The following is a 71,225-nucleotide window of genomic DNA, read 5'->3' as shown; positions in this document are numbered from 1 at the left end:
CAGCGACTCCGTCATGGAGCGGCTTTGGCCATCTTTGATTTCTGTTCTTGGTTACAAATTGCAGAAGGAAATGTAGCATTGGAATGAAGACAAGCTACTGTGCGTTGGAGGGGTTACAGGTATTTAGCACTGCTATTAACGTACAACGCGTATCATCCCATGAGCACCAGCATCCCAAAATCTATTTTACAAGTTTTAGGTACAGATCACTTTAGCGTAATCCCAAACAGCTCGAGTATCATGGATACTGATACATCGCGGTAGTGGCATAGATCTTGATCCTGATACTCGTATTTGGTGGTTCGTTATTCGGGTATCCACCAACAACACCGCGTAATCCCAACCCTTGGTCTCACGAGCCAACCACGGACAACAATCGCCCCAAAGCGGACGCGAACGCGCAACGATACTGTTTATTGATTATAAGTGGCGTCTTCGGATCATTTCGCTACTAGCACTACCAAATCCTGAAGGCCACGCTGCTTCAATATCTTTAAGCCTGCAAAAAGTTACGGCGGTAATATTTGTACCAGCATGCCCGGCTTTTAGTCAGCGATACCACCTAAAATACGCGAAACGTGTCTGATCACTTTATTAGCACAGACCAAGTGAACTGCCTAATGCACCTACTGAGTCTGTGCCTTTTGTACACTCTTGGATTAAAGAAAAACTCACAAAAAGACGGCAAATTAAGAGAGGGATTCTCCGTGATTCAGAACGCTACGGTTGGTGAATCTGAAGAAAATAAAAGAACTATACGGTCTTCCTGCTGTCAATATTGCCATTGATGCAAAAACTTGGGTCGTCTACGCAATGATGTTAATGCGCAAGAGCGTCTTCAGCTACTACGCTTTCACTCAATATTTTGAAACTGCGCCTGCAAGTGAGAAGGGTGTGTGGACGAATATCAGCTCAGATGACTGGACGTTGATCATTGAGATGGAAGCCGTAACCGATCAACTCGCCCAATTTAGCCTCAGTGACGTGGAAAAGGAGGGTGATGCTAGTTCGTACGCACTACTTTTCCGAACAATGCTGACACTAGTATTAGAACTAGAGGATTCGGATTGTCTGGTCGGAGCGACCTACTCCTACCGGTTACGAGTTTTTTAAATGGCGTGTGTCAACAAGGGTGGATGACTTTTCTAGTGGCGGGAATAGATGCCGGGAACGGTCTCGTACTTAACTAGCAATAGATTTTCACATAAGGACGCCATCGAGATTAAGACCCTGCTGCTGGACCCTCGCATCAAGTCGAAAGCAGCTACAATCGTCAGTGGCGCTGATGCTTTTGCACATGTTGAGCAAGAAATCCAACAAGAGCATGATGCCGTATTTAAGGCAATGAAGGCCCGTGAAACTTTCTCCGGCGAGTGTAAGAGTGCTTCTATAGATCCACTTCAGAGTCTACAAGTCGAGCAAAACAGATTCAGTAATGCCGTTACTCGACTACTAAAAGTCGAAGTACCAGCTGCAAGTGACGGTGTTCGAAATGCTCACAACGGAAATTAGCAACAATCTAGAAGCGCGTGGAATCAGTGAAAGATACTTCAGTGAAGTGACCATGCGCGTCGCAGGGCGGCATGTATAACGTATTGCAGCTGTACCGAGAGGCTGATATGCTAGCGTGATTCAGAGACCACGGAGGGCATGAACGCCCTATTGCAGTTCTGACCAGGATATACCTGATGAAGGCTAGCTGACAAGAGTATCAAAACCTTCGCTAAAGGAAACTTAGGCAGCTACCGGAAGACGTCTGTATTGCATACATGTATTTGCGTATCAGTATATAACTGGCATTGGCGGGAATCAGGACCTTCAAATACCTAACAAAAATTAAATTCTGGCTGGATCACGATCAGTGATACAGTCCAGATAGCTAATGATTCGAACCCCTGCGTGCGACACCTAGACACGACGATCTGGATCCGAACGATCTCATCATGTGCTCAAAGATATGCTCCTCCGTGTACGTGCTGAGCTCCAGACGAACAAAGGTGCTTGGGCCGTCGTCGCGCAGAGCCTCGCTTACAATGGTGAATGACGCTGAGGTGCAGTACGTGACTTGGAATAGACCGCGTAGGCGATCTGCCAAGGTGGACTAGCATGGGCGTGTGTGACGCGCGGGCTAGTGTAAAGGGCATGGATGCGTATTTCGCAGGACCCTCATTCAGTACTTGAATGAGACCTTGCGGGCGGTGTAGCTGTCCAGCAGCGGCAGGTAAAGTATGAGTGACGGTACTATGATGAGAATTCAGCGTACTTACGCTGCGAAAAGAGACCGAGCTGACGGTACACATCGACGAACTGAAGAAGTATGAGGTAAAGTACGAGTGACGGTACTATGATGAGAATTCAGCGTACTTACGCTGCGAAAAGAGACCGAGCTGACGGTACACATCGACGAACTAAAGAAGTATGAGTAGCAGATGCTATGGCACGTTGCCATGGTCGTGAAGACACTGTCTAAATTTCCAGCGAATAAATTCGAAGATTTCTATAAAAAGATGTATTGGTTATGCTAACATAGAGCGTATAATATATAACAAGAAAAGTTCAAATGGAAGGGCAGGATCGTATGAAGGCTCCAGGCTGGGCCACGGCCTTTTCATTCTTGACGAACGTAACCCGTTGCAGTATCGGTCCCCGTGCAGCAACCTCCATTTTCTACACAGGGCGTGGCAGTCTCCGATGCGCAATTACAGGTAGCACGCAACATGATTGATGAACCTGTCGAAGTCTCACTAGCACCACCTACGCAGCCTAGACTGTTCAACGTGCTCGTCCCTCGGGTCGGCGTCTTTGTATGCAACGCAGTCGCGGATTCCAACGCAAAAGGCAGAGTGAGATTCGGCCTTACTCTTCCTATCCTTCCTATCCTACTGTCTCCCACGTGGAGCTCTCACATCCTCACGTTTCCCACTCCATACGTACCACGTTTCAGCCCCAAACCTCTAGTAGCAGCTGCTCGTCGCACCCTCGTCGGGCGGACGAGAAGTCCAGAGTTATCCTGCGCATGCGCATCATCTTCCAACTCATCTCCTCGACGACACTGCATCCTGGCGGTGTATTCTCATTTTTCAATGCAATCTTACTTGAGCTCGCAGCTCATCAAGTTTCGGAGCCGGCAACGCCTTCGCTAGGATGTCCGCAGGCATTCTCTTGCTCTCTCGATACTCCGGTCTCAGTACGCCTTCCTTGGTGAAAGGTCCAACGAACTTGATCCGTACGTCCACATCTTTCGCTTTTTGATGAAGCGTTCTCACCTCCGACTTGCTTCAGCGCAGCCTGGTTATCTACTCGTAACGGCATTGGTTCCACGAACGCGATCTCCAGCTCCTTGAGCAGTTCGCTTACGCCTAGTAGCTCTTGACCTATGATCGACGCTGCGGTGTACTCCACTTTCATCGTTGACAAGGACACACCCGTCTGCTTCTTGCAAACTTAGCTCATGGGCATCCCGTCTATTGTGATGAGCCCACCCGTGACTGGCTTCCTGTCGCCCTTATCAGCCGCGAAGTTCGCGTCACTATAGCCCACGACTTCCAGTGGCTCCGTTCGCCCTCTGTCTCCTTTCATCCGCAGCATCAACTGCTTTGTCCCAGCGAGATACCGCAGTACTCGTTTCGCCAACTTCCAGTCCGTGATCCTGGGTTCGTGCGTCCGGCATGACGCCTTGTGAGCAGCAAAAGCTATATCTGGCCTTGTGCAACGAGCTACCCAGAGCAGGCTGCCCACCAACGACTGGAACTTCTTCACTGTCGCAACCGCGGTCTCACCGGAGATTGGCAATGTTTCTAGCTCGGTGTCGCATCCATCACTCCATCCTAGTCCGATTGGCATGCGCGATCCGTGCTCCATATCCATGCCGAACTCATTCAGCATCTCTGTGATCGTGATTTCTTGGTCAAGATCGTATCTCATCGTACACAACTCTCATCCCGAGAAACTTCCTGGCCTCTCACAAATTCTTGATGGATAAGTCGGCAAGTTCCGCAAGAAAAACGCGTCCACGGCCTCCTGTTCCGTTCCGGTCACCAGTAGGTCGTCAGCATATACGCCGACTGCCAACACTTCGCGCCCATGTCGCCTGTAGTAGCCACACATGTCAGTCAGGCTTTGTAGGAAACCGATCCCTTTTAACTTGCGGTGTAGGAGTTCGCTCCAGAGTCGCCCAGCTTGTTTCAAAACCGTAGAGTGCTTTCGTCAGTTCGAGTACCACCTCGTCCCCGTGGCTAACAGCCAATGACCTCTTCATCTCGTCCGAGATCTCCATTCCCTTGGGAATCTTCATGTAGATGTCCAAATCAGCCTCTTTGTCAGCTTCAAAGTAGGCGTTGGGGGCGTCGCCATATTTGGCAAGCACGCCCCACTTTCTGGCCAACACGGGAATCAACTTGATGCTACTCACGTTCATCACTGCAGCAAACGTTACACTATAATTGACGCCATCGGCTCGTTCCCACACGCCACTAAGCGAGCCCTTAGCCGCTCAATCGCACCCTCCGCGTCTAGTTTAGTCTTGAGCACCCATTTTTCGTGCAATGTGTGTGCCCCACGCGGGAGCTTCACCACTTCTCAAACACTATTCTTCTCGAGAGCTTGCAGTTCCTCCGCGATGGCCCTCAGCCACCTCGTCCGGTGACGACTTTTCATTGCCTCTTGGTAGCTCTTTAAGTAAACTGTTTACCACGTCGGGGGTAGTCTCCTCCTGACCTCCCAGGTCTGTGTCGGCTCCTCCTGACCGACCTACGGATCGCGTGACTGGGCGATCTCTAGTCCATTTTTTCTTCTTCCTTTTGGAGCGCTTCTTAGTGCTCCCAGTCGCATTTCCTGCCTTGGCAGGTGCCACACCGCCCTCGGGCGTCTTCTTAGCAGCTTCTGGCTTCTCCAGAGGCACGTCCTCATCGTCCTGTAGGTACAGCCGCTGCACTTCGTCGCTCTGCTCTTTGTCGAGCGTCTCTATGCTATTTACGTGTTGTGTCACGATCCCAACCTTGTCCTTCGGCAAGTAGACTCTGTAGCCCTTTGTTCCCTCTCCGGTTCCGACAATCATGCCTGACGGCGCCCTCTGTGCAAAGTTTTGCTTCTGCGGGTCCCTGTAAGCCATACGTGGCGACCCGAAAACAACAATCTCCCCTAGCGGTGGCGTCTGCTTCGTCAGTACTTTAATCAGTGACGAGCGCCCTGGGCTGGAACTGGTCGGGGACCCGTTCCAAAATGTATGCTGCGTATCTGACGGCGTCTCCCCCGAAACTGAGAGGAAGCCCGCAGGCCAACACTATGCACCTAGCCATATTCATAATGGTCCGGTGCATCCTCTAAGCCTTTCCGTTGCTCGCTTGGCTGCGCGCCTCGCTGCGCTGTCCCCCCACACCAGTTCTCTTGCGAAACAAGTCTACATTTTCGTACCACCTCCGGAACCCGTTCGTAAGACGTGAATCCGGCAATCGAACCGTTTCTCGAAGTAGACGAGAATCGCTTCGAACTCTCTTGCCGCTACATCCTTCCTCTTGGCGAGAAACACGCCACAATAGTTCGACTTGTGGCCGACAAGATATATCATATGATCTGTTACCCAGGCGATCTTTTGGGGTCATGGGCCCTTCAAGAATGAAGCAGATCACGTCTCCCACACGATCCGTAGGGGCATGCTCACCAGCGTTCTTGCTTGATTGTCTGTTCTTCGTCTGCTTGCCCTCGGCACAAATCAGACAGTTCACTCTCCGTCGATCGGTCAGTTCTATGCCGGAGCTTGGCTCGCGTGCCAGCCACTCCACGGCATCATAGTTCAGATGCCCGAGACGTCGATGAAATTCAACCAGCGTGCCCCTCTGCACATTGCTCGTCGCCGTCAGTTGCCGTTACCACCTCAGTGAGCGCGGCCATGATCACGTCTGACGTGAGCTCGCGCTTCTTCTTGACCGTTCCGCACACAATTAGCACGTTCCTTCGCAGCTCAACGTCAAAGGCCACACGCTGTCCATTCTTAGCGGCCACGACGCACCGTCCGTTGGTATGGGTCAGTATGAAACCTTTTTCGTCTAATTTTCCATATGATATCAAATTGTGTACGACGCTCTTGGCGTTGTACACGTCCGTAAGCTTGAGTGTCTTCTCGGCACCGCATGCCGAGACTCTGAGTGTTAGTGTGTCCTTCTTTCTTATGCGCAACGGCTCACCGTTGGGCTGCACACACACGTCATCGCACTCCTCCACTTCGTCCAGCCAGGACTCGTCACTGACTAGATGTGTACTAAACCCACTGTTCAGAATCCACATTTCTTCGGTCGCAACCGTGTCTTCCTTTACGGCAAGGGTCACATCCAGTTCCTTGTCGCGTCCTCGCCCACAGTACGGACTCGCTGCGCACAGATGTCCAATTCGGCCACACCCGAGGCATTTACGCGTCTCACTAGCATGCGCCTCGCCAGCTGCTCCCAACACCTCTTTTCTAAGGCTCCTGTGCCTTACCGGATCTAACTCCCAGGCCTGTGCGTAGTGCGCCCGTTCTTGGGCCTGCTGCAGGTAGTCCGTCCTAATTGCGTCGACTTTGGCCATAAGTACTGTCCGTAGCTCAGGCGATGCGTACTGCACTATATTATTAAGTGCAAGATAGTCAGCTCCGCCGCCGCACGCTTCGGAGATGGTACATGTAGTGTTCTGACCAGCTGCGTTTAGCGCCTTTTGGTGCAGTGAAGAGCTTCATCGCCTGCGTAGGCGTGATATTCGTCTTAAATGTTTCCAGCATACGTTCCATAACATATTGCAGTGTGGGTAGTTGCGCCCATCACATGTCCACTTGCTTATTGTAGTACCGCTCCGCGATTCCGGACAAGTCGTGCTCCAACAGGTCCACATTCGCGTCCTCGGACCACCAGAGCCCGCAGGCTGACTGCGCAAGCTGTACTTGGCGCTCGAAACGGCGGTTCCACTCCAGGAACCCCGAGTCTAGCCCAACGTACAATTCTTTACCATCAAATGGCCGTATCGACAACTTCTTCTGGCGAGCATCTGGATACCGCGCAGGCTTCCCTTGTTGCACTGGATAGCCGCCAGCACCACCTTGCACTCGTGCGACTTGTGGCTGCTGGGACCCTGGTCCAGGACGATCGCCTTGCGCTGCGGCAACCAGCCGCTGTAGATCAGAGAGGGGCACACTATAACCCACTTGGTGCTGTCCGAAATACTGCGGTGGCGGCGCCGGTCAGCGTGGTGTTATCGTGAGCGGAATCTCTGGAGATCCCGCCCGCGAGTCGATGTACATACGTGTCCCACGACCTAACCTCGATGCGAACAAACTCGAGTTCATCGGCGGCGTCATTAACGGGTCGGCGGTCCGCGCGCGCTTCTCTCCGTCACCCAGCTTCCTTTCAATATTCGTCTGGAACCCCTCGAGCTTCTTGAGTATCCCAGCGAGACCACGCATGATCTCCAACATCTATGATGTTTGGTCATTACGGACGGCTTGGCCTTGGTCGCTGGTATTGGTACAGTCACATTTTCGTGAGTGCGTGAGTTACGGTAGTGCTGTTCCCTATTGTGTCATCAGCCATACCGACCCTTGTGTGACCGGTAGCGGGTGCTGGCGTTGACGCTGGTGCGCTGTCGCGGGCGACCTCATATATGGCATCGTTCATCGGGCTCAAAACCTGTTCAAAGTGCTCGTTCCTTGGGTCGGCGTCTTTGAGTACAACGCAGTCGTGGATTCCAACGCAAAAGGCAGAGTGAGATTCGGCCTTACTCTTCCTATCCTTCCTATCCTACTGTATCCCACGTGGAGCTCTCACATCCTCACGTTCCCCACTCCATACGTACCACGTTTCAGCCCAAAACCTCCACCAGTAGCAGCTGCTCGTCGCACCCTCGTCGGACGGACGAGTCGTCCAGCGTGATCTCGCGCATGCGCATCATCTTCCAACATAGACTTATTGTGGCTCAAGGCGGCCAGTGGGTTTAAAGAAGCAGTGCCAATGCTAGTAGCGCCCAGTGAGGCCAAGGCGGACCGGGGGAAGCTGAGCTAGACAACAGCACTAGTTACATATTACACACTTTATATGCGAGCATTACGTTGGATATGTAAAAAGCTTATTCTAAATCTCGTTTGGTTTTAAAAAGAATAACTTTTTTTTAATTCTGGTTATATCGACTTTCGGATGCTAAATGTCGGGCTCATCTTTTCAAGAAGATGAATCCAGCATGAAGATATTATTTTTTGAAAGCGTGATAAAGCACATCTGCCCCATCCACCCGCGTTGCATAACTTTCGCATTGTACAGCAGCATACGCAAAAAAGCGTTTTTAAGCTTTTAATGTTTGATAAAATGGACAATGGGGGCCTTCAGAAAATGACGCAAAGCACAATTCAACAGGCATTTGCGTGCAGAAATGCGATAGCCAACAAGTGCATTTGTGACGATATTTGCGATTCAAATCTCTAAAAGAATATCACACAAATTTGCTACGCTCGAGCCTCGTCGATGGCAGTGAATACTATGTTTGCGACAAAATCAGCTACGCACCAAGCTGGTGCCACCAACGCCGCTGTAGAAAGGTTTTGTTGCTGCACCTTCTTAGAAGTAGCTTTAAGGAGCGTGTAGCAGAAGGTCTACGAAGAAGGGCTTTGTGGCAGCTTTGTAGCGGTGGTGTCGCTGCCACCTACTTCGTTCGAGGTTCTTCTAGCCGAGATTCCAAGAACTACACGGTTAAGTGGCGTCCCGGTCAGCGCGGCCGCCCTCCTAAACTACGCTTTCTACAAGCTTAAGCATGTACAGCGTCTCAGGCGTGGTCCACCCCCTTTCTCAAACTATTGCAATGTTTGTTGTTGTGGTGTAATTACAACTATGTCGGTGCGGCGCGCGCTCTGATGTCCATTTATATTTGGTTTGACGTCGTCATTTGATTTTGTGATGTCGCAATTTGCAGAGACTCCAAAACGGCCTCTTCAAAATGCGAGCGATTTAGTGCGACCTACCCCCATAGTTTGCTACAGAATTTGTGCGAGCGACATTTGGGATCTGCTATATTTTCTGAAGGCCTCCAATGTACATGTATAAGTATGCACTGCTGACTAATAAGCACCGTAGATCAGGGGCTAATGGTAACCAGCAATCATATGATATTTTTGAAAGTGATAGTACTATTTTAATATTAAATCTTAAAAAAAACTCATTTTTTTCAAAAGCTAACATAATATTGTAATATTGACTCGAGGATTTTAAAATATTAGATACTACAAGTTTTTATGATAGTCTCCCACTTAAGTACGTTTCTTGTCACCTTACCCTCTGCCGGGCTCACAAAAGAACTCTTTCGGTCAGGTTCTAGAACAGCAGTAGGATTGAGTATTTGCTCTAGTATTTCACTGTGACACAGACAAAGGCGATCGAGATGGAATACGGCAAACGGTTGCAGTTGTTTAATGTCGATAGAGCGAAATCAAGATATTTGTTCTTGTTCTCTACCGATCTCCTCGTCCAGTCTATAAAGCTGCAGCCTGTGACGCTAGATTAATGCCCAGTAGTGCCAATCCCTCCCTCACGATTGATTAGTAATACTTAAACTAGTCGAACGCCTAACGACATCTGGTTGGTAGATTCAAACCGATTACGCAAACCTTGAAAATATAATTTCGTATTAGCTAATATTAAGTTGATATTTAATAATATCAAATTGTCTCAGAAGAAAATATTAGGTGATATTTTTTGTCTACAGGTGATTTTTTCACAATAGGCCACAGGCTAAAAATATGATATTTTCGTCAGTTATGTGCATGTACCTTATATAGCAAGAGTCGGTCTATTTCAACGACACCTGGGTTCTGCCTATACACTATCAGGTAGTCCACACGTGCAAATACACCAGCTAGACACTTCATCTTCCTCACTTTCCAACTTGCCATCAATCGGCTTAGGGGGTGACGGGCCGAAGTACTGTGAACGTCACACGCATACCCCTGTAGTGCATTGTGGAGTTTAAGACGGCGCGTGGTGTGGTATTAGTGGGCAACTGGCATAAAGCGACTTCCGTGGTTTTTACCGCTTTGAAGTTGCTGCCTAATCCTTTCTAGCTGCACGGAGCCTGATTACATCCATTTTGACGACAAGTTGGAAAGTCAAACGTAGAGTTATAGCAAACAGTAATCTATTTAATGTCTTTAGTCTTAGGAAGCTAGGAGCAAGCAGAATAAGACCGAGAAAAGGTGCCTTACAAAGCATGATTTAGAGAGTCGTCCGATTCGTATTGGGTCTCGCGCTGAGATGTGGATAGGCGAGAGCGAACGCTATATGGCCCAGGGCGCAAGCGCTGCTGTTGCCGAGCCCGATATAGACGCTGGGCTCTAGCACGCAGGGTGCGAACACGCTCGCCCATTGACTGATACTTGAACTCGTGTTCGCTGTCGTGAGCTCGTAGAGGCATCAAACCTACATGGAAGTTGGTCAGCGCCACACATAGCCGAGCAACACCATCAAAACGGTTCTCGTTCCACTTAAAGGTCGCATAGGTAGCTTTCCATAGCATACACATCCGGCCAAAATTATATTCAGCCAAGACGCGATCTGAAGAAATTGCACGGTTGCGGGAAATATCGTCACGGTCAAGAGTGCCTCCGCACGGTTGTTTCTTTGGCTGGATCGTTCGAAGCACCCACCCGGCACCCTGGTAACCCTTGTCTACTAGCACGGCCCACATATGTGGAAACTGCGTTGGGTCAGCTCCCATTTCAGCAGTTGTCCCGTCCTCCTTGCGCAGCATCTGACGATGAATCGTGAGCCTGTCGAGCATCATCGTCAGATCCGACGTTGATCCAGGAGAATGATCTGAAACATCAACAGCGACACCTGGTGGTGTCACAGAGCACTCAATCTTGAACCCATACAGCTTGTGCTTATCGGAGAAGTAGACCTTCTGTTCCGCAAAGCGACCGCTAGGCCGATATGCTGGCTGGAACTTGACGTCAGTAGCGTAGAGAGCATGTGGATAGTTTGTAAAGGTGTTTCCAGCTTCCATCCGCTCGGACATCCCTACGCGCTTGACCATCTGGGAGTACAGCACGGGCTCAATTGTCTGAATGACACGGTGAACCATTTTCTCCAGCGTCAAAATCCCGATGTTGAAATCGATCGCGTGCTTCTGCCATGTGTCAAAATGCTTTAACACGGTCAGGGTAATGAACATTGCGTCTTTCCCCGACACAGACGGTTTACGCCCACGACCTTGCGTCCATGTAATCGTCACCGCAGATTCCACAAGAGCCCAAAGCGCATCCAGCTCGGGCGCAGAGAAGTTTATCATGCCCTTTAGCGCACTATCACCACCTGCCGCAATATACTCAGACAGAATAGGTGAACCAGAATCGGAGGCCTCTTCCTCTATATGGCGAGCGACATCGCCATAGTTCTCGTGGCTAACAACGAGGTTGGAGGGTCTCGTCCTCTCACTGTCGGCTGAGGCGGTCGAACACTTGGCTGGCTGTACTGGGTATCTTGGTAGTTGACAAGTGAATCTGAACTTCCTCTCTGTGCTTTGATTTTTGTTTCCAAATTAAATGGCCAGGATTTCGCAAAAAACAGATATATTATAGATAATACGATGTCGCACTAGCTTCAGATACATATTTTTCAAAATGATACCACGCTAATATGTATAATTGAATATTACAGCTGCAGCCTGGTTATATTAAAAGTGATAGAGCTATATGCGAAAATATCGCAGCTTAGAATTATTATGGCGTTTTGAATTTAAAACTGTATTGTTTGCGCCAGATAGCGTTGTATCGTGAGCAAATACTGGGTAGAAGCCTCCATAATTAACCCCTTAGTTCCCGGCCTCAAATATGAGGGTATATTTTGACCTCGTCCCATATACAGATATAAAGGAATTTGTATGGGGTTTCAATTAAGTCCGGATATCTTGGCGCGGGTTCGGGGTGGTAACAACGACTTGCCAGTGTGTATAGTACGGATTCTCCAACATAAATGAGGGTTTATGTAGTACATTGAGACGATCCTATGCAGCTATGCTGTATAAAAACACATTAGATATGTACTGTTTATTGATTAGCCTATCTTTGTGTTGTTGCATACGTCCAGCAGCGGTGAGTTCATTTATTATAGCCAATAACAAGAAAGATCAAGTGCCGTATCAATTGATCGCTCCTTGCATAGACATGTACGACCTCACGTAGACGGCGCAACCACTACGCCTCCTCCTCCACCGCTTCATCATCTTCTTCGCTCGACTCCCCAGCACCAGCACTTGCTCCACTCTCGCCTACCTGCTGTCTGCGTCTCCGCTTCTTGCCTGGCCGCGACGCTGGCGGTCGTTCACGTGTCCTGTGCTCTTGCAGTAGGTCGCGCGGAATGTCGTTGCCGTTGTTCCAATCAGCATGCCAAATGCTGAAGCACGTACTGACCCTGCCTTCACGCGGAACGTTGCATAGGTATTTACTAAATCAAAACGAGTTAGCCAAAGCTTACGGTAAGGGAACCAAGCGAGCTACGCACCGTTTGTTCCCGTTCAAGCACTCCGTGCAGAAGTATTTCGTAAACTTGCGAGGCTTGACCTTGTAGATGGCACAGACTTTGCATGATCGGTGGCGTCGCTTCACACCCTGCTCGCGATCGACAGTATCTGGGTTTTCTTCTAAACAATGTCCGTCGATAGCTGACGATGCGCTTCCTTGTAGCTGTGTTGAATCTGCTCTTGCCGGCGAGGGGGCAGTTCTATCTTGCGCAGATGTCGCTTGCTGTTCCAATACAGTGAAGCCCATCATAAGTTAGTTGTTATGTTGGAAGGCTGCTGAAGCAGACGAGGTTATGCTGACTGGTCAACATTTGACCTACCTCAATCTCGTCAAACGCTTCGATTGAATCTACTGCCAGTAGCTGCTCCATCAATTCCTCAAAAACCGAGAAGTGTTTTGGCGGGCGCCTGTTGTTTACCTTTCGATAGTGGCGATGAACGATAAACGCGTTCACGAGCGCCATATCCAGAAACCCCAGAAACAGAGTCTTGTAGTACTTGCGTGTTTTGTAGCAAAGTTGCACGCTGTAACGTTGCAACCGGAGTTGATCATGGACGTCGACTCCACCCATCCAGCGGTGGTAGTCGCGAGCAAGCTTTGGAGCCGGCACCGGCGTCATTTCACCGTGGATGCGTCTCACTAGAATACAAATACAATTAGTGCTAACAACCAAATAGGAACCCAATGCATGTAGTACGTACTCACGGTGCCGGTTTGGCGGCTGCTTCCACTTGAGAGCAGGTGCACCGGGTTACGGTCCATCCACATGGCAGCAGTTAGTTGCGGAAACATCTTGTTTTGAGCCAGCTTGATGGTACCTTGCGGAGGCACCAGTACCTCGCGCCTGTTCACCTTTTTTTTCTTTTTCGTAGTGATCACTCCAGCAGCGTAACCTGATCCATCCGTCTGTATCGTCCCCGTTAGATACATCCGATAATGAAGCAGCTCCAGCGCCAGCTTGACCGACGTGTAGAAACGGTCGGTGACGACTAACCTCCATGGAGACGTCGGTGACGGAGATAAGAGAGCTTTCAAGCTTCGAAGTACAGCCGCTTCTCCAGTGTTGTTATCCTTTGGAACAGGAGTACGTAGATGTGGCTTCGCTTCGCAATAAATCTCAATTCTACCAGGCAACACACATCAACAGAGACAAGTATGTTACTATTATGTTGTATCAACAGATGGCGCAGGATTCTTATGTTGGACAAGTCAACATAAGTACTTGGGCCAAAAAAAAGGCAAGCCGAAGCTTGCCTCACAGCTACCTCATGCAGTACGCGGACTTGGCATACGCAGCAGCAAACACCTTCGTCCCCCACTTGTGGGGCTTGTCCTTGTTGAAGATCCTCATGGGATTGTATCGCGAGCGCAAAGGCAGTGTTGCTTCATCGAAGCTGATGACTGGGGGAGCTCTGTATCCACGAGCGAATGTTCGCTGTAGCACGTCGATCACCGGTCATATCTTCCACGCTCGGTCCGTACGAGCTTGTGGCGACTTGTTGCTCGAAAAGTGTAGATATCCCATGACATGAAAAAAACGATTCTTTCCCATCACGAGACTGAAGCGGTTTGACGGTAGAACTCCAACTTTCTTCATTGACCAATGCGCTGCAATGCCTTTCCGGATGGGGACTAACATACGTGCAATCATCAATGCCATAACTTGAAGGACCTCGTAAGTTTGTATTTCTTCAACTGCTGACAACCGCCGTCTGATCTCAGCAACATTTTCTGCTTCGCCACCACTACGCTGTTGCTGTCTGCGAATTGAGCGGGCCCTCGTAGTAATTGACTGAGTATGATAGCGGTTGCTTTCGACAGCAATTTGGGACCAAATCCTTGGCGGCAGGAAAAAGAAGAGCAATGCCAGCGGATCGTCCTTAATGGCCGTTCTTAACAAGGATCATGGGTTTATGATTCAAAAGTGGTTTAGGTTAGTTTGTTGTGTGATCCCATATTGGTTCTTAACAAGCTCATGATCCCATTCAATTCTATATTAAGGCATCACTTTGTGAGGTGTTCGATTGCGCGGAGCGACACCATTTCTGGAGTATTCTAGAGCGTAATGGACTCAGCGACAGACACTAACACGGTTATGACTACAACCAAATGGACCGCAAAGCAAAAAACAGATAGTAAGCGCGCTGTGCTTCCTCCCACATCCGATGACTACAGCGAATGGACCGTTGACCAGCTAAAACTTGAATGCACAGCTCGTAAGCTGTCAGTAGCCAAGAACACCAAGAAAGAAGATCGTGTCTCAATCCTCAATGCTTACGACCAATCCAAAGGCGGTGTAGCACTGCTTTTGGAGAGGCAGAGACTTGGTAAAAAACAAAATCGTCTTCAGAGACAACCGATGCTCGCAGAACCAAACATTGTTTATTTCGCTTGGTTAATGTGCTTTTCTCAGATGATTTCTTTGGCAAATTTGTTACATCTGGGAATCAGCTAACGAGAAAGGAGTTGAACGAAGGAGGGCGAAACTTTTGGGAGTCTGTTGCGGCAGCATTTAACACTTTAAAAGAGATCTACGATCGGCTTGTATCTGACGATTCTCTTTTTGATGGCATTTCTCCAGACCAAATTACGGTACATTCCGCCGCCAAGTTGCAATCGATGTGGAAAGATGTCCACGCCGCATTCTCCCAGGCTGAAGGTAATTCTAAAATATCCGGCGAGCACGCAGAATTTTGAAATTTTTGTCGTGGAGATTAAGCCGTCATGTACCTCAGCCTATGGTTCGATTTACGCGGATCTGGACGCGAATTTTGTTCCGCTTGTGTGTATGAGGAAAACGAAGATGATTCAACCAAAGAGGGGGAATCTAAAACCACTTCAAATAAAAGCAATAGAAAGCGACAAAAGACGGATGATTCGATGTCAAAACTTACTGCTATTATAAAGACTCTGATTGATGTGGAGACGAATAATAAAACTGAGAAAGCCGCTCTGATTCGGTTGCAGCGTGAACGCATGGAATTGACTGCGAAAACAGACAAGTTAGCTGCAATCGAATTGATATTGAGCCGTCACCGCCACAACCTCCAAGAAATCGATGCACTTATTCATCAGCAAAACATCAAAGGAATGCCAACATCCTCTTTTCGAAACGACAAGGAACAGATTGAACTTCGTATTAAATCTCTCCAGGACAAGGCAAGCAAGCTTGAAGACCTGATTATAGACAGCTAGCTAATATCAAGAGTATTCGAACAAACTACAGATAGTAGGGAAGAACAAGTTATAAAATCAAAAGTATAAAAAAGCGTCTGAAAACAAAATGTATTATGGCCGAGCCATGTTGTAACTTTGAATGTGTTCTAAGACTACTTGTCGTAGGATATGACCATTTTTCACTTTGATACAAGAATTAGACGCATCGTCATTAACTGTGTGCTGATAACTGCAATCTTCCATGGCGTTAAACTCCTGCAGTATAATTTTGCTACTTCCAGCGCTCACCGTAGCTCCCAACCGATCGTCAATACAATAGTTATGCAACTTCATGCAGGTTTTGATCACAAGGCCTGTGTGGACATAGTCTACCACCAATGCTCTCTGAAATATTCGCCACTTGTTGACAAGCAGACCGAATGCCATTTCGATTCTTATCCTTAGTTGAGACAAATAGAAATTGTAAGCTGAATGCTCAGGACTTTTAATTTCGGGCTTCGTGAAAGGAACCAACATTGACGGAGCGAGAATATACGCATTGTCTCCAATTATGTAATAGCCAAAAGGAAGTTTCTCGAAATCAGTACAAATTCTCCATTTTTTTAGTGCGACACTGTCAGAAACTTTACCAGGAGAATTAAAGGAATTGCCCGTGAATCTGCACGAGGCATCACACATCGCTTGAACGTTAATTCCGTATGTAAGATAGTGTCCAGAGAAAAAGGCGGAGACATCAGGGACTTCTTTTGCACTCGGCGCTCTGATTGTACATAACCAACCGTCGATACAGCCTACACAACCTGTGAGAATATTGTTTGAACTGATCTCTGCAAATGATGAAGCCACCGCCTCGATAGATCGCGCGTCATATATTGGAGCAACGATCTGAAATTTGGGGTGATCACAAATTGCTTTCATGACGTCAACAACTATTGTGTAGAATGCGGGTGTACTAACACCAGTTAAAACGCGTATAGAGTGGTAAGACCCACCGGCAAGCCACGAAATGGTCATTTGAAGCATGTTAACTACCTCGATCGCCTTTATACCAGTTCTGTTAGTTGATTTATAGGCAACCCGCTGCAAGTACGGGGTTACTAGATGTAGTAGGCCATCGAAAGCGCCAGCACTCATTCGGTAATAACGCTTGAACTGACCTTCGAGTAGTAAGTGTTCCTGGTGGGGAATCCACTCCAGTCGTTCCCTCGAAACAACCCTTTTTCGGCGAGATTTATGTGTTTGGGAAGTGATGATACTCGCCACGAGCAATACATTTATTTCAGCCTTCATCTTGATTGTAGCAAGCTGTGCTCCGTGATCCGAGAATGGGTTGTGACCCTTGGCCGGGATCACCGACTCACAGTCTAGTCACTATATGTATTTTTGGTATCCAATCGGAACGCAGAATTTCGGATCATGCCCCAATCATGATCCCGTTAAGAACGGCCCTAAGGCGTAGCACGCTGTCACTTGGTCCGTATGGCCCATCATACAACCCAGCATACGTTGGGTCAGGTCCAAATTTAGTCGCGTCTAGATACAACACACAAGGACAGAAACTATGTTAGCCTTTATGTTAACTCAGAAACAAAATAAAAGGATTATGTTGGATTCGGCCAACATAACGTACCATACATCGGTACGCATTGCAGTGATCAGTGGTGCGTTCTTCGCTGCGGACAACCACGCCGTGTTTGGAAGCTCCTCGATGTCGTGGTCCGAATCTTCATCTGTCAGCTCTCCAATGTCCCAGTCACCGTCCCAACTATCGTCATCAGCATCCTCTTCGTCTTCAGGTTCCTCACGAAGCTCTGGGTCCTCATCGGAGTTGAGCCCGGTGCATTCGTCAGCTCCTTCGTCCATAAAGTTAGGGTCTGTGTCAATAACACACGCAGGTACACTGTGCTCAACGTCTGCTTCGTAAACACTCTCGTCTTCGTCACCTTGCATTCTCTGTTCACCATACATCACGTATGTTGGATCTTATGTTAGACATGCTGTCAGCCACAATCCTTCTAGGTTGGATAAACGAACAAAACGCACCGTGTCATCGTCGCCATCGCTGTCTTCTTGTAGGAGAGCGCGGCGATGCTCTCTTGTCGGAGCTTGAGTACTACGCTTTCGTTTTTCAGCACTGGAATCAGTAGTAGCTAACGCGATACCAGACTGTTGGGCAGGCAGCGCAGTCTCAACGCTAAAAACCATGTCCGCGACGACTTCTGTCACCTCCGTCTCGTGGTCTGCTTCCACCTCCATCGCATCCGCTATCGCGGTTGTCTCTATCGTTTCCTTCGCTTCAGCAATCGTCTGGCTTCGCGAGCCCTCTTTTTCGTCCGCCGTGTCTGCAACCCGAGCACTTTCTGAAGGGATATACAGACCTTTATACTGCGCCACCTCCATATCTGCCGTTGTGCGCTTGGCAGCCTTCTTCTTTGTCGCCTTCTTCGCCTTCGTCTGCCCTGCTCTATCGCCGCCGCTCTTCTGCTCTGTCCGTCGAATGCGGCGCTCGTGACGCTCACTTAGCAGAGCCTCGCAACAGAGGCGCCTTTCTTGCTCGGTGAGGTGGTGACGCGGTGTCTTGGGTGTCGGCGCAACCATGTTGCTCTCGGCCGTCGTTTTGGAGAGTGAGTAGGTTGGTGGCTGGTGGCCACTCGCTCGATAGTGGGTGTGTACCTCCCTTTTCTAACTCATTCAACCAAACTAAACCTAAGCCTGTGCATGTGACCTTTTTACACTCATATCAATGACTTCATTTCACTATAGCGGGGAAAGGTAGGATATGGACCGTTACCCCATACAAAATTCAGGTATAAGTTTTGCTTATGTTGGACCTCCAACATAAAATAAAAGGTGCAACAGAAGTGAATTAGGGTATACACTTCTTATGTTGGAAGATCCTACATAAAGGAACTAAGGGGTTAAATTTTTGGGCCACAAATGTAGCCAACTGTTTTTCATAGGATCGTACTTATCCCAGAAGTAACGGCCTGAGCCATGAGATGCGAATATAAAAAACAGCAGGGTAAATGCAAAAAACAAGCATGTGCTTTTCTAAGAATCATGTTTTCCGGAATAAGGCATGGAATTCGCATAAATTAGATTTTATGCGAAATTAAGCACCATACGCTAAGACACACTTTTTGAGACTGTTATCTAATATAAACTTTACCGATTTTGGAGTTACCATTACCCCCTGCCGTAGATACCTACATAGCAACAATATAAATTGCTCATGGTACTTAGTCAACACGGTTGAGTCAACCGGGTTGACTCAACATTTATTTTGTACTATTTAGGTACTTTAAATTAAGTATTAGCATATTTCGATAAGATTCGAGCTTTTGCTTTGCATAAATTACCGTTTACATATGCGGTAAAGTAGGCATAACTCGCACATATATCCTGTAAAATTTGTAAAGTAAGCGTGAGTAACCTCGAATGTGTCGAAGATGCTCGAAATGGAGCGAACGTCAGCCACTACGAAAACGTGGGCGACAGAGCTACAGCTTGAGCAGTTTTAGCCTGGCTTAGCAAGAATTTATCCCCGTGGATGTCTATAAGAGGATAAATCTTGACAGCACGACAACTTCGCCTTTTGATGCGCCTGTCTGGTGCGGGTTGGCTGTGTAAGCGAGTTTAACTGCAATAGTTTACAAGAGGGAATACCATTTCATCGATGCTCAACCAGCTTAAAACGGTTCACGGAGAGCGGGCTTCAGCCTCACTGCTTTATGGAGTGAAGAGAATGAAAGATCCAGACAAGACTGCGGAGATGCTAAAGTCGCTGCAAATTCATCAGTGGCGCTCGAAGGGTGTTAAATCCGATAGCACGTTCTTTACTGCGGCATTCGAGATAGACATCGGAAAGGCCATCGAGAGGGACAAGATGATTCGAAGCAAATAACAAACTTTTCACAATGTGTTTTTGGAGGCTCTGGGTATAGCATTATAGCAGTGTGAGTTGGATATCATTTTTAAGAGGGTTTTGTAGGGGGAAAAGTTTTATCCTAATCGCTATTCTTGTTGCGCTCTTGGATGTTAACCCAATTGCTGCCAAAAAATTACTTGGATTTTGTAAAGTAAATGTCCCACAGAAAAATGTAAAACATGCAAATATGCTGGGTTTTACTCCGCACCGAGGCAGCAAATTATATCATATTGCTGGGTTTACCAATAATTATTGCAATTTATTGTAGTAAAAACAAGCAATATGCTTGGTTTTCCGCAGATTCGCTCAAAATAAAATCCTCACATTTTGGTTGAGTAAGAAGTGTAAAACCAAGCATATTGCATGGTTTTAGTGGCGACGGTAGCAATAGCAATAGGGTTAAGAATGAGTACTGGCCAGAGACGATTTAATCGTGAAATTAAAAAAAATTCACGTCATAGGAACTCGTGGAGTTGGTTGGTGCTATCAACGAACAGGAACAAGAAGAACTCATTCCCGAACGTATCACAAAGTGGAACAGGAGACATTCGGGGATCTGGATCCACTATTAAATCCATCGATTCAAAGTTCTAAAATTTAGAACTGCTTAACTAATATTCGAGCTCAGAAATCGTCAATGCCAGACGTAGAGCGTCCTCCTCCGTCATGATGTCACCTTGAGCGTTGTTGCTTCGTCTTCTACCACGTGGGGCTGCCGTAGTCTTTGCGCGCTGCTTCGTAGCTGCAGCCATGGCCTTGTCACTAATGAAACGACTTGCTGCTTCTTTACTCTCCGAAATCGCACCACGCTCAGATGCCTGTTTCTGTTCTTCATCCTTGGACACTTTCTCACTGTCATCTTGACCACTGGTGCTTTGTCGCCCACCACGTGGAGTTGCAACAGTTTTTTTGCGCTTCTTGACTGCAGCTTTAGCCTTGGTCCCAGTGTTGGAACGCTTTGCTGGCAATTCACGTTCTGGGGTGACAATAGCTGTAGCATTGGCAGAAAAGGGTGCAGGTTGCTCTTCTTCAAGCAGCTCCTTGGTTATTTGGATTGCTTCCGACACGACACTGCTTCTTCGTCCACCACGTGCAGTTGGCGTCTTCTTGCGCTTCTTGGATGCCGCTCCAGCCTTGATCGCAGCGTTACTGGAACTCGTGGCTGACTCGGAGGCTCCTGGGCCTGCAGTGCTGTGTACTACAGAGGTAGCTGGCTTTTCTTTAATAAGCTCGCTGGACTCTTTGACAGTCTCCTCAGACACTTCATTGCCATTGCCGCTTTGTTGCTCACCACCTGTAGATGCAGGCGTCTTCGTATCAGCTTCTTCAGCCTCAGCTCCAGCGCCAGGTCCTTTCGATAACTTAGGAACAGCGCTTGATTCTTTTCCTCCAACCATCTTGTTCGACGCTTGGACTGCTACTGCCTCGTCAGACTTAGCGTCGCCTTGGTCATTGCCGCTTCGTGGTTTACCACGTGATGGTATCGTCGTCTTGCGCTTCTTGGCTGGAGGTTCGGACTTGGTTCGGGTGATACGAGAGCGCTTGGCTGGCCTTTTATCGACTGGTGTTGCAGGATCTACAGCATTTGTTGGAGCCGGTAGTATATCTTCCATCAGCTCCTTCGGCATATGATCTGCTACAGCGTCAACAGCACCGGTATCGCCTTGGCTGTTACTGCTTTTCCGCCCACCACGTCGAGCTGTAGCAGTCTTCTTTTGCTTCTTGGCTGCTGCTCCCCCCTTGGTTCCAGAATTCTCAGTTGAATTCATATCGTCCAACGACCCAGGAACCACAGGCGCTGGAGGTTTTTCTTCAACCAGCTCTATGGACATCTGGATGGCTAGCTGGACAGCTTCCTCCTCAGACATGTTCCTCCTTCGTCGCCCACCACGTGGAGCTTTGGCTGTCGCCGTGCGCTTCTTAGCTCCAGCTCCAGCCTTGGTGTCCTCTAGATGCGTTGTAGACGTTTGACTCTCCGACGTTGCTGGCGCTGGAGGCTTCTCTTCCACCGCTTCCTTAGACATTTGAATCGCTAGCTTGATGGCATCTTCCTCCGACAAGTCCAGCTGATATTCCTTCATAAGCCGAGCTTCTTCCGGGCTCTCGGTCGCAGTCGCTTCCTCCTCTTCGACAGCGTTGTCTGATACACTGACACGATCGTCGTCTGAGCTGTCCCCCATCACTAGCGACAGGTCCGACTCGTCCTCGTCTTCCTCTTCAAACTCTGGCTCCTCATCCTCGGCGCTATTGTCCACTTCTTCATCCTCCTGGATAAAAGACTTCTTTTTCGCGTTAGCACGGGGGTTCGCCTTCTTTTTGCCATTTCCGAGAGTCTTCTTCTTGTACTTACTCAGCGCTGTGTGCATCCCTTTGGCTTTGGCGAAGCTCCCGAGTGTCCTGGCTTTCCGTCCTGCACTTGCTGCTGCGCCTTTCGTAGCCGGCGTAGGCTTCTTCTTCGGCACGTGGTGGCCACCTACAGTCGCGAATATCTTCTTCGGCCGGCCAGTTTTCTTGGACGGAGGCATGAAGAACGTTGGGATTAATGTATCGAGCATCTCCTGCATTTCCAGCAGGATCACAAGGCCTGCGTGGCCTCCAGCAGCCAGGAAGCACGGATAATCACCAGGAGTTATGGAAGACAGACGCAGCCGATGCAACGCAGCATCTCGCTCGCAGAACTCCCGCGTAGATTGACTCACAGTATCCGCAGACCCTAAGACCGAGTGCTTGTCGAACGATACCCGAAGAGACTTGAACGGCTTGTCGATACTCGCGTCCTTTTCTCCAGAGAGACGACAGATTTCGACGCAATTCTGGGGCGCGCGATACATTTTTTTAGCGGGTGCAGCTCGAATGCTTCCAGAGGTGCACGAGGAGATCAGGAGAGGAACAGCACCACGTCGAGCGAACTGCAGATCCCACACGGGGGAGTCGATTTGGGGGTGAAAGTGAAGCTTCTGGTAGCTCCCACTCTGCACAGCAGCATAGCGGCAAATTGCGTTAAAACAGACCTGTCCAAGTGGCCATTGCAGAGACTCTTCGTACCAGGATGTCATACATGTAGACGGAGCCTTGGTCGCCGGAGATCTGGATAGACGTCTGGTCCATCCACTGCAGCGCCAGTCCCCACGTGGAGCGTATTCGGTGTGACCGCAGACACACTCGAGGCTCCCGGACATCCCACACCTTGAATACCGAGTCCTATAACGTCAAAGCGGTTAGTACATCAGAATTGGATGATGTTATGCTGAGGAAGTACATGTATATACATTTCCAGTGGTCGCGAACAAGTGTTCATCAAACGGAGACCAGGCAACTGCACGGATGGCTACCCAGCCACAGCCCCAATCGAAGGCTTCTTGTTTTCCTATTGTATCAGCTGGCACACCACACGCAGTTAGCTCGGAGGCATCAATCATCATCACCTATAGTTCACACTCTCACCGTCCTGAAAGCGTCGTTGTGGCTCTATGGGCTCTGGTTCATTGCGTTCACCTGTTAAACTGTCACTTCCGCTTACCGCAGACATTATATTCCACAGTGACACAGAGCCTGCAGGCCATAGCGCCCTTCATCAGTGCTTAAACTTACAGCCCTCCAAGACACAAGCCACTACGTACCGTCAGATCCACCCGTCAGCAGCAAATTCCACGTGTGTGGAGACCAATGCACACTGAGTTGCATAATACGCGACAACTTGGCAACCACAATGGGGATATTCTTTTCCACAAGACACTGCTCCTTGCCAATATTCACCTGTAGCCTTTCCTCTGGGATCGCTGGGATCTTGAACACCCTCATGCTGCCATCTCCAAAACACGCCGCCAATATTCCTAGAATATTTTCTCGACGGTTTGTCGTGGGGAATTTCTTCACTAGTGGGCACCATTGCAAATCCCACGCCACGCCGCTCTCATGGTCGATAGCGTACACTAGTCTGGGCTTCACAAGGCTCTTCGTCGCTGTCTTGCCTCGTTTATCTGTCGATAGCTTCGGCCGTTGCACTGGAATGGCCCAGATCTGGAGCATATTCCGTGCGCTCTCTGGTATATCGTAGTAATGGTCTGGGGGCGTGTTTTTCACCACTTTCCCCTCCGCTACTTGACACGGTGGATGTGTAGCTAACGCTAGAAATCTCCACTCTGATTTAGAGTCTTTTTGAGACTCTGGATTGCCATTAGAGGCTGCAGTTGTGTCCCCATCTGCGTCTTCCACTTGGTTGTTTTCCTTGCCGTTTAAAGCCGCTTTTTGAGCCTTTTTACTGGCTGCAGAGGCGCGTCGAGGCTTTTTCTCATTGCTCTTAGCGATAGCAGCGGCCACTGCGGCGGCGTTGGGTGCTGGCTTGGACGGCAGCCAATCCATGGCCCAGACTGGCCCACCGACGTTGAGAGCCATCTGCTCGCCACCATTGATGCCTTCACAGGTAAATGGTGGTATCGCTATGACGCTCGTCGTATCTGTTAGCTGAGCGGTAGATTGGGCAGTTTGCAGAGCTGTAGTGGCCTCTGGGTCCTGCTGAGCAGCAGAAGTTCCGTTTGAAGAAGATTCGGTGGGCTTGCCACTGAAAGTGTGCAAGTTCTGGGGCGATTCGGACGACGAATCTTGGGCAGCAGATATGGATGAATGTAGTGAAGTTGATTCCACCACTTCCAGGTGGATAGGTTGCAGATACGTGCCGTAAGACACCGCGTCGCGCCATGCGCTGAGTTCCATTGTTCGCGCGCGATTATTGCCAGCAATCTATTGACAACTTCGCTAAATACGATGATATGTGGACCACATAATTGCAGCTGTACAAATAATTTGAAATAATTTATTTAATAAAGCAACGGAAGTTCCGTCGGTGGTGCCAGACGCCAACGAGAAGCGCAAGGTTTCGCAATCCATTCGACTGTAGCAAACTGTCAAGCGCATTGAAGTTGGTCGCGTGATTTTAACCTGTGCAGTCAGCAAACCTAGCAATAGGTTCATGCAAGACCATGATGTTTCCAGTTATATAAAGCTCTTAGGAATTGCGGAATCTCCACGCTCTGAAAGGTGGGGACGCTGTTATTAATCGTGTCAGACTTTCGCGTGGCTGGGTTCGATAGACCTTCTATTCCTTGAAATCTACTTACTGTCGCTGAGGACCGACTTGGCCCAAGTCTTGGGCGGCGGTGACGCAATGACATGTACTAGTAGTATGATACTAGTATCTAGTCCGCACGTTGAAGTTACCATCAGCAAATGTTGGGTTTCCTCGGATTGTCCGATGCAGCCCCGCGCGGTGTTTAACGTAGGGTTGAATGGTGATGACGGCACCAGTTGAGCACGGCGGGATCGGTACATACTGGGATATAGTCTAACGCGGCGATATCTTCACGATTACCAATAACGTCTAAAAGCACGACCGTTCCGGCGCTCAACTGAAGTTTGAGCATTTGAGCGCGGCCGCCTCGCTGCTTCAGAAGACGGTGATATCGAGGCGATGGGGACTAAACGACTGAAGATGTCACCTTCACGGATCCCACCACTCGCTTAAAAGATCACCGGATTCGACACATCGTTAAAAAAAGCGGTGATTGCACTTCAGGTGCTTGCTCAGTTCTGTCAAGGATAATGCATCTCACTATCCTGGTACACTGTACCTGTTGTACCTGAGACCTCTCTAAGGTGATTGACTGAACTATACTATTGTATAGTGTACGCCAGAGTGTACAGGCCTCCGGCCTCCTCACCACTAATTATTCAATTCACTTTTCTTTTTCTCCCTTTCCTCACAAGTGTCTACTCTACACGTCTGTTCCCATCCGCTCACCGTAACAGGTTATGAGCTCAAGCCAAGCCTCAAGCGACGACTTCCCGCGTCTTATCGGCGCAGAGAACTTTGATGTCTGGAAGGCCCGCGTGTGCGCAGCCCTCGACGGCAAGCATCTCCTCGGCTTCGTGACGAAGGCCGACTACGACGGTGTATCCGAGGAAGAGAGCGATGATAGTGGGAGCGACATGTCCGACATAGACGACTCGCCGAAGTCCAAGCCGGCTGAAGAGATTGATTCTGATGCCGTCGACTATGACGAAAGCGACGACGATCTGAAGCCCCCGTCCGACTCTGATGACGATTCCGGAGACAGCGACTCGACGACGAAGGAGAAGAAACCCTCCAACCGTCCCCTTAACCGCCGCGATGCGAAGCGTGCTGAAAAGCGCGGGGCTCGACGCAAGCCTAAGCCGCTAACCAGTAGCGAGCAACGCCGCCAAGAGGCGAAGACGAAAGCGTTCCTGATGAAAACAATGGACAACACGCACGTGCGTCTAGTAAAGGATCTGAAGACTTCTTTCCAGATCTTCCAAGCAATCTGTGCTAAGTATGAAGGTGCCGCCTTTCATGGTGACCCGTACTTTATCCAGCATTTCCTCATGGAACTGAAGTACGAGGAGGGAGGCGATCTTGAGATTTCTTTCTAAAACTGGAAAACGCGATGCATGCTACCTCAGAAGCCACCGAATCGGTGATGACGGAAGGACAGAAGTCAATTTACCTGTTCCACGCGTTACCCAAATCATGGAAGGATGATCTCCGTGTTTGGAAGGGTCAGCGGAAGTATATCCCGTACGGAGAACTTAAGGCCAACATCGAACGGAAGGTTCGTGAGATTCTTGCGGAAGAGCGCTATACTCTAGCCAAGGGCACACCTGAGAGTCAAACAACCAAAGGCGAGCGAGCCCTTGTTGCTACACCCAACTTGGCCCAGTCAAGTGGATCTCGAATGTGCATGTACTGTGAGCGACCACGCCACGACATTCGCCACTGCCGCTCTCTCCAAAAGGATCTCCGTGAAGGCCGTGTGAAAGCTGGTACGGTGCTTCCCGCAAACTTTGCGTTTAAGGGAGGCAACTCGAGCCGTAACCATCCGTACCGCCACAGCAACAAAAACTCCAGTCGTGGACGCAACAATCGTGGTGGACGTGGCAATCGTGATCGACGTGACAACCGATCTGAAAAGAGCCTAGATAAGAACGATTCAGGCAACGAGCGCAAGGATTTCAACCAAGAGCGCCACGATGTCGGTCTTATTGCTGTTGTAGCGACTGTCAACGCCGCAATCAGCTTGACTGCCCAAGCCACCGTGAGCCCCGAGCCCACCTGGACTATCGACTCTGGATGCACGCGTCATGTTACGCACGAATCCCAGTGGTTCTCGACCATAACTGCGAGCAGCGGCTCTATTACTGTTGGTGGGAAGAACCAAATCCCCATCGAAGGAATTGGACAAGTCGAGCTGGAAGTCATTGACTCCAAAGGCACCAAGAGGATGCTCACCCTCCATGATGTGCTGTATGCTCCTGAGCTGAAATTCAGCCTTCTCTCGGTACCGGCAGCCGTGAAGCATGACTTTCGCTTCAGCTTTGATTGCAAGCAATGCGCCGTGCAAACCGATGCGAAGTTCAAGATCAAGGCAATGATGGCAAACCATGCCGATCTATACCAATTCCAAGCCAACCCTGTGATGAAACACGAGGCTCTTATTGCCACCTCAGGTAAGCAACGTTCCAATCTGCTTTTACACAAAAGGCTCGGCCATCCTAACGCTCGCATTTTGCACGATTTATCTAGGAGCCAAGCCATTAGTGGTCTAGACAACGATTCATCTGTCGACCCGCAAGCACAGTTTTTCTGCACTGCATGCACATTAGCGAAGTCTCACCGCTCTCCGTTTAACTCTAATAGAATTGTTGAACGTGCCAAACACCCTTTGGAAAAAGTGCATACAGATATTTGTGGTCCCATGCCTGTTCCCAGTCTTACTGGACGCCGCTATTTTCTCATCTTTATTGATGATTTCTCTCGGTACATGTTCACGTATCCGATAACGAACCGAAGCGAAGTATATGAGTGCTATGAGGACTTCAGGAAGAAAGCCCTGAACATCTTTAGGAGCGACGTCAATGTCCTTGAGTATCCGCATCCTACTGAGAACTGTGACATTCAGGTTTTGCAAGCAGACAATGCAAAGGAGTGTGAAAAACTCGGGCGCCAGATTTTCCAGAAATACGGAACACATGCGCAGTTTACGAATGCATACACTCCTCAACAGAACGGTGTTTCTGAACGACGCAATCGAACCATTATGGAGCGCGTTCGAGCCCTACTGCTTGATGGCAATCTTCCCAAGCAATTGTGGGCGGAGTGTGTCTGTCATGTGACCACTCTGATTAACATGACACCAAGCTCGACGACTAACGACCGTACACCATATGAACTTTGGTACAATCGCAAACCATCCATGGACTACATCAAAGTGTTCGGATGCAGTGCCTATGCGCATATCACAGAGCAATACCGTGATAAACTTGATGCGCGAGCACGTTTGTGCATGTACGTTGGCCTTCCCGAGCACAAGAAAGGCTGCCGCCTAATGGACGTCAATACCCATGCAATTGTCTACAGCCGTGATGTAACCTTCAAAGAGGACGAATTCCCTCGTTTGGCAAACCTGACAAACCCCGAACAATCATCACAGATGCAACAATCGACTGTGCAAACGCAACATCTTGCACCTGTCCCTGCAACGACAACATCTGCAGCGCTGCCCAGACTGCCCCCACTCAGGGAGGCCCTAAAACGCTCGCATTACACTTTCTGTGGGGAGACGAAAACTGATCCTCCTTCCTCTCCTAAGCCTAAAAGACCCCATTGCGACTCAGTCGGCAGGGATGTAGCCCTCGATTCCGAGGAAGATTTACAGGAGAAAGAGCAGCGCAGGACATTACTGTACACATTACTAGCTATTCGGTATGTGACAGAGCCCACTACGTATCGAGGAGCGATGAAATCCCCTCACGCTAATCAGTGGCACAAAGCAGCCAAATCGGAATATAAGTCCCACATGGAAAACAACACTTGGGTATTGGTATCTCCTCCAAAAGGAAGGAAGATTTTAACCAGCCGATGGGTATTTTATAAGTCCCACATGGAAAACAACACTTGGGTATTGGTATCTCCTCCAAAAGGAAGGAAGATTTTAACCAGCCGATGGGTATTTTGCTCGAACTAAGCGGAAAAGGACCCGAGAGGAGGTCAAGTACACCGGCGCAGGCGACATTGACCGTTTCAAAGCGCGTCTAGTGATAAAAGGTTTCCTTCAGGAACATGGCATTGATTACAACGAGATTTTCTCACCTGTTATCAGGATGGAGGTACTCAGACTCCTTCTCACGATCGCAGCTCTGCTCGATCTAGAAATCCACCAAATGGATGTCAAGACGGCATTTCTTAACGGAGTTCTGGAGGAGGAGATCTACATGGCTCAACCAGAAGGTTTTAAAATCCCGGGTAAGGAACACCTTGTGTGCAAACTCCTGAAGAGCCTGTACGGGTTGAAACAAGCTCCCCGTGTCTGGTATCAAACGTTGTCTGCCTTCCTTCAGAGTATTGGGTTCCAAAAACTTATTAAGGATCGGTGTGTGTTCATCCGCACTAGTGACGCTAGCACATGCTATATTGCAGTGTACGTCGACGACCTTTTAATCATTGCGCCTACTCCAGCCCTCGTGAATGAGCTGAAATCAGCCCTGAACAAGAGATTCTCCATGACAGATTTAGGGGAGGTGAAGTACTTACTCGGCTGGTCTATTCAACGAGACCGAAAGAGCCGAACGATATATATCCACCAGCACAAGTACGCTACGAAGGTCCTTGACCGCTTCAGCGACTACATTCCGTACCCTATTGCAACGCCAGCAGACCGGAATGTTAAACTCTCCGTAAGCAGCCAGCCCAGCAGTGAGGCAGAGAAAGATGCGATGAAAGATATTCCGTATCGCGAAGCCGTTGGCAGTATCATATATCTCATGGTAGGCACTCGACCCGACATGGCATTCTACATGCGCGAGGTCAGCCAATTCCTAGCTAATCCGGGAATGGAGCACTGGAAAGCAGTTGTCAGAGGTCTCAAATATCTCTCGGGAACGAAGGACTATGGTCTTCTTCTTGGTGGATCACTTGACATCACACGCGACAACCTTGCTGACAGCCTAACAGCGTACAGTGACTCTGACTATGCCAATTGCCCCGACACGAGACGCTCCGTCGGCGGATATGTGACTATGCTCGCAAGCAGTCCAATCTCATGGCTTTCGCGCAAGCACCACACTGTGGTTCTCTCAACAACAGAGGCAGAGTATATCGCCCTGTGCCATTGCATGCAAGAGATGATATTCCTCAAACTGCTCCTCCAAGAGCTAGGCTTTGCCACAACACAGGCCAACCTTATTCATGAGGACAACCAGAGCTGCATTAAAATCTGCTACAACCCGGAACTTCACGGACGATCAAAGCACATACACGTACGCTACTGTTTCGTACAAGAGAAAGTTGAGCGACACGAACTCTCCGTCGCCTATTGCAATACCAAAGAGATGGTGGCTGACATCTTCACAAAAGCTTTAGATAAGCATCAGTTTAAAGAACTAAGGACCAAGCTCAGGATGAAATCCCTGAATTCTTTACGGTTTTCCGCATAGTGTGCGAGAATAACACTAATGCATGAAGCATGCCTAATCCAATTGCGTTCTTTTACTTTTTCCCACTGGGTTTTATATTTTGTTCGCACAAAGGTTTTCTCCTCACTGAGGTTTCCCTGGTCTAGCACCGAATTACAATAGGCATATGTAACAGCAATCCATGCAAGACAACAATATGACAGGACAAACGGTATTAACTGGGCAAACCTGCCGAAATCCCAACCGCTAAGGCTACAAGCTACTCCTTCTTGAAAGCGATAAATGGACGAATGAAGGCAAAGTAGTGGATCCAGTTCATCTCCTCATCATCCACTGCAAGCTGTTTCCCCTTGTCGTATACGACACGATGATCCCCGTTGACGGTTAACACGAAGCAGTGTCCAACGAACTGGTGGTTGTACGCGGCGACGAGATAGATGCCGTCCGAAAGGTCATGCTTGCCCAACAGGCTCTGGCCTACGTATCCACATGGTGCAAAGTTGTCACGCTCAATAGCTCTGAAGATGAAGTCTCGACCATCGTCGCGGAGCTTGCGAAGGAAGACGAGAAACACCTTCCATGTAGTGCCCCTATCGATGTCCACATTGTACTTGGCTAGCGTTTCAGCTGCGAATACGTCGATATCTGCGTCGGTCACAATGTCTGGTCGTCCTGAGAGAAGACCGCGTCCGCCGTAGAAGGAGGCTGGAGCGTCAGCCGAGGACTGATAGATGCGGCCGGGGCGAGTGCGGTGCCTCTGGGACTTGGGCAGCACGCGTCAAGATGCCGGCAATTATGAAAACATGTACCGCGGTGCCGAACGTGCAAGGTTTCCGTGTATTCTATTCGACTGTAGCGAATGCAATCGGCAAATCCAGCAGCATGCAATAACAGCTACCAAAGTCGAAGTCGGCAGGCAGCACTGCGAGTGTTTGCAATGTTGTAAAGCAAGGTAGGCACCAGGTGTAGGCTTTTAGAGGAACTTCGCCATTGACAGTGATCGCTTCAAGTTGGCCATGCCGTTCATTGAATTTGTCATTGCCTGACGTTGGGTTTCCTCGGATTGCCCGTGCCGCCCCGCGCGCGATGTTTAACGTCGCTTTTGTATTGAATGGAGTATGGGAGCGCGATGATGACGGCAAGTGAAGGTTCACTTTCGATTGACGTCATCGACGTATGGAAAGCGGGGTGCAGTCAAGTGCGGTGGCGCGTTCAAGGACGACAAAAGCCTCTGAACGGCAAAAGCCATGACCGTTCTGGCGCTTAACTGAACTTTGAAAATTTGAGCGCGGCCACCTCGCTGCTTCAGACGACTGTGAGCTGTGGCGATGGGAGGCTAGTAGACTGAAGAAGACGTCTCGAATAATCCCATCCGATCGAGATCACCGGATTCGATACGAATGATTCGGAGTCGTCGTTAAATAAACTGTGCCGGGCCTTGCGTTTCTGATGCTTTCGCTACCAAACTCACTTCAACGTGCAACGGTTCGTTTACAGTACCCAAGTGTGGTTCATAGGAGTCCCAAGTAAAGCTACATGTAAGATGAAGACGCTGGAAAAAGTATCACCCTTGAACTTCAATCGACGGCGCTGGAGTAAGTGGCATCGGTCGCCATCGGCTGAGTGCTCTGCTGTACTTCCGTCGCAATGAATGCTCTGCAACTGGACGTTGTCGCTTAGGTGTCCTTGGTCCGTTCGCTATTTCCTGTGCTCACTTTCCAATTCTCTGTCTCGAACACAAGCCTGTCTTCTCCACGACGACTTCTGTCGCCTTCAATTCCACTCATCGTCACAAAACCTCCGACCAGCAAAACCATGACTCGGAACTCGGACCTGGAGAAGAACAGTCACGCTGCGTACGCAGACCTCGAGTCTCCGGGAGACCCGAACCAGCACCTGCAGCACCTGACACCGGTTGAGAGCGTACCGTACTTGGTCAAGAGTCAATTCGCCAAGGAGATGATGGCCGAGTTCCTCGCTACTTTTGTCACCATGCTCTTCGGTCTGTCGTGCATGACCCAGGTGGTGCTGAGCAGCGAGGCCAGTGGCAATTTCGTGACCATCGCACTGTGTTGGGGTCTCGCCTTCTTCTTCGGTATCACCGTCGGCGGCGGTGTCTCTGGTGCACACCTGAACCCGGCAGTAACCACAACACTGGCACTCCTCAAACTATTGCCCTGGAAGAAGGTGCCGTTCTACATCCTCAACCAGGTCGTCGCTGCGTACGTGGCTGCGCTCTTCGTGTACATCCTGTACCGACCGATGTTCAACGAGGTTGACCCGGACCGGATGACCACGCACATCATCTTCGCGACGTTTCCGCACGAGAACGTTGGCAACTTCACGTGCTTCTTGACGGAGTTCGTGGCCACGGCACTGCTGATCCTGGGCATCCTTGCACTACTGGACCAGCACAACCGTCCTATCGGCAAACACGCCGTACCGCCTGCTGTCGGAGCGTTGGTGAGCACCATTGCGATGGGGTTCGCCATGAACACAGGTTTGGCTATCAACCCGGCTCGGGATCTGGGTCCCCGCCTCTTCATGCTGTGTGCCGGTTGGGGCTCGCGCGTGCTCTCGCTCAACCACTATTATTTTTGGGTGCCAATCGTGGCCCCAATTATGGGTGGAGCTGCTGGTGGGTTCGTGTACGAAGTACTGATCGGCTACCACCACCCCGAGAAGAACCGTGGCCCGCATCCGGAGTACCGATTCTAGGTGCGATGACGGGATTGGAAGTCTGTTTTCATGGATTTAGTTGATTACATTACATCGTTGCCTTGTTTGTTTTCAATATACTGTATTGCTTCAACATTTTTCGTTTAAGTGTGCAGCATTTTTGGCAAAGCCAACATTTGCTAGTACCGGGGGGGTATTAACAAGCTGTTACGTCACGTGACACGTAACTTACGTGTCAACCCTTTCTAGTGTTTGATTTCGATACCATTTTTTCCGATGTGACGTCCGGTCTGGAGATAATCGAACGCCGCAAGGACTTCTTCGCGATTGAAGCCGAATGTCTTCTGCACAAAAGGCTGAATGTGGTGGTTGCTGATAAACTGCACCAAGGCACGAAGTTGCTGCTGGCTGCCAAGGGAGATACCACGGACGATGCATCCCTTACCTAGGAGGAGAACGGTAAGGTCCGGCATATCTTCTTGCTTTACAGGAGATAGGAAACCAATCACCGAAATGACGCCACCAACCGCGATCGCTTCGATACTCTGCGTGATCGTTCCTGAGCCCCCGTTCTCCAACACGAAGTCAACTCCACGACCGCTAGTGATCTGGTTAGCCACTGTTGCCCAGTCGGGATGGGTCTTGTAGTTAATAACGTGGTCTGCACCAAAATTTTCCTGAACAAACTTGAGTTTCTCATCCGAGGACGAAGTGATGATCGTGGTAGCCCCCGCAGCCTTGGCAATTTGAAGACCGATGATAGATACACCTCCCGTTCCTGAAATTCAAACGCGTTAACCAAAAATTTGATTGTGTAAAATTATGGGGTGTAAGCTTACCTTGGAACAGAACTGTTTGTCCGGCTTTTAACGGAAGGACACCAAAGAGCGCGTTCCAAGCGGTAACTCCCGATGCTACCAGCGAGGCCATTTGCACGAAGCTGATACCGCACTTTTCCGGTACCTTGGTGATGACTTGTGCAGGCAGAGCGATATACTGGCGCAAGACGCCGTCGACATTTCCACCGAGTGACTCTCGCTCTAAACCGGGTGTGAGGCCGTCTAGGTTGTTCACGTCGAAGTTGGCAATGACGCGATCACCAAGCTGCAAGTTCTTGACGTCGGCCCCAAGCTCCAGAACAACCCCCGCCCCATCCGAGCAGGGGACGAGATCATCCTTGACGGGAAACGGATACGTGCCGTTGGCCACGATGGTGTCTCGGTAGTTGAGTGTGACGCCACGAATTTGCACCAGGACTTCGTCTGGACCGATCTCCGGTCTTGGTTCCGACTCGACACGAAGAGTACGATGCGAAGTACGGTCGGTATGGCGGAAGACGAGGTTGGAGGACGTCATACTTTGGCGGTGGTTAGATCGAGGTGCTATTGAAGAGGGATATTGGAAAGTGAGCTACGACAATGCGAGCTCAGTCATAACGGGGTTATCTTGGCTGGTAAAAGTGAGCTCGATTGCGTCAGCTTAACAGTAACGCGATCTGCTTGAGGTTACGAACAGCTGCACTGCCACAGTCGTAATCGGAGCTAGATGAATCCAGTTTTAATGTACCTTCGACGCTTTGAGCCCTTTGCAAAACCATTTGATTTGGAGCAATGTTCGATAATACCGGCATCTCTTGGAACCTGAACCTGAATCTAAAGTAATGCCGTTATAGTTTAGATGAAAATGAAGCCGAGTCGTTAAAACCTCTAAGCTTAAAACTTACTCAGAATATACATCTAAAAATTAAATCCGAACACTTAGGTGGTAAAATATACAGCTTACGGGTAAGTTGGTGTGGTAAACTACTACTGATATTCTAGAGCAAAGCGAGCTGAGTAGGCCACCAAGCATTGTTAGCAGTGAGCAAAAGTAAAGCTTACAAAACCAATTTACACGTTAGCTGTATTTTGTACGACCTAAACGCTCGGGTTTTATTTATTCTGAGTAAGTTTTAAGCTTAGAGGTTTTAACGATTCGGCTTCATTTTCATCTAAACTATAACGGCATTACTTTAGATTCAGGTTCAGGTTCCGAGAGATGCCGGTATTATCGAACATTGCTCCAAATCAAATGGTTTTGCAAAGGGCTCAAAGCGTCGAAGGTACATTAAAACTGGATTCATCTAGCTCCGATTACGACTGTGTTGTTTACCGTTGGCAGTGCAGCTGTTCGTAACCTCAAGCAGATCGCGTTACTGTTAAGCTGACGCAATCGAGCTCACTTTTACCAGCCAAGATAACCCCGTTATGACTGAGCTCGCATTGTCGTAGCTCACTTTCCAATATCCCTCTTCAATAACACCTCGATCTAACCACCGCCAAAGTATGACGTCCTCCAACCTCGTCTTCCACCATACCGACCGTACTTCGCATCGTACTCTTCGTGTCGAGTCGGAACCAAGACCGGAGATCGGTCCAGACGAAGTCCTGGTGCAAAGTCGTGGCGTCACACTCAACTACCGAGACACCATCGTGGCCAACGGCACGTATCCGTTTCCCGTCAAGGATGATCTCGTCCCCTGCTCGGATGGGGCGGGGGTTGTTCTGGAGCTTGGGGCCGACGTCAAGAACTTGCAGCTTGGTGATCGCGTCATTGCCAACTTCGACGTGAACAACCTAGACGGCCTCACACCCGGTTTAGAGCGAGAGTCACTCGGTGGAAATGTCGACGGCGTCTTGCGCCAGTATATCGCTCTGCCTGCACAAGTCATCACTAAGGTACCGGAAAAGTGCGGTATCAACTTCGTGCAAATGGCCTCGCTGGTAGCATCGGGAGTTACCGCTTGGAACGCGCTCTTTGGTGTCCTTCCGTTAAAAGCCGGACAAACAGTTCTGTTCCAAGGTAAGCTTACACCCCATAATTTTACACAATCAAATTTTTGGTTAACGCGTTTGAATTTCAGGAACGGGAGGTGTATCTATCATCGGTCTTCAAATTGCCAAGGCTGCGGGGGCTACCACGATCATCACTTCGTCCTCGGATGAGAAACTCAAGTTTGTTCAGGAAAATTTTGGTGCAGACCACGTTATTAACTACAAGACCCATCCCGACTGGGCAACAGTGGCTAACCAGATCACTAGCGGTCGTGGAGTTGACTTCGTGTTGGAGAACGGGGGCTCAGGAACGATCACGCAGAGTATCGAAGCGATCGCGGTTGGTGGCGTCATTTCGGTGATTGGTTTCCTATCTCCTGTTAAACAAGAAGATATGCCGGACCTCACCGTTCTCCTCCTAGGCAAGGGATGCATCGTCCGTGGTATCTCCCTTGGCAGCCAGCAGCAACTTCGTGCCTTGGTGCAGTTTATCAGCAACCACCACATTCAGCCTTTTGTGCAGAAGACATTCGGCTTCAATCGCGAAGAAGTCCTTGCGGCGTTCGATTATCTCCAGACCGGACGTCACATCGGAAAAATTGGTATCGAAATCAAACACTAGAAAGGGTTGACACGTAAGTTACGTGTCACGTGACGTAACAGCTTGTTAATACTAACAAATGTTGGCTTTGCCAAAAATGCTGCACACTTAAACGAAAAATGTTGAAGCAATACAGTATATTGAAAACAAACAAGGCAACGATGTAATGTAATCAACTAAATCCATGAAAACAGACTTCCAATCCCGTCATCGCACCTAGAATCGGTACTCCGGATGCGGGCCACGGTTCTTCTCGGGGTGGTGGTAGCCGATCAGTACTTCGTACACGAACCCACCAGCAGCTCCACCCATAATTGGGGCCACGATTGGCACCCAAAAATAATAGTGGTTGAGCGAGAACACGCGCGAGCCCCAACCGGCACACAGCATGAAGAGGCGGGGACCCAGATCCCGAGCCGGGTTGATAGCCAAACCTGTGTTCATGGCGAACCCCATCGCAATGGTGCTCACCAACGCTCCGACAGCAGGCGGTACGGCGTGTTTGCCGATAGGACGGTTGTGCTGGTCCAGTAGTGCAAGGATGCCCAGGATCAGCAGTGCCGTGGCCACGAACTCCGTCAAGAAGCACGTGAAGTTGCCAACGTTCTCGTGCGGAAACGTCGCGAAGATGATGTGCGTGGTCATCCGGTCCGGGTCAACCTCGTTGAACATCGGTCGGTACAGGATGTACACGAAGAGCGCAGCCACGTACGCAGCGACGACCTGGTTGAGGATGTAGAACGGCACCTTCTTCCAGGGCAATAGTTTGAGGAGTGCCAGTGTTGTGGTTACTGCCGGGTTCAGGTGTGCACCAGAGACACCGCCGCCGACGGTGATACCGAAGAAGAAGGCGAGACCCCAACACAGTGCGATGGTCACGAAATTACCACTGGCCTCGCTGCTCAGCACCACCTGAGTCATGCACGACAGACCGAAGAGCATGGCGACAAAAGTAGCGAGGAACTCGGCCATCATCTCCTTGGCGAATTGACTCTTGACCAAGTACGGTACGCTTCCAACCGGTGTCAGGTGCTGCAGGTGCTGGTTCGGGTCTCCCGGAGACTCGAGGTCTGCGTACGCAGCGTGACTGTTCTTCTCCAGGTCCGAGTTCCGAGTCATGGTTTTGCTGGTCGAAGGTTTTGTGACGTTGAGTGGAATTGAAGACGACAGAAGTCGTCGTGGAGAAGACAGGCTTGTGTCCGAGACCGAGAATTGGAAAGTGAGCACAGGAAATAGCGAACGGACCAAGGACACCAAAGCGACAACGTCCAGTTGCAAAGCATTCATTGCGACGGAAGTACAGCAGAGCACTCAGCCGATGGCGACCGATGCCACTTACTCCAGCGCCGTCGATTGAAGTTCAAGGGTAATACTTTTTCCAGCGTCTTCATCTTACATGTAGCTTTACTTGGGACTCCTATGAACCTCACTTAGGTACTGTAAACGAACCGTTGCACGTTGAAGTGAGTTTGGTAGCGAAAGCATCAGAAACGCAAGGCCCGGCACAGTTTATTTAACGACGACTCCGAATCATTCGTATCGAATCCGGTGATCTCGACGTCTTCTTCAGTCTACTAGCCTCCCATCGCCACAGCTCACAGTCGTCTGAAGCAGCGAGGTGGCCGCGCTCAAATTTTCAAAGTTCAGTTAAGCGCCAGAACGGTCATGGCTTTTGCCGTTCAGAGGCTTTTGTCGTCCTTGAACGCGCCACCGCACTTGACTGCACCCCGCTTTCCATACGTCGATGACGTCAATCGAAAGTGAACCTTCACTTGCCGTCATCATCGCGCTCCCATACTCCATTCAATACAAAAGCGACGTTAAACACCGCGCGCGGGGCGGCACGGGCAATCCGAGGAAACCCAACGTCAGGCAATGACAAATTCAATGAACGGCATGGCCAACTTGAAGCGATCACTGTCAATGGCGAAGTTCCTCTAAAAGCCTACACCTGGTGCCTACCTTGCTTTACAACATTGCAAACACTCGCAGTGCTGCCTGCCGACTTCGACTTTGGTAGCTGTTATTGCATGCTGCTGGATTTGCCGATTGCATTCGCTACAGTCGAATAGAATACACGGAAACCTTGCACGTTCGGCACCGCGGTACATGTTTTCATAATTGCCGGCATCTTGACGCGTGCTGCCCAAGTCCCAGAGGCACCGCACTCGCCCCGGCCGCATCTATCAGTCCTCGGCTGACGCTCCAGCCTCCTTCTACGGCGGACGCGGTCTTCTCTCGCCAGCAGCAGCGTAGTCAACGAAATTAACTGAAAAGCACAATACTATTTCCAAAAAGTATTTAACAGTGTTCGGTTCAATTCTCATTTAAGTACGAATTGCGTTGCGTACACACACTCCTGATTTCAAATTTGGCGCGCACAACGACACAGATCCCTTTCCGCTCTTGGCAATGGCTCCGTCCAGCTCTGTCTCGGCGTCCATCGACCCTCTCTTCGAGTTCGACGCTCCGCAGTTCGCAGACCTCAACGCACCCTTATCTTCGCTTCAACCGGGCGAGCACGACCCCTGGTTCGACCAGATTCACTCGCAACACAGTAAGCCCAGTGCGGAATTGGCGAAGGAGCTGGAGGAAGCCGTGCGGAAGTTGCAAGACAGAGAGCAGAAACTTAAGGACGCAGTAAAACCTAAAAGCAACTCAAAACGCGATCGCAGATGGAGCACGAACAAGGAGAATCAACAGCCAGCAGACTGGCGCGAGATCGTGGCGGCCCAGAATAAGAAAATTCAAGAGAAGAGAAGGAGCAAGCTCACGAGCTTGAAGGAGATGCGGGCGACACAGGAGCCCTTTAAGTTGCACAAGACCAAAGTTGAGGTCAAAACGGTCTCTGCTCTGCCTACGAAGAGCAGGAAGCCTCTCGGAGACTTGGGGAACAGACTCAATTCAGGCAGAAAGAGAGCGAATCCTGAGAGGGAGATGAAGGACTTGCACGAGCTGCTGAAGAAACACAACAAGAAGTTCAAGGCTATACACACATACGAACCTCCGCAGCATTCAGTGCGAGAGGTGAAGCAGGTAATAACAGAGCAATGTGGGGATATTCTTTGAGTGGCCTTTATTAATTTTTTTTGCTATATTTTATAAGTGGGAACGAGATACAGGCAAAAGTTATTATGCTTTATCGGCAGAGGAGCGTGTGCAAGCGAACCAAGATATTACCGTCTGGAAGCAGAGAAGGCAAGCGGAGAGAAGCCATTAGAGAGAGAATGAAAGGCTGCTTTTATACTTTATTTAATAAGAGAGGCCCTCTATACTATGTGTCTAGCATACAGAGCATCGCACAGCCGCGACAAATCCAGTGGTCGGGGCTTTTATCCGTCGGGACGTCGAGTGCAACAACGAAGTTGGTGGAGTGACCGGTGGTGGACAATGTGCCGGCGCGGATGGAAGTTTTGTAGAGTGGACACTCGTACACGTCGGTGGGTTTGTACTCTTCTCGACGCATGGGTTTAAGCCAGATGACTGGCATGCGATCGAACAGCTCGTTGGGGATGGACTCTGCCATCATGCGAGTCTTCCGGTCGTACCGTGCGCCTTCCATGAAGAGCCCGAAGATGTAGACACCAAATGGCGGTGGAGCTTTGTATTGCTCCTTGTCGTGGGCCATAATCTCGCACGATACAACCAGTGCATCGATAGCGATCTGTTTGTCTCGAGAGAACGACTGCTTGACAGCTGTCATGAAGCCTTGAGGGAAGAAGAAGCCCGACAGCCAGAAAGCAAGTGGCGGACCCTTAATTAACCAGTCGTTGGTGAGGTTGATTCGCATGAAGAAGTCTTCGATCCACGAGGCCAAGGGTTTCACGCACGGGTATCCAGCGTTCTCCCACTCACTCGGGATCTGCTGGATCAAAAAGCCGTTGTACATCTTCTCGAGAGGACCAGACATGACCACAAGTCCCTTGATCGCTCGCTTCAGCATCTCCAACGTCGTCTTCATCACTTGTGTTAGCACGTTGAAGCGGATCATTTCTTGTGACAAGAAGACACCCAAAGAATTTCGACTGCCGCCTGCTGCTTCTGCGAACGTTGATGGGTGTGCATTGCTCTCCATGAATGGCTCGGGCATGTGCTCTTGGATAGCCACCACCATCTCCATTACGCAGCGCCGCCACCGCCACTATCACCACCTCCACCCAGCATCTTCAGGATTGTGCCCAGTAACTGACCCGTTTCTTTCTGTTGGAAAGTAATGTCCGCGTTGGCGTGAAGACCGAAGATGTCTGGTGCATCTGCTGTTGGCAACGAGCTCACGTACTCTCGCACACTAGCCAAGGATCCTTCGGACGGAGCGTAGTATAATCCGGACGTGGTGAAGCGGTACGAGTCGTCCATGACGCCTGGACAGAAGAGCTTCCGCATGATACTCGAGTTCGTACGTTTATCCCAGCGATCCGTGATGCGTCCGCCGTACGAAATATCCGCCACCATGACGTTCAGTGTCAAGTACGGTACTTCTTCTTGTTCCTCGAGATACAGTCGCACCTGCTGCATTCCTGTCTTCAAGTCACTGTTCATCCACTCGTACGGGATGTTCCACCCCACGGCGCCAAACTTGCGACGTTCAAGACACACGGCGTTGTAGAACGCAAGAGCGAACAGCAGCTTCTTGAACTCGCGAGGTTTCGTGCAGCCTTCGTAGTCGCCCTCCTTCATATCGAGGAACGTACGCCCGAGATTTGCCTTAATTCCTTTCGGAGGCTCATTCGTGATCTTGATGCCGTTCTGCAGAATAGGCACGGGGAAGCGAGGACTCGGCATACTCGTGAGCCACAGTCGGAACTCGTCATGCATCTCTTCAGTCGCTGATTGTTCCAAAATCTGCTCGAGACGACCCAGCCACGAGACTGCCAAGTGACAATTCTGTAGACACACCCAGTCACCCGTTTGCTTGGCTTGCTTCATCAGTGCTTCGGCAATTGGTCCCTGACCTTGTCCAAGCGAGATAATCTTGAGACCGGAGCCGTCTTTCCCTTCTTGCTTGGCCAGTTCCAAGAGATAGTCGTTGATGTCGGCGCCAGGAGAAAGCACGAAGATCAAAGGTGTCTCTGGTTTCGAGTCTCGATAACAGCCACCCAAGTCGAATGGTGGAGACTCTGTGAAGAACTCGCCCAGCTCACGTCCAACGAACTCGCGAGTACCGAAGACAAGCATCTCTTCTCGAAAGACACGCAACACCAGCAGCTTCTGGAAGTTCGTGAGTGTTGATTCCCAGGGCTCCGGTAGAACTTCTGCATGCGGCAGATCAGCTAGCACCATGGCACATTTCCACTCGGCTGCACGTTGTCCCACAGACGATGCCAGATCCGTGAACGCCGACGAGATGTCCTTCATGCCAACCACGGTCTTCCATACGCGGTCAGACAACCAAGAAGGACGCGTGATTCCACAGGATTCAGCTTGTGCTGCTTGTGTAGCCGAGCTCCTCTTATCACCGACGAGATAGAAGTTCCATTCACCCGACGTGATCGCACCGCGATGCAGCAAAATACTCGACGCGATCATAAACGCGTAGATGATTTTGTCCTTCTCGAACAACCCTCGACAAACATTCACGAACATGGATATGGTGATATCTTGCATGAGGATCTCCAGCCGTTCCTCCAGCACTTCCGACTTGGTTGAGTTTTGCAGCCTCATCACAAAGAGCTTTTGATAAAACTGCAGCGAGTACTGGTACATGGGGTCGACGAGCGCCAGATTTGCAATGGCAAAATAGATTATGGAGCCACGTACTGCCACACAGCGATACCCTTCGCGTGTCTGGTCGATCTCCATGGACGTAGTCTCAGCTTCCGCCATACGCGTTTTGATCGCCGACGAGGTGACTTTACTGTGCGCCAACGTGTCGATCAACTCTTCGTCGTCCAAAATATTTCCCTTGGAGTTCTCGAGCATGTACAGAATTTTATCTTCGATCTCCTTGAGCTGTTTCTTGTCCGCTGCAATATTCACAGTCAGCTCGTTCTTCTTCTGTTCAAGATCGGGTCGTTCACTTCGTACGACATCAACCAGTAACTGATCTTCAAGACCTGTAAGTGTGACTGTGAAGTTAATGATCGTCACTTTGATGCAGATCTCAGGCATGTAGTGAGGATTCGCCAGCTTTGTGGTAATGTAGAAACGGAAGTTGTCGCTATACGAAACATCGCTATCTCCAAGATGAAGAAGGTTCTGTCCGCCGCGCTTGAACACTTGCTTGAGTAGCACAGGTTCGAGCGACGGATCCAGATCTTCCTCCACGTTCTCGAGCATCACAGGAGAGCCGTATCGGATAGCGTTCTCCAACGTACGTAAGAAATCTTTCTGCGATAGCTTTATGATCTGTAGCGACCCTGACGCTTTGTACATGTTCTTGATCCACTTGTTCGCTTGTCCCTGTGGATCGATCATGAGTGGCCAGCGTCTCCCCATTGTAGTAAACAAACCGTTCTCGATAGAAAAAGTATCAGCCGGCAGTCCCATGATGTTCCACTCTCGTACTACGACAGGATCTGCTAACACTCGCTGGAAGGAGAAATTCCCGTCCACTGGTAGATCACTAGCTTTGCAGAAGGAGACCCACTTAGCTTGAAGTTCGTGACGGTATTCAGAGGTGAATGGACCAAGGTACGCAATGCATCCAGCAGATAGAATCATGTCACCGACCAGGTTAATCATATCCTTGGCTAAGTTTTCAGCACATTCTTTCCAGCGACCTTGCTCCTCTCCAAGCGAGTCAATCAGACGTTCAGCACGCACAAGCTGCGCCTGGGTCTTCTGCGATTGCATCTCTAAGTCGATCTTCTTCTGCTGTGCTTCTTCTAGGGTACGTTTCAGATCGGCGACCTTCTTGAGTACTGCGTTCAGCCCACTTTGCTTGACGTCGAGTTGTTTCTGTTCCTCTTCGAGTCTCTGCTCCGCGGTCTTGAGGTTCTCCTTCTTCGGGGCAATATTCTTGGCCACCGTATCGTACGTGTACATGGCTCGTACCCACATACAGAGCGATGTGGCTGCAGTGGAGATACTACTAAGCGTTTCGGGCGTGAACTCTTCATCAGTGATGAACTTCTGGAGTTGTCGAATGGTCTTTGGGGGAATATTGTCCTTATCGAACTCCTTCAGCTTATCCAGAAACTTCATATCGTTCAGCAACTTCTTGGCCTCGTTCCACTCCTGTTTCGACCCGAAGAGTAGACACACAGCATTCATAGTGACACCCACTAGTCTCGGAGGGTTGGTGAACGTCTTGAGCACGGTGATATCGTCCTTCTTCAGTTGTGACAATGCTTTGATTGACGCATAGTATGCAGGCATAGCTTCGTCCAGATCCTTCTGACAGTCGTCTTTAATCACCTTCACTTCGTCTGCGATCTTGTTAGCAGCCTCCACGTCTGCTTGAATCAGTTGTTGCTGTTTATCTGCTTCTGCTTGATCTCTTGCCACTTGTTCCAGCAGTATCGAAGTGTCTTTCTGAGCTTGAACTAGCACTGGCTGTAGCTCTGTGAGTGAGCTCTTCAAGTTCCCCACAACTTCTTCTGTTTCGGTGAGTTTCTGCAGACCGCCACGGTATCTTGCTTCCTTCGCGCGTACTAGCTGACGATGTGTACGTAACATATCCACATACAGTCGAATAAGCTCCAAGTAACTCGTCGGCGTCGTGTAGTTACGTCGCTTTAGCTGCGTGTAGAACCGAAGCGTGGCTTCTTCGACACTGCGGTGAATTGTTACAGCCATACGACACAAAATGTCGACGTGAGCATCGATTCCAAGCTCCTCAGCGTTCGTAGCGAAGAAGCGGTTGGCCACCGAGTTGAGTGCATCTTCAGGCCACGCATTGAACCAGTCTATAGTACAGCAATTAACTAGCGACGGGAACATACGACAGCGATTACGAAAGCCGGCGCCAATGGGGGAAAACGCTAGCACCACGTGCAGGTTATCACGCACCAGCGTCACGTAATACTGCAGAATATCTTCGCGAGTAACTTTACCAACTTGCTGCGCCAATGGACGAACGAGTCCCACAATCTTCTCCACTTCGTCATTCGCATACAAGTTCGGTACTTCACCGGTATTGAGAACGTTGTTGATGTCTTCAAGAAAAGACTCGTGGACAATCTGAGCGTCAGAGAACAAGAAGACAACAGGCTGGTTCTGGGCACCTGCCGTCATGAGGATTTTCTTGAGATCTTCATGGAATTCATTGGCCCCGTAGCCGCGAGTAATCTCGATGGAAAAGCACTTATAGTCAGCCATGAAGGATGCGAGACGGGTGAGACTTTGACGTCCCGAGCCACCAACACCAACTAGTAAAGCATTGCCACGTGGCTGTCGTAGCACTCGACAGATCCGCGAGATGTGGTGCATGGCGTCGTTAAAGAAGACCAGGTGCATCTGGCTTGGGAACGTGATGTTGTACTCTTCCAAATATTCCGAAAGCAGCGAGTTTAACTGGCCGAGATCCTCCACAGGTCGATAGCTGCGGTTTTCACGTGTTAGATAATCGCCATACAAAATGTTCTCGAAGCATGAAGGTGGCCACGACACGTTGAGTTTCTCCTCTATCAGTTGTGAGCACGCCGAGTTGAACCAAGCGCGATCTTCGGCATCAACGAGACGATCGCGGAACACACGAGCTTCTTCGTGTAACCAGAGCGTCAACAGTCCATCTTCCGTCGGAACGTTCTCCTTCTTCACCATTAATACACCTTGGAAAACCTTGGACAGATCGCGAAGATTGAACGTGTAATGAGACTTCGAGGGCGTAGGGAGCATCTCCAGTTCCACACGCTGATAGAGCTGCACGGAGGCACTGACGATAGGTGCCGCCATGTGAGCCATCGCTGGTAGTTCAGCACCGAGGAAACCTCCCAATATGGACGAGAAGATGCGCTGCATGACTTCCCCCGAGAGATTTGGAATCCAAACCATGTGGAAGTGACGCATCAAACGCGGTGTCACCTCGCTGCGACCGCCTCCGGGAGGAGCACACGCCGCAGCGAAGACCACGTCCTTCACATTCTTGAAGAACATCTTGGATGTATCGTAGAACCCTCCTTGATCGATAACCTGTCGTAGTAGCTCGTTCGGAGGTTGCGCGCCGTAAATCTCGAGTGCTGGCATGTTTAAATCGTCTACAAAGAATAGCATGCGCTTCCCCACTGGTGGTCCTAATAAGTTCTTACGTTTTTTGTCCAGCTTCAACTCGAACATTTCGTTCAGGTTGCGAGGCTTCGTCTGCGCCGAATAGCTCATAGTCGACGATATACAGCTATCTGTCTTGGCCATATCGTCCAGAAATGACTGGACAATGACCGACTTCCCAACGCCAGTTTCTCCACTGTACAGCACGTGATGGTCTGCGAGCATGAGCTTCTCTAGGAGATATCGGAACCGTGTCGTGTCTTGTGTAGGGACAACCATCGTAAAGTACGAAGCACCAGGAACAAAGGTGAAAGTCGGCGTCTTCTCGAGCCACGAGGCCCATTGACCAGTCATATCGTCGACTACCACTTCATAGACACTAGAGACCGGCTCACCGTCATGGCTACTGTCGATGAGTGAGTGGAACTGGCTCATACAGAACTCATTGAACTTCGGACGTGATGCATCATCGATATTCGCTCCTACAGACCACGTGACGGCAAACACGAAGTACATTCGTATCAAGCCCGCTACGTTATTCGCACCGGCATTCTGGAGTGCACCAGTGGCCAAACAAGAGGCCAGTAGATTCAAACAGCTCTGCATTAAGTTGTGGTTGTTGCTTGGAACTTTCTCGCGACAATGTTCACGCACAAATGCGATCGCAACGGGGACATAAGTCTCAATTAAAAGCAGCAACATGTCGCTCAACTCTGGGTACGATGGCATAATCGGCTCCAGAGTTGTGACCTTCCAAGTTTGCGCGAGTGACGTCATACCAACGTGAACCTGCTCCATGTACACCATACCACAGCGACTCACAGTAGCCGGCGACGCTACACGAAGGTCTTGCACTTCAAACATCATGTGCAGTGTATGTGGTAGCTTGATACGCTCACTATTGGACAGACACAGCGTCTTGTTGTCGTCCAGCACCGTGTTCATATTCTCAATCCACACCGCATCCACTGGCCCGTCGAAGATCACCCAGTTTCGATTTTCTGACTCGGCAGCTTCCTGTACGCATTGTCGGACTAACTTGGGTACGAGACCATCAGTCCATTCGTTCGTAAGCAAATTAAACTCGCCGTATAGCTGTCCTGCCGAAATAGACTTGGGGTTGAGAGTTAACCGCTGGACTTCTTTATAAAACCCATCACGATCCACAACCCCATCTTGGTACAGCTGTGTTAAAGCTCTTGCTAGCACGTAGCAGTTGGTGCTTTTGCCACTCCCCGCTTCACCGACCAGCATCATACCGTGGCGAACAAGCTGTGTTTCGTGCACTTGTATGGCTTTGGCGATAAATGATGGTACCTGCTGCAAGTGTAGCAAGTCTAACTGTTGCTCGATGGCTTTCTGGAGTAGTCCATAGTCGACAAATGGTACCACAACACCCGGGAAGAGATCTGCAATAATTCCACGGAATAACGGAAGATCCTGCTCCAGGAACTTGGGCACGTTACTGTCCCGCATTGCCCGAATGAGAAGCAAATCTTCATGCATCTCCGGCTCCTTGCGTTTTAGCTGACCAGCTGCAACCAGCACAGACTTGACAGCACGCATTCCGAAGTCGTAGTGGTCTTGTTTGGACAGTTGTTCACTAGATAGTGAGTAAAGCTGCGTCATCTTGTGTGACAGTGGCAAGGCATTCGCAAAACCCTCGGAGAACAGCACAATCTCAGCAATGAGTCGGTAGTCCGGCACCATCATCGCAACAGGGCGGAAGAGCGCCTTCAAGTTGTCAGGCAGCTCAGTACGACCAGCGTAACCAGGATTCATCGTAATGAACACACCAAATCCAGTGTTAAGTCGGATGAGACTGCCTTCGAATTCGAACTCGTCCACGTCTGCCACAATAGCTTGTTGGATACAGAGAACTTGCTGCGCAATGACAGATAACACCTCGATATCAATACGGTTAAACTCGTCAAAGCACGCCCAGGCCCCCGCCTGTGCGAGACCAGAGAAGAATCTTCCCATAATCTTGTAATCCAAGCCATCCGAACAGTTGAACACGACGCACTGTACTGCCAATGCCTTTGCCAGATCTTTGGTAGTTTCGGTCTTGCCTGTACCCGCCGGACCAGCTGGAGCGCCACCGAGACGTAGATGCAACGCGCCTGTGAGCGTCATATAGCAAATATCCGTCAATGGAGTAATCACGAGTCTTGGAGAATTACCCAGATACTCATAGCCATAGATGAATCGGGTGTTGGTCTGCCTGGCTACGAAGTTCTTGACATCGTCCTCCCAATAGTATCGCAGCTGTCGAGTCCACTCAAAGTCGCTAAGAGATGACACGTTGCTGTCCGCTAATGAACGCACCACGTCTCTAGCGTGGACGTCGATAGTGATGATAGCGCCCATAAGAATACGCTGTAATTTCGTCAATGATCCGCGCACGAGTTGAACCATTCCATCGATCTGCTTCAAGCTAAACTGAAGAAATCCACCAACCGCGTTTGGGTCATTACCACTCTCCACTTGAGAGATTGCCTCCGTCACATTTCGCGTCCAAAAGACCTGGTCAACAAGAATTATCACTTGCGCCGAGTACCCGAAGAGCCATTCCTTCCGGTCGATGGCGTCCTCTATCGGGTAGTTCATCAACGCCTTCACACCGTCTTCGTAGAGACTTGCACGCATGGCTTTCTCCACTTCTGTAAGCCACGTTTCCACTGGACCTTTCGCGATCACTTGCCTGGGGAAAAGAACCAACTCGCCTTCACCACTAACCATTGCGTTGACGACGTTGTTAGCAGAACCGGGTGTGTCATCAAAGCGTACACTCTTCATGGCGTCGAAACACTTGCCCAAATGTGGCTGTACTGCACGTGGATCACGCGTTTGCGAGAGGATCTCCAGCAGCTCGTCGTTCGAGAGGAAGTAGAACCGTGGGAAGGCCATGCGCTTGGTTTCAAGATAGTCTTCTAAGGACTTCTGGATCTCTTCCAGCAGTCTGTTGGACATGCGAAACTGGTCCAAGAGTTCAGGACCTCCCTCCACGGACCTAATGACACTGGGACCATGTTTAGTTCGAAGCATCGTCGTCCTCCAGTTCTTGTCAACAAGTGCGAACTTCTGTGCCTCAACAGGGAGTTGTTTCTGGATATCTTCGGCGCAGAAGATGGTCTCCAAGTACATCCAGCTGCGTTGACACGCTATCCACTCGTCCAGTGTGTCTGAGAGCAACGACAAACGCTTGCTCCATCGTTCCACTTCGTCTTTCACTCCCATAATGAACCGTGACCCCATCATCGTCTGCAGACCCACCTGGTTGTCTTCCAGCAGCATTAAAATATCCTCCAGACTTCCCAAGATGAAGACGTCGTTCTGGTCACGATGGCTCACACACGTGAACTTCATCTGGTCCCAGCCGTGTTTGATCTTCTGCAGAGATGTCTCAATCTGAGCCTCACCCGAGGCAGCTGCGGACACCTCGCCCACTAGGTCTTTCATGTCCAAGACGTCGTAGGATACCAGGTTCTCCAGTGTAAACAGGATGCCAGGATACCAGGGCTGTCGTAGAGCCTTGAAGATCTTCTCCCAGTGACGATCTTTCATTGCTGAATTGCCTAACTCGAGTACAGTAGGCATTTTGAGCTTAAACTCAGCCGTGCGGTCTTTGAGAACAGCCGTCACATCGTTGCTGAGTTTCTTGTGTAAAGCATATGCGTCCTTGAAGGCTACAGCGACGTCCTTGGACAGCTCCTCTGCATTCACCTCCACAAACGGACTTGTCATAGCTCCTAGATACAGCGCATTCCACTTCTCGACAGCCGTCCATAGCGAATCTACAGTGCCAAAGTACTCTTGTGTCGCCTGCAAATTGAGATACTTGAACGGCGTGAGGTTGAACAACGACTGGTACTCAGTGTACTGCTTGGAGAGTTCGTCCAACTGAGTGAGACGTTGCTTGACATTCTCCAGCTCAGTCTTCACGCCAGAGGGGTCTTCAAAGTGGCTAGCATCAATGAACACTCCTCCTTGCAGCTGAGTGTGCAGTTGAAGCACTTGTTCATCCAGTCGTTGGATATTGGCGTCCAGCTGCTGCGTCATCTCACCCACTCGACTCGCCACGAACGCATCAACAGCTTCCGTCTCCTCCTTATAATTCTCTTGGACACTACGTAAGTCATCTAATTGCACCATATCCTCTGACGAGATACGCACGCCATAAGTGCCTAGAAGACGGTACAACTCGTCCACTACGTTCGTGTTTTTCGCCAGCGCCTTCTGCTTGGACTTGAGATTCTGCACACGCTCCACATGCCCCGCGAACTCCTTCAAATGCTGCGGTCTTTGGAGTAATGACTGGATACGCTGCTTGTACTCGCCCAGCTGAGTCTTACACCGCGCACGAGCCAAGTCCTTCACTAACCCTTTCATAGCGTCCAGCTTGGCTGTGGTCATCGGGATCAACGTCTGCTTCAGCTTTCTACTCTCCACATGTAAGATGCCAGTAGTCTGGCCAGCTCTCATCTTCTCCAGCTCTTTCTCCCATGTACTAATCTGTAGCATGTCTGCTTTGAGCGTAGTGACGGTGTGTGCACGCTGAGAATATTCCTCTAGATCCCACACCTTGTCGTATTCGTAGATTGGCCTCACATTGTCAAAGATCTTCACGTATTCCGTAGCTTCAGCGTAATCACTAGCGATTTTGGCCACGAGTTCCTTGCGGATCTGCCCGAACGCCACACTGCTCGTAATTGTTGAGGCGACATGTGGAGCATCCGCCACTGCATTGCCAACATAAGGTGCAAACGGACGGAGATACAGCACACGAGAGACGGAGTTGACAGTGCTCACGATGTCGTCTGTCATGGCTATCACGATGTGCTGGATTTGCTCGCTCGTAGGAGAGAAAATTGTCGACTGCTCTCCGAAGAAGATCGTCGTCTCAAAGAGCCCCGTCTTGCGTGGCACTTTGTTCAGTTCATGCAGGAAGTTGGCACAGCTCTGGACAGCTAGAATCACGAGACTTTCAGCGGCGATGCAGTCGATAAGTCGGATGAAATCTGCGATCATTCCAGCCTCCTCAGCAGCTCGACGAAAGAGCCTGCGTCTCTGTTGTTGCTCAGCTTTGACCGCTACAATGGACTTGGTCTTCTCCTGACTTGTCCCCATGGCACTCAACGCCATATCCGACATGAAATCGTCTTGCGAAGTGTTCGTCTTGGTGAGATTCTTCACGTCCGAGCACACACGCTGGATGATCGACTGCAGCTTCTCAATACACAACTCGAATTGCTTCGATCCCTCCGCACGTTTCGTGCCCTGATACTCGACAAACGCCGAGCTCTCGTACGTCTTCTGAGCTCGTAAATCCAGCAACACGACGCCCATGAGCTCCGTACTCATCACTTTCTTGACTTGCAGCAAAGGCACGCAGAAACTCTCCTTGGCCAAGAACAACTTGGCACTCAAACGTTTCCTCTGGCGGCAATAGAGTTTGTACCGTACATTGGCACACCACAGAGAGAACGCCTTGTTGACGAGGTAGTGTTTAAAGAACCGCAGCGAGGTGAGCACGTTGAACATCGTCGATTGACGCATCCACTCAGCCAGAGCGATGAACTCGGACGGACTGCCAGTGCAGACGTGCACCAGACCACTCGAGGACATGGTGAAGTGTTCGTTTGGAGTCACGTCGTCTTGCGCGACCACCACGAGGTCGTACGGTCGGAATGCCAGTCTAGTCTCGGCGCGATTTAGATGCACAAACTTGATTTCACTGTCCGAGCCGTTGCGCGCAAAGAACGCGATCGTGTCTTCGCCAGTCTTGAGAAACGCAGTCGCCGACGCTGCAGCAGCTTCGGCAGAAGCATCAACCACCACGACACTCGACGCTCCGGTGGCTGGGTCATAGTGACCGATGAACACGGACGGACGTTGATCTCGCTGGTTCACGGCAGGATTTTCCTCCTCCTCACCCAAAGACTTCGCCAGTGTGGCACGCAGAAAGCGCCGAGGAGAAGCCTCTCGCGTGGATCGTGCGTTGTCTTCCCATGATATGCCAGCTACTTCTCCTACCGCTTTGGACGCTTGCGCGTGTTTCGGCGACTGACCTGACGGTTTGACTCGACGTGGCTTGCTCTTCTTCTCTGGACTGTACAGAGTTCCTGGGAATACGGGAATCTTCTTGGGGGACATGTATTCCTCCGCTGTCGTAAACGTAAAGTTTTGTCCTGTGTCTTTCGCTGTAGCCATCGGCGACTTCATGGTGGCTCTCGCTCCTTCCACCGCCTGCATGGGTTTATTTGACGACAACGTGGCTCCAAAGCCGGAACCTCCATCAAACTCGAACGTCGCATCCAGCGTCAAGTCATACACAGTGTTCCCAGGCCGTGTATGACTTGGTCGTCTCGTCTTGGTCGGACTCTTGGATCGCTGCTGCATCACGACAAGTCGCGTCGACTAAGCAGAATGTGAGCGACAGAAACCTGCAGCAATAAACAAAAAGAAATAACGGACACCCAGTCTCCACAAAAATAATACTAGTACAACATCAATACTACAGCCAGCTCCTTGTACAGTTATTATAGTTATTCTCCACTGGAAGCGAGACGTGTGCGTTCGTCCACTTTGTCCCGGTTCAGTCTGGCCACAAACGAGTCCTTCTTCCACCTATGAAGGACTCGGGTCTCTTTGGCTCGCTGAATAAAACGCTGTTGTGCCTGGTGTTGAGCTTTGACTGCCCAGTCGGCGGTGGCCGCCTCGGAGAAGATCTGGTCCCAATGGGCCAGCGCCAGGCTCTGGAATTGTCGCGCCATGTTGGCCACTGAGTCCACGCGCTCGTCGTCCTGATTAAACTCGATGGCGTTGGCGAACATGAGCAGTAGGTCGGCGCGGTATTCCGTCGGGTCATTGTACTCGCCTGCATTGAGTTTGGCGCCCATCGTGCCCAGGTCCATGGGCTGCGAGATAACGTCGAAATATGTGGGCACGTTGAGCGCTACGGGGTCCACGGGTTCGAGAAATGGCCAGGCCAACGAGTGGCGAGACAGCTCCGCGTGCAGGCGCGCACATTTGGCGTGCAAGTCTGGCAGCATCGGCATGGCCTGAATTTTTTACTTTTTTGTAACAAAGTGAAAAAGACATTATAAATTATCGCTACTAAAATGATCCTCGGGAAATAAGCATTCATGTGCATACATCTCTGGAGCATAAATGTTAATGTATGTCTGCTGCTTCAGCTTCCTGTGAAGACCACTATTTGACGCAGTCAATCTGCTCTCTCCATGCGATTTACACTTCCAAATCCACGGCGCGAGTTAAACTTCTGTCCGTGTCTTGTTTTATTGCTGTAGATGTAGTTTCCGAAGGTGCGTCATCGGCCGCTCATGTCGACCGAAAGTGATTTGTTGTTGTTGATATAATTGAATGTAAAAACTGCAAGGAACAATAAAGTCAAAACGTAATCTTGCAATCAATTTAAAAAAATCGAAAAGATAATCAGGCGATATATAATAGAGAGATTTCGAAGAGAGCCAATCTTGGTCCGAGTCCTCGTTCGTAAAACGGGCATGGACCAAGACTAGGAATGCGAAGCAAGAGGTTTCGCTACAAATCTTAGTCCACTCTGCGAAAAGCCTACGAGCATTAACTAATTGAGGTAATCTTCGCCGTTCCGAAGCAGTTAACCGGCACCAACCATGACGAGTGGTGCTCCTTCACGAGCTCCGCTGTTCTGCTCAAAGCATTCGCTTTTGATCTCCAGCCCACCAAGATGCCAACATCTCGTAAACCTCCAAAGGAGAGTGCCCAGTCGACTGAGGCACCTTCAACAGCCACGACAACAGTGTCCTCCTCGAAATCGAGGACAAAAAGAAAGAAATTCAGCAAGCACGACGACCTAGTACTACTCCGGCAAGTTAGCGCAGACCAGCCTTTTGCTAGTGTTCGAGGCAGCCTTATGGGTGCGTGGACGTCTCTCGCCAACAAGGTGAAAGCCGTGCAGGGGTTTTCCAAGCAGGAGATTACTGGCAAGTCGGCACAGGCACGGTTCAATGTACTGGTGGAAAACCGTCGAGAAGCCGACAAAAAGTAGGCGGCAGCTTCGGGAGTCTCAGAGGATTACACGGAGTCGCAGCAGCTTCTGGACGAGATAGTGCTGGCTGTAGATGAGCATGCTAGAGAAGAGGCGCAGCGGGCTCTGGAGTTGAAGGAAAAGCTCGAGTCAGAAGATAACGTTGGTAAGCTAATGCGGGAGGAAGCTGTATCGCGCCTGAAGAAGCGGAAGGACAGAGGTGAAGAGAGCGAGTCTGAGAAGCCGTCGCCGCGCAAGGTAACCATCTACGACCTGATGCGTGAGGACAACGAAAAAGAGCGCCAAATGCGAGCTGAGCAATTTCAGCAGAAGCAAGAGTTGCAGCGAAAGCAGAAGGAAATGGAGCTTCAGGACCGGAAAGAGGAGCGAGAATTTAAGCTTCGTCTTGCTCGATTAGAAATCGAACGCTACGAAAACCTGCTAAAGCTAGCTCTGCTCAAGGCGCGTGGTGGAGCGGCGCTCGATGGAGTTGTTGGAAAGGTCGGTGACGTGGGCGAAGATGCAGGGGTTGGAGTGAGCGATAGTGTCTTGGGTCTTGGAGGTGGTGCTTGACCAAGCGCAGGAAATTCACCTTCTAGCCCAGATAATCCTGTAAGCTGGGTGGTGGCAGATCGAAGTACTGGCTGATTTGGTTGCCTCCGTAGTAGCAGTTGTGGCAGTTCGTTAGGAGCATAGCAACTTTAACAAACTTACCGACTGGTGACAAGCGAACCTTTTGCTGTTTATTGTAGTCGACGTACGACCACAGAGTTTTCATACACTTGAAATTCCATTCCACCGATTCACGAAGACGACTCATCTCGCTGTTGAAGTCACTTTCGTCGGCACTTACAGAATTTCCTTTATATCCACTGACGATGTACTTACGCGTTCCATACGCAAGGTCACCATAAAAAAGCTTCCCCTCAAACGTGTCTTGGTGTTCATCAAAGTATTCTAGAAGACCACTTTCCCGCAGCATGGTGCTGTCGTGGCGGCGTCCCTCCATGGGACCCCAGAAATGGATACAAAGCCCGTCAGGTGCCGTCACGGCTCGGTAGTTCAGGCAGTGAATGCGCTTGTGCCCGCTGTACAGATGCTTCTACAGGTTCTCACCTCTTTCACCATGACGGCGAGGTGAAGGACGACAAACCGCCACCTTGGTGCCGTCGGGGAACCCAAATACGCCCTCCGTCGGAGCTCCTTTCGCCTCGACGGCTTCGCAATACTCCTCCATGCGGGCGCTAACGATCGATTCAGCCATGAACAGCTTGTCCGCAAACGTGTCGTGCACGTAGTCGATCATGTGCAAGAATACACGACACAACCACGCTGTACCCCTTCCAAACGTCTTCATCATGTCGTAGGAGCGCGTTGGAAACGCTAAGCGAGCTAGCATCACGCAGAGGGAAGTGTCACCGGAACAAGTGTCGCCATGTGCCGTCACTACAGTGTCAGGGATGCGCAGCAGAGACCGTAGCTCGTAGACGCCAGCCACATCGAAGCGAAACTCAAGCTCGCTGTTTGCATCGGTGTAGCTAGCGAGGTCAAACGTCACAGCAGGAATCGAAGGCCGCTCAACTTGGTCGAGCAGCAACATGAAGCGAACCTTCTTCTTGCGGCTCATGTACTTGTTCTTGGCGATGTACCACTGCAGCAACGCAGTCTCCGACGACACCATACTGGTGGTGGCTGTGAAAGATTGGTTGTGAGAGGTCTCCAACCGGACAGGACATTCCTAAGAAAACCAGATTCCTCAGACTGTCTTGACAACAATTCCTGGTTCGTACTCGATGCTGCACTTTTCATGAACCTCAACCGAGAACGGACTAAGAATTGCTGGTTTCGAAATCTCTCTAATATTTCCGGAGTTCCCACCCGGACTCTGGATATACAATACAGAGAGCAATTACCGAATCCCCTTGTTAAAAGGCACCCCCTTTACTTTGTGGTAATAGCGTTTTGAATTAAAGTCATAGGCGCATGCTATAGTCCAGGGACTTGTGTCTCCGTCACATGTACGGCTGTAAAACTACACATGTACCACACTAGCAGTCAGCGGCCTGTGACATGCAGCACCCAAGTTATATATCGATCTTGATTCGAACATCCGACTTGTCCATCACCGCAAAGTCCATTTCTCGTAGCTTGTAGAGTACAGCTGCAAAAAGAATACTCCTTGGTGAAACGACTATCGTAATTCAAACTATCCGATAACGTTTGCATTGCTCGAAGTGACCCCAGTAAATCGAGATCCATCAACAATATAAGATCCTTCAGATTCTCCTCAAGTCCATCCCTGGACTCCCGATGTCCTAAATAATTCATCTTACGCATACCCCAGTAGCTCTTCACCACACTGGTAGAGATACTCCACTATTACACGCCTTCTGGGAACCCTTAACTCGTTTGCATAACTGATCCCACGGTTCCGCTAGGGGTAGGATATCATCGATGTAGGATCTACTCCTTAGCATAGACGGTACGCCCAGATTCTCGGGTCGCCCTTCCTCAAAGGAATCGGTACCGCAGGATTTCCGTCCGATCTCGAGATCCGGGTGAGCCCATACAAATAATTATCCACGAGCTGCTGATAGATCTGAGAAGTGCTCTTCAAACCGAACTGCATCCAGTTTCACCTGAACAGACCAAACGTAGTAATGAACGCCGCGATCGCGCGAGCTCTATCAGGCATAATTATCACCCAGAATCCACTGGCCATATCCAACAAACAAATACCTGAGTACCTTGTCGAGATCCTCCGACAGCTCAATGATCAGCGATATAGGGTAGACCATCCGCCTGGTCAGACCATTCACTAGTCGATAGTCAATGCACAATCTACCCCGTTCTTCTTAGCGATGACCACGACGGGAGATGCCCATAGTGACGTCGATAAGCGGATGATATTGGCGTATAGCAACCTTTTTATCAGATCTGACAGCTGCTCTTAGAATTGGGGTGCCACCTTCTGCACCTTCGGGACGATCGGCTTGGCAGCCACATCATCTGCAGAACCCATTCATGACTTGTACGACTTGTTTTTCGGGCCAATTAAGGATACCTACCTAAAACCCAGCAAAACAAAGGCCATCGTTTTTACTATTAATAACAATACCGCGCGATAGCACTCTTGACGAACTAAGGCGAGCGGGGTGCCCGTGAAACAGGGCCGCGCGGTATTTGTGGAGGCGGGCCCAGAGCTGAGCTCACCAGCGAGCAGCGCATTACACTCTTCGGTACTTTGTTTCTATATCGCGAGCGAAGCGAACGGCGGGGACATTCAAGGGGCATCCAGTCGCTGGCTGATTTCGGGTCTGCATTTGTTGGTTGAGTCCGTCATACGGTTTTTATGCGGCTTTTGTATTATGAAAGTACCAATAATTGGGTAAATGTATCTAAATTTAGGACATTTTGTAGGACATATTAAGGGTTTGTAGGACATTGGTCCAGAATTTGGGACAGTAGCTGATCTTTTTGGAGTCCCCGTAACTACGTTAGGTGAGTACCTGAGAGTCGCCCAAAACATGTCCTTGCATGAGTTACACTTCGAACAGTTCTCGGGAAGAGCCCAGGGGTAACCCCTACAGGGTAGAGACCACCCCGGCTCTCGGACAAGTCGTGAAGGTCTTCAGGGCCGTTCATAACCGAGATCAAAACCTGTCGGACCGTGAGCGATGCCTGGGATTGCGAGCCCGTCATTCTTAATCGGATCGCGACCTGTCCACTAAAGGAACGCCACATCACGTTAATAAAAAATCTAAAATTTGCTAATAATGCTGTATGTGCATCATTACAAGCGTAACAAACCAAGTAGCGGAGGCTATTGTATAGGCGCTCTAGATCTCTACTACAATCGCTTTGCACGCACGTCTTCGCAAGAGGTGTGCTGGCGCCACTTTCTGCCTGCCTCGCGATCCAGCGATTCCTGAGAGGTCGCGACCCAATGATCGGATCGCATTTGTTACTCGGGTTATACATTCGAAAACACGTGAGTATGGATTAGCCAACCACAGACCGATTTTTCGGATCGCGAACCCGGTTAAGAATTTCAGAGGGATCAGGTGCTATGCGAAAAGAACGCACCGGTCTGCCTCCCCGAAACAGCTGTTCCTTCTGGACCAGGGCGCGTTCGTAAGCTAATTTAGAAGTGTGGCCACCGAAACGACTACGAGGTGAAGTACGGTTATCCAGAACGCGGTCGAGCCCCAATGCTCTCCTCGGGAGGCCAATTACCTCTCGGGTGAGTGACAGTTCCCTGACCGACAGGTGTCGTCACCAAACTTCAGGCTTTCGCTGGGTAGCATGGAGTTCCTCCTGCTGTCGGACGAGGTTGTACGTGACCTTGCGGGGCTCGTCGATGGCACTCTCCCCCTCTCCCTTCGAAGAGTTGAACATTGGGTGATACGGATCACGAGTCTCCTTCTCTTCGCGGAGTGGAGAATTTGTAGCCATGAACGTTTTAGAGTGCTTGGCCACTTCAGCTGCGACTTTAGCAGCCCGAGCAGGGCTAAGACCCTCGGCGAGCGAAGGGCACTTCGGAGGCTGACGTCCTCATCGCCACCAAACATGGCAACGTGGAGGTGGGTGCGACGCACCAAAGGCTAGTACCGGGCGGTACATGGTGTCATTGCTGATACCTACACCACGTCTGAGGACAGTCACGGTACACGGTGTCGATGGGAGACACCTACGCGTCGTTGGTACGAACGCCAATACGTGAGGCGGAGTTTAAAACAGCTCCGTAGACTAAGGATAGACCCTTGCCGGACCGAAAGCATGGTCTGAGGTGAGCTTAGACCGCCTCCGTGGTTGGGTAGGTGTTGTCCTTGTCGGTATCGCCCCACGCGAGTGACACCATGCACCGGACACGTTCGCAAGGACTGACGTGTCCACTGTTGCGAACTGTAGGGGAATGCCACACGTTCGGATGCTACTCCACTCCGTGCCAATGCACTGTGCGCACACTAATGCAGGAGCTAAGGCACCTCTGTTTTGCAGCCATCACAGCTTTGAGTGTCGGGATGCAAATCCCCGTGTGTTTCGAGCGAGCACAAGTCACTGTGGGTGTGACTGGGAGCCGTGACAGTCTTATGGCAGCTAAGTGTGATCATTCACCTTTGGGTGTTTTAATCCTCTCGGAGAATCAGGTGCTTCTGGAGGAGGATGAAACGGGGTACAATCCAGTGTACCCTAAGCTACTTAAATAGTGACCAGTCACTCTTGTGTATACCTGGGACACGTTACCAGGGCATCTCGGGGCCAATCACTCCATAATTAGATAGCTCCACTAAAGTTGGCCTCTAGTTTGCATTATAACCCAAGCTAAGCGTACTTTTAAATACATTAGTAGTAAACGTACATTCAAATGGTTACTTCGCTCTTTTCACACCAGGGGTGAACTGCCGTCACTTAGATTTTATAAAACTCTCGGAAGCCGAATTTGATATATTTAATTAAATTAATGTTGTGTTATGGTTTAACTAAAATTCAAGCCGGTGCTTCCTCAAGCGGAAGCTGGTGTGTGACATCCCGTCATGGAGTGAGTGACAGCAGCAAAAAAGAGCGTAGAAACTGTACGGCTGCAAAGTCAGCATGAAGGGAATGAGGAAACGCAACCTTTTCAATCCGTGTCGAGCGCTTCAGCAGGAACCCCTTCTAAAGGAACAACAATAATTCACGATACAGGACCAAACTGACTTGAAACCGACATTTCGACATGGGATCGATAAATGTATGTTATAAGGCTTCTGCAGCGGGGCTGCCGTAGCTTTAGCGTCAGAGGAAGACGTTCGACTTAGAGAGTCACTAATACTAAGCTCCTTATCCAAAGGACACTTACAGCCCAAGACCAGGGATCAAAGTTAATACCTTAACTTTTATGCTTCAAAAACCAGAAGTGTTTTATTTACTATTATTGCGGCCAAGCCGCCTAGGGGTAAATGTATCTCTTTAACTATCTAGCATAGTTAAACCTAATCAAATGCATAACGTGTGGCTTTCAGCCAACGTACTGAGAGACCTTGTTAACTCTCCAACTTATGTACTGAGAGTTTGTTAACTCTCCAGGTACTTCGTACCCCTGTGTGCTCCACACCATGTAACCCCGTTACACTATCCCCCACTAAAATGAGAAAATTCCGTTCTCGAAACTTTCCTCAGCGAGGTTACGTCTTGTTAAGACGGCGGAGGTAACTACACCTCACACCAGCGTTGTACAGCTCCGTGAGCTCACAAACGCCTACGCATCGTTGATGCCCAACTTCTCGTCGTCGGCCCACGGCCCAATGTTTCAAGCGCAGCGCGCATCTTGCCCTCAAGCGGTCTCAGACATACGCTCGCGCGCCGTGCCTACTCCAAGAGTTGCAAACCGGTTAGAGCTATGCTCTTGACTCATCCGAGTCGTCGACAACAGCTCAGCGGTTGAACAGTCGCTTAACAAGCGATAGGTCGGTGGCTCGATCCCACCGAGGCGTCACCCTCTCGTTCCATGAGCGATTGTTCACGCTTGGACAAGCTTAAGGGCAATACCCTTTTAGCTCAATGATCGAGCGTTGGCTTGAGAGCCACAGGTCGGTGGTTCGAACCCACCAGGGCACAGTCCTCTCGTTCCATGAACTGCTGTCCTTGAATGGACAAGATTAAGGGCAACACCCTTTCAGCTCATTGGTCGAGCGTTGGCTTTGGAAGCCACAGGTCGGTGGTTTAAGTCCACCCGGGAGCAGCCCTCTCATACCATGAGCTGTCCGTTCTCGGACTGACGTACGGGTATCGCCCTTGTAGCTCAACGGTAGAGCTCTGGCCTGTCAAGCCAAAGACCAGTGTTTCGATCCCCGTCCGGGACACCACTTTCGCTGTTACAGCGCATCCACATTTGGATCATGCTCATCGAGCAAATTGTCTCAAAACAACTATGCGTCTATTGTGTCTGAACCTTGTTCAGCACAAAGCACCTGCTTCCTTCGGGACCATGTCCATAACACCACGAGGTCTCCCCACCTCCTGCTCCCGCTGCGAGCACCGCTCATACGTACGAGCTGGCTGCTGCAGCCACTGGTCAGAGCCTGAGCTCAACTACTGACCTGATCGCTCCCCACTCTAGTGGAAGGCACCCAGCGCCTGGCGACGCTGTCGCACGCCATGGTGGCGCTTCGGCACATGATGTGCCCGGTCGTAAGCGTCAACGACGTCAGGGCGATCTTGCCTCAAACTCCCATGAGTTTTGTGAGTGAGGGTGACCCCTCCATTTCACCAAGTACTGGGTACGACCCTAGCGTCTACGCCGCGCCACAAGGCGTTCCACGTGAAAGTGGAGCTCACAATGCTCATCGAGCAGAGCGGGAGGAGGCCTTGCCTCAGCTGGGCTCTCACGGGGAGTGTCAGCACCTGCCGGGACGGCGTCCGCGTTCATACGACGCCGGCGTCCACGACGCGAACGTTCACGTTCACCGCCCATCGGTCGGTCTCGAAGAGATGACCCACCTTGTGGATAGTTTAGAGCCACCACTGTTGACTCACAACCCGATTTCGGACCTTGAGCGTCCAGTCGCTCGGCTGAACGTTCAGCTTGCCTTGCTCCTGCAGCTCGAGCACTTCGCTCCGCGACCTGTGGCTCTACCACAAGCTGTTGATCAGCCATCTGTGGGTCCACCACTTGCTGTCGTTCAGCCTCCCGTGGCTCTACCACCTGCTGCCTTGAAGCTGTCCGTGGTCCAGCCACCGTTGGCGCTAACGCCTCCGCCCTCACCTGAGCAGGGTCTTGATATGGCTTAAGCAAGCCAGCATAGAAGATCGGATGCGTGCGCATCTTCTTCGGAAGGTTGAGCGTATACGCTAGGCCCTTCCTGGCCACGACCTTGAACGGTCCTATGAGCCGAGGTCTCAGCTTCGTCTTGAAGACTGCAGACACTGCATGAGTAGGTAGGTTTTTAGCGCTTAATAAAACTTGGTCACCGACCTCAAACCTCTCAACATTGCTTCTGCCCTTGGCGTCCGCATGTTCCTTCTGCGTGTCTTGGCTTTCAGCCATAGCATCGCGTACTTGACGCATTACGCTCAGTCTCAAAGAGACAAAGTCATTGACTTGCTTGCGAACCGCAACAGGGCTGACATCAGCTAGCTGCTCGGCTATCCCTCCCCCATCAAGCCCTGAGCCACTGCGTGGCGGCGTCAGTGGGACGCGAGGGTTCACCAAGCCGTTCACATAGAACGGAGTGTAGCCTGTCGAGGCGTGCACTGCATTATTTAATGCGAGCTCAACGAGTGGGAGCATCTGGCTCCAGCGTTTTGGCGCCTCAGCGCATACGCTTCGGAGGATATCCTCCACAATGCGATTCACGCGCTCGGTTTGACCGTCGGTCTGCGGATGGTCCGCTGTGGACATGTCCAAACGAGTGCCGAGCACACTGAAGAGGGACGTCCAGAACTTCGCGGTGAAGCGCGGGTCTCGATCCGAGACAATTGCCTCAGGCAAGCCATGTTGGCGAAAGACTCGCTCTAAAAACAGCAAAGCTGTACCTTCACCATCAATGGTGTCCGGCACCGCTGCTAAATGAGCCATCTTGCTCAATCGGTATACAAAGACCACAATACCCGTGTTTCCTGCCTTATCCTTGGGAAGGCCAAACACAAAGTCCATACTCGTGAGCTGCCAACATCCCTTGGGGACAGGCAAACTCGCCAATGGCGCTGCCGTGCTCGGCGCGGACTTTGTCCGCTGACACGTCTCACACGTGCGTACATAGGTGCCGACCCACTTATACATCTTGGGCCACCAGTACATCGTGCTCACCGAGCCATAGGTCTTCTCCCGACCTAAGTTCCCGCCCACGGGCGTATCATGAACTTCATAGAGGATTCGATACTTGAGATCCTCATCATGAGGAACGACTACACGAGGGTTATCCTCAGAGTCGGTGCTGTAGTACAGCAGGCCATGATCAAGCGTATAACGCTGCAGCCTTGCGCGTAAGCGCGGTGACAACTCCTTGTCAGAGTCTTTAAACTCTTAGCTCCCAAGAGCACGTAGCAGCGCTACGCACATGTCGTCTTGTGCATACTCTCGCGTATCAAGTCAGGCACTGACGACGTCACTGTCGTGACATGAGCTAACGCGTAGTCCGGCCTGCGCGTGAGCGCATCGGCCACTACATTAAGCCGTCCCGGCTTGTACTTCACCTCGAAGGTATATTCGGCAAAGAAGGAAAGTTATCTTGCCATTCTCTGAGAGAGATGAGGCGACTGTGTCGCAGTGCGTAATGACGCATGATCAGTAAAGATCACAAAAGGCTTAGAGCCTAGCAGGTGTACCCTGAATTTGACTAGAGCATACTTCATTGCGAGTAGCTCTTTGTCATGAACTGGATAGTTCTTCTCTGCAGCTTTGAGCTGGCGAGATTCAAACGCAATCACGCGTTCACGCCCTTCGGCGTCTGCTTGTAGCAAAGCACAACCGATTGCAAAATCGGAGGCGTCACAGACGACGCTAAACAGGCGACCCGGGTCCGGTAGCGCAAGGATCGGAGCCTGGAGAAGGCCCTCCTTCACATCCTCAAAGTCTCCGTCGTGCTCGACGTTCCAGCACCATGATGCGTCCTTCTTAAGGAGATCTGATAATGGCCGAGCCATCTCCGCGTAGTTCGCGCTGTACTTGTGCAAGTAATTGGCTAAGCCTAGCCACTTGCGTAAGTCCTTTTGGTTCTTGGGAACCGGCCAGTCCACGATGGCCTTGACTTTGGCAGGATCTGCCCTTAAGCCTCGCTTCCCAATGAAGCACCCGAGGCAAGGTATTTCCTCCGCGCCAAAGACGCACTTATACAAGTTGGCATACAACTTATTAGTGCGCATGCACTCGAGCACCGCTCGCAAATGGCCAATGTGGTTCTCCACGTCTGACTTTCCGTGCTCAGAACAAAAATAGACGAATATATCGTCCGAGTACGTCTGAGCGTACGCCCGATAGGCAGGCATCTACAAATCTGGCATTTGCCCAATTTGACTGATTTGACCTGAATCTGGCATTCCGACGACACAGGAAATGGCACCAACCTGGCACCATACTAAAAGTAGTATTAAAGTACATCGGGGAGATCTTCTTAATCCAAATGTGTCGTATTTCTTGTCTGTTAGAGCGCTACTAGACTATTCATTGATCTCGAGGCCTGTTAAACTCTCAAGCAGATCGTACTGTTTAGAGTGTAAGGCTCCTTCAAGGGAGAAATTCGTCAGTCTGCTTTTTGAAAGTTTTTTTTCCCACTTCAGAACAGAAAAATCGCTTTCAACTGAAGATGTACCAGGAAATGTAGTCGCAAGTCCTCCAGCAAAACGATGTAGCATCTATAAATCTCCCGCATACATCCTTCCAAGCATCTTCGAAAGCTGTCACAGTCTTAAGTTCCGATGATGCCTCGTCGATTTGACGTCGAAATTCGGCTTGCGAAGCATAAAGGTCGGTTAGAGCGGCATGCTCTTGCTCAATCATGTCAATTTCCACCTCACTCCATCGTGAATGCAACCTATCACGGTGTAAATTGATAAGAGCTGATATATCTCTCCCCTTCAGTTTAATCAAGTCGCGTGGTAGCGCCGGGGGAGTGTTCCCTTCCAACGCCTCATTTTTGTTGTTCCGCTCTGGTTCAATGATGTTCACACTAGCAACCAAATTCGCAATTACCAGAGCAAAGTCCTTAACCAATTCAAAAGCTAAATCTGGTCCAAGTGAGTCGAGAATCTGAATCGTAAAGGTTCCATCATCAAGAAGTAAATCCAAAATGGTATTTGGGTTCACTAAAATTGTTCTGTCGTCGGAAAATACATGGTTAATTTCTAGCTGAACCAAATTCACGCGATCTGCATCTAAAACTGCACGACCACCGAAAACAGACAGCAAGTCTCTGGACAGCCGCTTTAATGCCTCAACCTGCTCTGAAACAAGAGCTGTATAACTTTCTAAACTGCGAAAGGTAATGACAGCTCGCTTAGAAAGTAAGTGTATCAGTGTCAAACACAGCCACCACTTATCAGGCGGTTTGCACGCTGGGTTTTCCATTGCCAAATGCGTTGCAATTTTTATGCGGTTACTTTTGAACCAAGTGCAGCACTTGAGCATCGATTCCCAGCGTTTATCCTGAAGAAGAGGAGCGGTCGAATTCATAGTTCGTATCAGTTTTGCTTGACGGCGTAGATATGCAATTGTCGATGTCATTGAACTGTGAAATTGACCCATTCTTGCAGCTTTAAAAGCTTTCTGGAGTACCAGATCCAACTGGTGGAGACCACACCAGACACGCATGAACCCACTTGAGCACACTTTCTGAAAACGAGTCGCCATTCCCTTGCTGCTACCAGTCATTTTCCGTTCGCCGTCAGTTGTCACTCCCAGCATTACTTCTTTCCAGTCTGGGCACAACACATCCAATACGGGGATTATTGCGTTGAACATGGCTTCCCCGGTATGACTGTCGTACATTGGAATAGCCAATAGGTGTAAATTGATAATTTGTTCACAGTGAAATAGGCGGATCCGAGTATCCAAATAGGAAACTGACATGTGAGTCGACATGTCAAGCGCAATTGAAAATGTCCAAGAGGCGCAAAGCAACACTTTAATCTTCTGTAAGTCCATCGCACAAACGAACCGCGCGTACTTCGATGGAAGATCAGTAAACATGATCCAATAGAAGCCAATCCTGTTCGTTGTTTTGTATTTGTTAATACTGATAGCGCCATTCGAAACGACATTCCATAGCTTAAGTAGTCCACTATTAAATCCAACTGAAGAGGATTGTTGATGGTCAAGACATAATGAGTGCCAGAATCGTCGCGTTTGAATGCAGCTTTCTTAGTTCGCTCCCACGAAAAATTGTTTTCGTCACCATCCAGCAATATCTGCTCAATTATTTCATCGACAATACGTGTACCAATTGAAACAACAATAGGTGCTTGGTTTTCGCTAGCAAATGATCGAATTGTAGCTCGAAATGGCTTCACGTCATCGAAGAAGACACGCTTTGCTTCAGATGAAAGCTGCTCGTATTGTGCCCACCTACTAGGATGCTGAGAGAGAAGGTGGTTTCGGTACGCCTCAGAACGGAAGGGATACTTGTAAAATTTGTTAGTCTGGATCACTTTTCTCTTGGATCCCACCTTCTCTTCCCACGTAGCTGTTCAGGTCCTATCGGCAGGCATCTACAAATCTGGCATTTCAATCTATTTCTGGCATTCGCGCCATATCCTATTCTTAGAAAATGCCAGGTTTCATGAAGAAAACTACTATTCTCCGTCGTTGGTTTCTGTGATTGCAATACTGGCGGCTTCCAGATCAATCTCCACGGTGTTATGGCTGAGCAGAACGACAGAGGGAATGGCGAGTCCCCGTACCAGCTAATACAGGCTCGAATGTCTGGCAAACAGAAAGGTCGTTCAACCCCATTCCAAGATAGCCATCTTCTCGAATTCGGTCTCGCAGTCAGTGAGCGAAGTCCAACGAGCGGCTTCATACTGGCTGTTGCATCCCAAGCCGATTGAACGTTTTTGGTGCGAATGACAGCCCCTAGGGCATCACCAGCCACTCCCAGAGCATACCGCTGGGGGTTACGCACCGCTATCAGCAGAATATCGCCATTTGCGTGGAATGATGACTGTGAGGCGGCCTTCCACCAGCTCAAGCGAGCGTTGATGAAGCCTCCGATTCTAGTCTACTCGGATGTCAAGAGACGTTTCAAACTTTACGTGGACTCGTACCGATACGCTGTCGGAGCCTGTCTGATGCAGGAAGTAGACGGTCGAGACCGTGTAGTGGCGTACGCTAGTAAATTGTTGACAGGGTCCCTGAAAAACTGGATCAACAAGCAAGATGGGATCTTGGAGATCGAGTGTGTGTGGGGGGGGGGTATGTTCGACAAGAAATTTTCGCTGCTACTTGGACAAGCGAGATCTCGACTTGTACACGGATCATTTGGCACTCACCTGGAACTTCAGTCCTGGAAACCATACTACGAACGCGAAGTTGGCACGATGGGCCATGGCGTTGTCCAATCTGCTGCTAAGTACATCACAAGCCTGGGGTATTCCTGGGACACACAGTAACTCCTACCGGGATACCACTGAATCCAGAGAAGGTCAAGGCCCTGATGAACGTGAGGCGCCCGCAAGACCTACCTGCGATCCGATCGTTCTTGGGACTGATGAGCTATTTCCTTCGTTATATTCCGGGATACGCCTCGATTTGGGCGCATGGAACGGTTGAAGGTGAAAGATGCGCGATTTGCGTGGAATGATGACTGTGAGGCGGCCTTCCACCAGCTCAAGCGAGCGTTGATGAAGCCTCCGATTCTAGTCTACTCGGATGTCAAGAGACGTTTCAAACTTTACGTGGACTCGTACCGATACGCTGTCGGAGCCTGTCTGATGCAGGAAGTAGACAGTCGAGACCGGGAAACGCCTCGATTTGGGCGCATGGAACGGTTGAAGATGAAAGATGCGCGATTTGCGTGGAATGATGACTGTGAGGCGGCCTTCCACCAGCTCAAGCGAGCGTTGATGAAGCCTCCGATTCTAGTCTACTCGGATGTCAAGAGACGTTTCAAACTTTACGTGGACTCGTACCGATACGCTGTCGGAGCCTGTCTGATGCAGGAAGTAGACGGTCGAGACCGGGATACGCCTCGTTTGGGCGCATGGAACGGTTGAAGGTGAAAGATGCGCGATTTGCGTGGAATGATGACTGTGAGGCGGCCTCCCACCAGCTCAAGCGAGCGTTGATGAAGCCTCCGATTCTAGTCTACTCGGATGTCAAGAGACATTTCAAACTTTACGTGGACTCGTACCGATACGCTGTCGGAGCCTGTCTGATGCAGGAAGTAGACGGTCGAGACCGCGTAGTGGCGTACGCTAGTAAATTGTTGACAGGGTCCCTGAAAAACTGGATCAACAAGCAAGATGGGATCTTGGAGATCGAGTGCAGGGGGGGGGGTATGTTCGACGGAAAATTTCGCTGCTACTTGGACAAGCGAGATCTCGACTTGTACACGGATCATTTGGCACTCACCTGGAACTTCAGTCCTGGAAACCATACTACGAACGCGAAGTTGGCACGATGGGCCATGGCGTTGTCCAAGCTGCTGTTAAGTACATCACAAGCCTGGGGTGTATTCCTGGGACACACAGTAACTCCTACCGGGATACCACTTAATCCAGAGAAGGTCAAGGCCGTGATGAACGTGAGGCGCCCGCAAGCCCTACCTGCGCTCCGATCGTTCTTGGGACTGATGAGCTATTTCCTTCGTTATATTCCGGGCTACGCCTCGATATGGGCGCAGTTGGCAAGGTCCCAGGGGAAAGATGCGCGATTTGCGTGGAATGATGACTGTGAGGCGGCCTTCCACCAGCTCAAGCGAGCGTTGATGAAGCCTCCGATTCTAGTCTACTCGGATGTCAAGAGACGTTTCAAACTTTACGTGGACTCGTACCGATACGCTGTCGGAGCCTGTCTGATGCAGGAAGTAGACAGTCGAGACCGGGAAACGCCTCGATTTGGGCGCATGGAACGGTTGAAGGTGAAAGATGCGCGATTTGCGTGGAATGATGACTGTGAGGCGGCCTTCCACCAGCTCAAGCGAGCGTTGATGAAGCCTCCGATTCTAGTCTACTCGGATGTCAAGAGACGTTTCAAACTTTACGTGGACTCGTACCGATACGCTGTCGGAGCCTGTCTGATGCAGGAAGTAGACGGTCGAGACCGGGATACGCCTCGATTTGGGCGCATGGAACGGTTGAAGGTGAAAGATGCGCGATTTGCGTGGAATGATGACTGTGAGGCGGCCTTCCACCAGCTCAAGCGAGCGTTGATGAAGCCTCCGATTCTAGTCTACTCGGATGTCAAGAGACGTTTCAAACTTTACGTGGACTCGTACCGATACGCTGTCGGAGCCTGTCTGATGCAGGAAGTAGACGGTCGAGACCGGGATACGCCTCGATTTGGGCGCATGGAACGATTGAAGGTGAAAGATGCGCGATTTGCGTGGAATGATGACTGTGAGGCGGCCTTCCACCAGCTCAAGCGAGCGTTGATGAAGCCTCCGATTCTAGTCTACTCGGATGTCAAGAGACGTTTCAAACTTTACGTGGACTCGTACCGATACGCTGTCGGAGCCTGTCTGATGCAGGAAGTAGACGGTCGAGACCGTGTAGTGGCGTACGCTAGTAAATTGCTGACAGGGTTCCTGAAAAACTGGATCAACAAGCAAGATGGGATCTTGGAGATCGAGTGTGTGTGTGGGGGGGGTATGTTCGACAAGAAATTTTCGCTGCTACTTGGACAAGCGAGATCTCGACTTGTACACGGATCATTTGGCACTCACCTGGAACTTCAGTCCTGGAAACCATACTACGAACGCGAAGTTGGCACGATGGGCCATGGCGTTGTCCAATCTGCTGTTAAGTACATCACAAGCCTGGGGTGTATTCCTGGGACACACAGTAACTCCTACCGGGATACCACTTAATCCAGAGACGGTCAAGGCCGTGATGAACGTGATGCGCCCGCAAGCCCTACCTGCGCTCCGATCGTTCTTGGGACTGATGAGCTATTTCCTTCGTTATATTCCGGGATACGCCTCGATTTGGGCGCCCCTGGAACGGTTGAAGGTGAAAGATGCGCTATTTGCGTGGAATGATGACTGTGAGGCGGCCTTCCACCAGCTCAAGCGAGCGTTGATGAAGCCTCCGATTCTAGTCTACTCGGATGTCAAGAGACGTTTCAAACTTTACGTGGACTCGTACCGATACGCTGTCGGAGCCTGTCTGATTCAGGAAGTAGACGGTCGAGACCGGGATACGCCTCGATTTGGGCGCATGGAACGATTGAAGGTGAAAGATGCGCGATTTGCGTGGAATGATGACTGTGAGGCGGCCTTCCACCAGCTCAAGCGAGCGTTGATGAAGCCTCCGATTCTAGTCTACTCGAATGTCAAGAGACGTTTCAAACTTTACGTGGACTCGTACCGATACGCTGTCGGAGCCTGTCTGATGCAGGAAGTAGACGGTCGAGACCTTGTGGTGGCGTACGCTATAATTATGACAGTCCGGAAAATCGGTTCCAACAACACAGAGAGTATATTCGCAGAATAGTCCCTTTTTGGGAGAGGGGGGGGGGGAGTTTATTTTTTCCAACACAAAATATATTGTGCTCTCTTCCCTGTGGGAACACAAACACAGAGCGAGAATCGGGATCTTTTAACAGGATCTCTTGGGCCTCTCACCGCGGAAATATTCACTTCGGGGAAAAACACTTTTGGAAAGGGGGAAAAACCCCTTTCTTACGAACGGCGAAGTTGCCACGATGGGCCATGGCGTTATCCAATCTGCTGTTAAGTACATCACAAGCCTGGGGTGTATGCCTGGGACACACAGTAACTCCTACCGGGATACCACTTAATCCAGAGAAGGTCAAGGCCGTGATGAACGTGAGGCGCCAGCAAGACCTACCTGCGATCCGATCATTCTTGGGACTGATGAGCTATTTCCGTCGTTATGTTCCGGGATACGCTCGATTTCGGCGCCCCTGGAACGATTGAAGGTGAAAGATGCGCTATTTGCCGTGGAATGATGACTGTGAGGCGGCCTTCCACCAGCTCAAGCGAGCGATGATAAAGCCTCCGATTCTAGTCTACTCGGATATCAAGAGACGTTTCAAACTTTACGTAGACTCGTACCGATACGCTGTCGAAGCCTGTCTGATGCAGGAAGTAGACGGTCGAGACCGGGATACGCCTCGATTTGGGCGCCCCTGGAACGGTTGAAGGTGAAAGATGCGCTATTGCCGTGGAATGATGACTGTGAGGCGGCCTTCCACCAGCTCTATAGCGAGCGTTGATGAAGCCTCCGATTCTAGTCTACTCGGATGTCAAGAGACGTTTCAAACTTTACGTGGACTCGTACCGATACGCTGTCGGAGCCTGTCTGATGCAGGAAGTAGACGGTCGAGACCGTGTAGTGGCGTACGCTAGTAAATTGTTGACAGGGTCCCGGAAAAACTGGATCAACAAGCAAGATGGGATCTTGGAGATCAAGTGTTGGGGGGGGGGTATGTTCGACAAGATATTTTCGCTGCTACTTGGACAAGCGAGACCTCGACTTGCACACGGATCATTTGGCACTCACCTGGAACTTCGGCACTCACCTGGAACTTCGGTCCTGGAAACCATACTACGAACGCGAAGTTGGCACGATGGGCCATGGCGTTGTCCAATCTGCTGGCTTAAGTACATCACAAGCCTGGGGTATTCCTGGGACACACAGTAACTCCTACTGGGATACCACTTAATCCAGAGAAGGTCAAGGCCGTGATGAACGTGAGGCGCCCGCAAGACCTACCTGCGATCCGATCATTCTTGGGACTGATGAGCTATTATCTTCGTTATATTCCGGGATACGCCTCGATTTGGGCGCCCCTGGAACGGTTGAAGGTGAAAGATACGCTATTTGCGTGGAATGATGACTGTGAGGCGGCCTTCCACCAGCTCAAGCGAGCGTTGCTGAAGCATTCGATACTTGTCTACTCGGATGTCAAGAGACGTTTCAAACCTTACGTGGACTCGTACCGATACGCTGTCGGAGCCTGTCTGATGCAGGAAGTAGACGGTCGAGACCGTGTAGTGGCGTACGCTAGTAAATTGTTGACAGGGTCCTTGAAAAACTGGATCAACAAGCAAGATGGGATCTTGGAGATCGAGTGTTGGGGGGGGGGGTATGTTCGACAAGAAATTTTCGCTGTTACTTGGACAAGCGAGATCTCGACTTGCACACGGATCATTTGGCACTCACCTGGAACTTCGGCA

At 50.2% G+C, this 71,225-nt stretch overlaps 6 protein-coding genes, 1 non-coding gene and 1 pseudogene across 8 annotated transcripts; 3 read left to right on the top strand and 5 right to left on the bottom strand.

The window, feature by feature from the left end:
- Nucleotides 1–16,731: 16,731 nt before the first annotated feature.
- PITG_08300 (uncharacterized protein) lies at nt 16,732–18,301 on the bottom strand (the record flags this gene model as incomplete). The annotated part of the gene is made up of 3 exons (XM_002903651.1): nt 16,732–16,744; nt 17,334–17,656; nt 17,747–18,301. The coding sequence occupies 3 exons, from the start codon at nt 18,299–18,301 to the stop codon at nt 16,732–16,734; spliced, it is 891 nt and encodes a 296-aa protein (XP_002903697.1).
- A 3,512-nt stretch (nt 18,302–21,813) lies between these two features.
- On the bottom strand, nt 21,814–24,026 carry PITG_08299 (uncharacterized protein; the record flags this gene model as incomplete). Its single annotated transcript, XM_002903650.1, has 9 exons — nt 21,814–21,829; nt 21,912–22,041; nt 22,105–22,603; nt 22,677–22,832; nt 22,901–23,010; nt 23,076–23,183; nt 23,252–23,573; nt 23,637–23,771; nt 23,847–24,026. 9 exons carry the CDS (start codon nt 24,024–24,026, stop codon nt 21,814–21,816), a joined length of 1,656 nt encoding a protein of 551 aa, XP_002903696.1.
- A 7,905-nt stretch (nt 24,027–31,931) lies between these two features.
- On the top strand, nt 31,932–32,834 carry PITG_08297 (aquaporin, putative; the record flags this gene model as incomplete). Its single annotated transcript, XM_002903649.1, has 1 exon — nt 31,932–32,834. The coding sequence occupies one exon, from the start codon at nt 31,932–31,934 to the stop codon at nt 32,832–32,834; it is 903 nt and encodes a 300-aa protein (XP_002903695.1).
- Nucleotides 32,835–36,425: 3,591 nt separating this feature from the next.
- PITG_08296 (aquaporin, putative) lies at nt 36,426–37,328 on the bottom strand (the record flags this gene model as incomplete). Its single annotated transcript, XM_002903648.1, has 1 exon — nt 36,426–37,328. The coding sequence occupies one exon, from the start codon at nt 37,326–37,328 to the stop codon at nt 36,426–36,428; it is 903 nt and encodes a 300-aa protein (XP_002903694.1).
- A 2,155-nt stretch (nt 37,329–39,483) lies between these two features.
- On the bottom strand, nt 39,484–51,581 carry PITG_08295 (dynein heavy chain; the record flags this gene model as incomplete). Its single annotated transcript, XM_002903647.1, has 3 exons — nt 39,484–40,164; nt 40,259–40,373; nt 40,489–51,581. The coding sequence occupies 3 exons, from the start codon at nt 51,579–51,581 to the stop codon at nt 39,484–39,486; spliced, it is 11,889 nt and encodes a 3,962-aa protein (XP_002903693.1).
- A 323-nt stretch (nt 51,582–51,904) lies between these two features.
- PITG_08294 (uncharacterized protein) lies at nt 51,905–52,417 on the bottom strand (the record flags this gene model as incomplete). The annotated part of the gene is made up of 1 exon (XM_002903646.1): nt 51,905–52,417. The coding sequence occupies one exon, from the start codon at nt 52,415–52,417 to the stop codon at nt 51,905–51,907; it is 513 nt and encodes a 170-aa protein (XP_002903692.1).
- Nucleotides 52,418–59,795: 7,378 nt separating this feature from the next.
- On the top strand, nt 59,796–59,866 carry PITG_26986. The gene has a single exon. It is a non-coding gene; the product is annotated as a tRNA-Val (tRNA).
- Nucleotides 59,867–60,161: 295 nt separating this feature from the next.
- Nucleotides 60,162–60,233, top strand: PITG_26984 (annotated as a pseudogene). Its single transcript has one exon. The product of its transcript is annotated as a tRNA-OTHER (tRNA).
- The last annotated feature ends 10,992 nt before the right edge of the window (nt 60,234–71,225 follow it).

The sequence above is a fragment of the Phytophthora infestans genome, genomic scaffold (genome assembly GCF_000142945.1).
Source record: "Phytophthora infestans T30-4 supercont1.13 genomic scaffold, whole genome shotgun sequence".
In the NCBI taxonomy this organism is placed as follows: domain Eukaryota; phylum Oomycota; class Peronosporomycetes; order Peronosporales; family Peronosporaceae; genus Phytophthora; species Phytophthora infestans.
Note: the sequence above shows the minus strand (reverse complement) of the source record. Positions and strands in the feature narration are given on the sequence as shown.